The sequence below is a fragment of the Salmo salar genome, chromosome ssa22 (genome assembly GCF_905237065.1).
Source record: "Salmo salar chromosome ssa22, Ssal_v3.1, whole genome shotgun sequence".
In the NCBI taxonomy this organism is placed as follows: domain Eukaryota; kingdom Metazoa; phylum Chordata; class Actinopteri; order Salmoniformes; family Salmonidae; genus Salmo; species Salmo salar.
The window spans coordinates 26,885,960-26,951,521 of record NC_059463.1 but is presented as its reverse complement, the minus strand read 5'-3'; the positions used below and the strand labels follow the sequence as shown (position 1 = coordinate 26,951,521).

The 65,562-nt window shown below is 44.1% G+C and overlaps 1 protein-coding gene and 2 long non-coding RNA genes across 3 annotated transcripts; 1 reads left to right on the top strand and 2 right to left on the bottom strand.

The window, feature by feature from the left end:
• Positions 1–23,408: 23,408 nt before the first annotated feature.
• LOC106583115 (uncharacterized) lies at positions 23,409–33,532 on the bottom strand. Its single transcript, XR_001323440.2, has 3 exons — positions 33,198–33,532; positions 29,483–29,585; positions 23,409–23,586 (listed from the first exon to the last, which is right to left on the bottom strand). It is a non-coding gene; the product is annotated as an uncharacterized lncRNA (long non-coding RNA).
• LOC106583114 (kelch domain-containing protein 8A) lies at positions 32,604–53,136 on the top strand. The gene is made up of 9 exons (XM_045705695.1): positions 32,604–32,861; positions 43,955–44,376; positions 44,602–44,678; positions 44,731–44,792; positions 44,964–45,128; positions 45,235–45,453; positions 48,043–48,144; positions 51,202–51,350; positions 51,432–53,136. Exons 2-9 carry the CDS (start codon positions 44,212–44,214, stop codon positions 51,480–51,482), a joined length of 990 nt encoding a protein of 329 aa, XP_045561651.1. The 5' UTR covers positions 32,604–32,861; positions 43,955–44,211; the 3' UTR covers positions 51,483–53,136.
• Positions 36,008–37,536, bottom strand: LOC106583116 (uncharacterized). Its single transcript, XR_006761399.1, has 3 exons — positions 36,526–37,536; positions 36,330–36,395; positions 36,008–36,053 (listed from the first exon to the last, which is right to left on the bottom strand). It is a non-coding gene; the product is annotated as an uncharacterized lncRNA (long non-coding RNA).
• Positions 53,137–65,562: the final 12,426 nt, after the last annotated feature.

Below are 65,562 nucleotides of genomic sequence, written 5' to 3'. Positions count from 1 at the left end.
AGGAGAGAATGGCCAGTTCCTGTTGTGCACTGCATCACCCACCTTGCAGTCTGAGTGGAGGCAGTCAACATTTTGAAACTGTTGAACCATAAACATAATTGTTTAAAATCTAGACGTTTTTCGTCATTTTATGAGGCATGTCTTACCATGTTCCAACCATATGAATGTTAAGGGGATTATTTTATAAACACGTCCCCATATGTCATTGAAACTAGCATTTCCCTCATGTTTTCAACTTTCTTTCATTGTTCAGCAGCCAAAGACACAATCCTAGTCATATTAACTACCCATTCTTGTTATTGCGTCTTTAGAATTTCCCTCTTTCTAAATATCTGAAGGATATTTTAGTCTCTATCATATAAAACCGTTTCCCACTAATTGAATTTTGGAACATTCACCTTTATAGCCTACTGCCATGTGCACATTGCTGTGCTTATAATGTGAAGAAATAGCCTAATAGTTTATCAACATTTTAAGATAAACGTTCTGATCTGTTGCATAAGCCTCATTGGTTTTAAACTTTTTTTTTGTATGTACAGTGCTTGTATTGTTTTGGGTTTCTATCACACTGTCCCAGAGTATGTTTGGAATATTTATTTATTGCACAGAAGGACAAGCTGACCAATAGCATAGGTCAACTTCTGTACTACGAGGGATGGTAGATTGACATAGGCTAGTGCTTTTTCTGTTCATTACTCATCTCGTTAGCTGACAAAGTAAATGTGGACAGTTCTTCTAACATCTTCAATATGCACCTGGGAATTTGAACCTCGCCATTGCATCCCCAATCTGCCTTTTCTTCACTTGTAGCCTACTTTGGAGTTGCGGTGGTTGTGAGAAGGACCGGAACATGGAAATGGCATTGGCTAATAAGAATTAAGATATCTGAGCGAGCCATGTGTGAGGGGTGCATCGGAGCTGTGCTTCGGGGTACGGCGATTGGCAGCTGGGAGAAGGGAATTATAATTAGCCTACTATATTCAGCCCAAGGGCACAACGGGCACTGTCCACAAGGAATGGATTTTTTTAGGGGGCATTACGGCCACACAAGTGGGAATGGCCGTCGATGCCGCCAGGAAAATCGAGGCCTGGCGACTCCTATAAAAGTAGGAGCAAAGAAAAAAGGGAGAGGGCGGGAAAAGGAGTGCTGTCAGATTAGATTTGGGTCAGAAAGGAAGGGAAGAGCCAGTGGAGCAGAGGGTGTAACATATGGACGATATTCATCTCTTTTCCTTTCTCACTCTCTCTTTGTCTCACTATCGCTTTCTCTCCCTCTCTCCCTCCCCCCATCTCTCTCACTCTTGCTCTCTCTACTCAATACCTCACTATCTCACACCTGCAAGATAGGGAGAGGGAAGGGGAGAGGAAGATGAAAACATCCCCCTCTCCTCTCTTCCCTAATAAATACTAAAGTGATCTTTCTACTCTAATGCTCTAATTCGGCCATAAGAGATGGGAACTGATAGAGATTGATAGAGATGGATAGAGATATAGTGATGAAGAAAGGAGGGAGAGACAGGGAGTGAGGATTAAGATATAGAGAGGCAGAGAGGCAGGATTTGAGGTAGAAAGAAGAGCAGGAAAGGAAGAGAGAGAAAGTGAGGAGCTTTAGTGATTGAGAGACAGATAGGGTGATGGGAGATGAGATGGGATGAGTACAGTTAGAGAGATATTTCAAGAGCAGGAGAGAGAGAGAGCAATAGGTTAAGAGAGAGAGAGCGAGATGGTGTAATTGTGACGGTAATAGGGTTTGTCAGGAGCACCTGTCAGGGTCGAGCTGAAACCGCTCCGGAGCGAGGGAGGAGATGGAGGAGAGGAACGAAATAGGGGATTGGAGTCAGGATCTCTGAGGAGAGTCCTATATCCATGGCAGGATTACCTGATTGCCAATTTGTGTCTGTCTCCAGACATCACACACATAAAACACACTCGCATTCACTGCAGGGGAAGGATGGAGTTGATTGGACAGGCTCTTGGTGCCTAACGAGGTGTCTATGGTAATCACAGACCAGCTGCTTTGTGATTGGAGGAGAAGGCTGCAACAGCTTGTATTCACATAATTTCTAGATGAAAAGGGAGTGCTACACTGATTATCTTCTAAAACCCAGCTTAGAAAATCAAAGTGACCTTCATGGGAGAGATCTCAGATATTTCAGAGTACAGAGTATGTTGGCTTAGGCAGATTTCTGTTTTAAACATACAGGTGTTAGTTAACCTGAGAATGGTATTAAATGCCCACCCAGACGCCTGGGGCGAGGTAGAGAGAAGAGACAGTGAGAGGGAAGGGCTGGGTATGGATCCTCAGAGAGAGACTGGTCCTCGGATCAGAAAATATTGACAGGCTATAACCCAAGCACCCAGCTTTGTCTGACACTGTCTGACACCCATCATTAACACATGCACACGCACACCGCACACGCGCACACACACACACTGGATAGCAGGTTGTTTGTATGTGTAAAAAAGGAAGAGTTTGTGTGTGTGTCGTGGAGGGGTGTGTAGTGTGTATGTGTAGGGTAGTGGGCTGTATGCTTGGGATGCGGAGCACGTCAGAGGTCTGTGGAGGTTTCTTTGCAGAAAAGCCTCATTAAAGAGGCTCGTCTTAACACAGCTATCTACAGCCAGACCTGACCACACACAGAGAGAGAGAGAGAGAGAGAGAGAGAGAGAGAGAGAGAGGGAGAGAGAGTGGGAGATGCTGAGGGAGACACTGAGGAACACTTAAAGCACACACACAGACACACATATGAAATACGATATAAAGCATCTTTCTCAGGGTGCTGTGGTATCACACAACGTTTGAGTGTGAGTGAATGGGTTTGTTCTCATCAGGATTTTACCTATCTCTCCCTCCAGACTCTCTCATCTTCTGGTTTTCTCTGCTCTTGTCCTCTATGATCTTTCCTTTGTCCTTAAACTATATTCTCCTATTCATGTATATTTGATTGTGTCAACTCCGCAGAGATTGCCTATGGTGTATATGTGTGCCTTTTAAATCGGTGCTTATGAATAAATAATAGATTCCTATGCACTCTGATTATTAAAGAAGCCATATTGCCAGGAACCCATGATGAAATTATATTGTAATTCATGCTTCTCCGATGAATAAACAGATATTTTTCCTTCTTGCAATTTCTTTCCTGTTTCTGTTCCAGTCAATGAAATCTAAAGCTCTGTTGTTTTGCGCCGAGACTCCCTGAGTTTGCATTTGTATGGTTTTCACAACTGCTCTGAGATTCTTTTATAAAATTGTCCTGTTTCTAAATATACAGCCCTCCTTCTCCTCTATTCTAAAGCAGATGATTGCACTCACACTGCTTCACCAAGGCAAGAGTTCATTCAACAAGAACGAGGGAGAGAGGGAGAGGGAGAGGGATACAGAAAGAAAGAAAGAAAGAAAGAAAGAAAGAAAGAAAGAAAGAAAGAAAGAAAGAAAGAAAGAAAGAAAGAAAGAAAGAAAGAAAGAAAGAAAGAAAGAAAGAAAGAGAGCTTGAGGGTGGGAGAGGAAAGGAGAGGATATGTGAGGGATGGAAGTATGGAAATATGGAGAGATGAGGGAGGGACTGGAGACAGAAAGGGGAATGGAAGAGAGGCAGGTATAGAAAGAGAAGGAAACATGAGCAGAACAAATCAAGCGAACACAATCGAGAGCCCTTAGGCTAAAATATTCTCCATCCTATAAAACTAAATGCTAAGTTGCTGTTATTTGGTAAATTTCATAATTTGATGGATGCCTCAACACTTCACATTAAGACCTGTCACCTCTCTGTGACCCTGCGATAATCACATAAGCAGCATGGTGATGACACAGATAACGTACGCTGTACCCTGAACTTGCTTCACACCCTCGATTCACGCAAACGGCACAGACCTTGAAAAGTGATACATAATCAGTCACCCACACCCACGTCATTCTACCCTCATCCAGATATACAGTCCCTTCAGAAAGTATTCAGATCCCTTGACTTTTTTCACATTTTGTTATGTTACAGCCATATTCTAAAATGGATTAAATAAAACAATTTCCTCAGCAATCTACACACAATGACAAAGCAACAAAAAAAATCCACATTTACAATTAAAAAAAATAGAAATACCTTATTTACATAAGTATTCAGACCCTTTGCTATGAGACTCGAAACTGAGCTCAGGCGCTTCAACAAAGTACTGAGTAAAGGGTCTGAAAACGTATGTAAATGTGATATTTCCGTAAAAAAAAATATATAAATTTGCAAAAATGTAGAAATACCTGTTTTTCCTTTCATTATAGTGTATTGTGTGTAGATTGATGAGGGGGGGGGGAGACTGTGACCTAAAAAAAATTGGAAAATTCCTGCAGTCCAGATCATGTCCAATCAATTGAATTTACCACAGGTGGACTCCAATCAAGTTGTAGAAACATCTCAAGGATGATCAACAGAAACAGGATGCACCTGAATGGACATGATTTGGAAAGGCACACAACGGTCTGTATAAGATTCCACAGTCGACAGTGCATGTCAGACCAAAAACCAAGCCATGATGTCGAAGGAATTGTGCGTAGCGCTCCGAGACAGGATTGTGTCGAGGCACAGATCTGGGGAATGATACCAAAACATTTCTGCAGCATTGAAGGTCCCCAAGAACACAGTGGCCTCCATCATTCTTAAACGGAAGACTCTTCCTAGAGCTGGTCGCACGGCCAAACTGATCAATCAGGGGAAAAGGACCTTGGTCAGGGAGGTGACCAAGAACCCGATGGTCACTCTGACAGAGCTCTAGAGTGCCTCTGTGGAGATGGGAGAACCTTCCAGAAGGACAACCATCTATGCAGCACTCCACCAATCAGGCCTTTATGGTAGAGTGGCCAGGTGGAAGCCACTCCTCAGTAGAAGGCATATGACAGCCCGCTTGGAGTTTGCCAAAAGGCACTTAAAGACTCCCAGACCATGAGAAACAAGATTCTCTGGTCTGATGAAACCAAGATTGAACTATTTGGTCTGAATGCCAAGCATCACATCTGGAGGAAACATGGCACCATCCCTATGGTGAAGCTTGATGGTGGCATCATGCTGTGAGAAGATTTTTAGCGGCAGGGACTGGGAGACTAGTCAGGATCGAGGCAAAGATGAACGGAGCATAGTACAGAGAGATCCTTGAAGAAAACCTGCTCCAGAGCGCTCAGGACCTCAGACTAGAGCAATTGTTCACCTTTCAACAGTACAACGACCCTAAGCACACAGCCAAGACAATGCAGGAATAGCTTCGGGACAGGTCTCGGAATGTCCTTGAGTGGCCTAGTCAGAGCCCGGAAATTGAACCCGATCGAGCATCTCTGAAGAGACCTGAAAATAGCTGTGCAGCAACGCTCCCCATCCAATCTGACAGAGCTTGAGAGGATCTGCAGAGAAGAATGGGAGAAACTCCCCAAATACAGGTGTGCCAAGCTTCTACCGTCATACCCAAGAAGACTTGAGGCTGTAATCGCTGCCAAAGGTGCTTTAACAAAGTACTGAGTAAAGGGTCTGAATACTTCTGTAAATGTGATATTTCAGATTTGTTTTATATACAGTAAATTGCAAAAAAACTGTTTTTGCTTTGTCATTATTGTGTATTGTGTGTAGATTGGTGAGGGTAAAACAACTATTTAATACATTTTAGAATATTGCTGATACCTACCTTTTACATTTTTATCTTCCCCAATCTCTAATCAACATTTACACACATGCATACAAACAACACACACACACACAAAGTGATCAAACACACACACACGCACACACATACACACCCACACACTGGATCAAAGTGACTGGCTAATACCTGTCAAGACTTGAGTACCTGCCATAACTTTGTTCCACACACGTGCATGCACATACAGTACACACACACACACACACACACACACACACACACACACACACACACACACACACACACACACACACACACACACACACACACACACACACACACACACACACACACACACACACACACACACACACACACAGCAGAACCAGAATAGCGTAGGCGAGTCACACAGTGAGTTAATTGTGTTCTACCTGACAACCTCACACAGTGATTTAATTGTGTTCTACCTGACAACCTCACACAGTGAGTTAATTGTGTTCTACCTGACACCCTCACACAATGAGTTAATTGTGTTCTACCTAACAACCTCACACAGTGAGTTAATTGTGTTCTACCTGACACCCTCACACAATGAGTTAATTGTGTTCTACCTGACACCCTCACACAGTGAGTTAATTGTGTTCTACCTGACACCCTCACACAGTGAGTTAATTGTGTTCTACCTGACACCCTCACACAGTGAGTTAATTGTGTTCTACCTGACACCCTCACACAGTGAGTTAATTGTGTTCTACCTGACACCCTTACACAGTGAGTTAATTGTGTGGGCAGACTCTCTGCCCCGCTGTTGATCTCCTCTCAGTGCTACCACACACCATGCTGTATGAGCCTCTAATAATAACTAGAAGAGAAAGAACAAAACATCACGAAATCGTGTGTGTGTGTGTGCCGTGTGTGGGTTAATTCAGTGGAGTGACATGTTACAGCACAACAGAAGATACAGGCTGCTAAAAATAGATGTTATTAACAGATTGTAGAAACCCTCTGCACAATGACAATATGCAGGAAATATCCCAGGTAGACCCAATCTGGAACAAATAATCACTACTGCTATCTCTTCCCCAATTCAACTCATCTCTACATTGTTTAGTATATTGTAGTTTAATAAGAATTTATGGAGTGCTTAAATTGATCCTGTTAAACACTTGTAAAAGTGTTTAATGGAAATGTGTTTCTTACATTTCTTACAAACATACCCTCGTAAAACTGACCATCCTACCAATCCTCGACTTCGGCGATGTCATTTACAAAATAGCTTCCAATACCCTACTCAACAAGCTGGATGCAGTCTATCACAGTGCCATCCGTTTTGTCACCAAAGCCCTATATACTACCCACCACTGCGACCTGTACGCTCTCGTTGGCTGGCCTTCGCTTCATAATCGTCGCCAAACACATTGGCTCCAGGTCATCTACAAGACCCTGCTAGGTAAAGTCCCCCCTTATCTCCGCTCACAGGTCACCATAGCAGCACCCACCTGTAGCACGCGCTCCAGCAGGTATATCTCTCTGGTCACCCCTAAAGCCAACTCCTCCTTTGGTCGTCTCTCCTTCCAGTTCTCTGCTGCCAATGACTGGAACGAACTACAAAAATCTCTGAAACTGGAAACACTTATCTCCCTCACTAGCTTTAAGCACCAGCTGTCAGAGCAGCTCACAGATCACTGCACCTGTACATAGCCCATCTATAATTTAGCCCAAACTACTACCTCTTCCCCTACTGTATTTATTTATTTTATTTATTATGCTCCTTTGCACCATATTACATATTATTTATATTTTATCTCTGAACTTTCTTCAAACTACAAATCTACCATTCCAGTGTTTTTCTTGCTATACTTTATTTACTTTGCCACCATGGCATTTTTTAGCCTTTACCTCCCTTATCTCACATCATTTGCTCACATTGTATATAGTCTTATTTTTTTTTTTTTTTTTTTTTTTTCTACTGCATTCATTGATTGTATGTTGTTTTACTCCATGTGTAACTCTGTGTTTTTGTATGTTGTCGAACTGCTTTGCTTTATCTTGGCCAGGTCGCAATTGTAAATGAGAACTTGTTCTCAACTTGCCTACCTGGTTAAATAAAGGTGAAAAAACATATCCCAACCCCCTGAGACACCCGCAGGGAGTGGGGTCACGGCCAGGGTCACCATTGTCCAGCACCCCTGGAGCAATAGAGGATTAAGTGCCTTGCTTAAGGGCACAGCGACAGATTTTTTACCTTGTCGGCTCTGGGATTCAAATCAGCAACCTTCGGTTACTGGCACGATGCTCTAACCTCGAGGCTACCTGCCAACTGTTTTACACTGGTAACTCTGAACTGTGTGTGCGTCCTTTTAGATGAGAAACTCCTTTTGACGAGTTATCTGGAACTCATCAGAGGTGTGATGGGGAAGTTTTAAGATAAGGAACTTTTTTAAAAGCTCTTTGAGTTAGTTTTTCCCTCTCTTTCCTCTGTGTGTTGAGTTTCCTGCCAAGCTGCATTGAGACGGAGCCTTAGAAAGACAGAGCTCTTTAATGAGCGTATCGATCAGCTGTTCTCACACCCCTATTTCCAGAGAGAGAAAAGCTTTAGAAAGCTTTACACTCACAACGTGGGCTTTTTCCAAAGGACCACAGGGAACTCTGCTTTGTGCCTGTAAAATTCAATGTACCTTTTCACAGATGGGTAGAACTGCAGCAGGTGTTTAGTATATACACACAGAAACACATGCACACACACACACACACACACACACACACACACACACACACACACACACACACACACACACACACACACACACACACACACACACACACACACACACACACACACACAGACACACACACACACACACACACACACACACACACAGTACAAGTCAAAAGTTTGGACACACCTACTCATTCAAGGGTTTTTCTTTATTGACTATTTTTTACATTGTAGAATAATAGTGAAGACATCAAAACTATGAAATAACACACATGGAAACATGTATTAACCAAAAAAGTGTTAAACAAATCTAAATATATTTTTGATTTTAGATTCCTCAAAGTAGCCAACCTTTGCCTTGATGACAGCTTTGCACACTCTTGGCATTCTTTCAACCAGCTTCATGAGGCAGACACCTGGAATGCATTTTAATGAACAGGTTATACAGAAGATAGCCCTATTTGGTAAAAGACCAAGTCCATATTATGGCAAGAACAGCTCAAATAAGCAAAGAGAACATTAATTTAAGACATGAAGGTCAGTCATTCCTGAACATTTCAAGAGCTTTGGGAAAGTTTATTCAAGTGCAGCTGCAAAAACCATCAAGTGCTATGATGAAACTGACAGTACCCCATAATGTCAAAGTGTAATTATGTTTTTCTAAATTTTTACAAATGAATTTAAAATTAAAAGCTGAAATGTCTTGACTAAATAAGTATTCAACCCCTTTCTTATGGCAAGCCTAAATAAGTTCAGGAGTAAAATGTGCTTAAAAAGTCACATAATAAATTGGTATGGGTATGCTTGTAATCGTTACGGACTGGGGAGTTTTTCAGGAATAAAAGTACATGGAATGGAACTAAGCACAGGCAAAATCATAGAGGAAAACCTGGTTCAGTGTGCTTTCCAACAGTCACTGAGAGATTAATTCCCCTTTCAGCAGGATAATAACCTTAAACTCAAGGCCAAATCTTAACTGGAGTTGCTTACCAAGACAGTGATTGTTCCTTTTGACTTAAATCTACTTGAACATCTATGGCAAGACCTGAAAATGGTTGTCTAGCAGTGATCAACAACCAATTTGACAGATCTTGAAGAATTTTGAAAAGAATAATAGACAAATATTACACAATCCAGGTGTGGAAAGCTCTTAGAGACTTACCCAGAAAGACACACAGTTGTAAATGCTGCCAAAGGTGCTTCTACAAAGTATTAACTCAGCGGTGTGAATACTGATGTAAATTAGCTATTTCTGTATTTCATTTTCAATACATTTGTAAAACTTTAAAAAACATGTTTCACTTTGTCATGATAGGGGATTGTGTGTTGATGGGTGAGGGAAATAATCTATTTAATCCATTTTGAATTCAGGCTGCAACACAACAAAATGTGGAATAAGTCAAGGGGTAGGAATACTCTCTGAATGCACTGTATACACACAAAAGGAAAATGGAAATTGCTAGCACCATTGAATGTGTGTCTGTATATTTATACAGTATGTAATGTATATGTGTGTGTGCGTGTGTGTGCGAGCAGGCTCAGGGAGGTGTAACCCAGCCCTGTGTGAACCTCTGTGTTCTCTCTGACTGAGATAGGGCTCAGTCTCGCTCCAGTTCTCTCTCTCTGCATCGCATTACCTCTCCACCCCCACCCAGAAAACAGCACAGAGAGAGAGGGTGAGGGAGAAGGAGACAGAGGGAGGAAACAAAGAACAAACGAGAGGGCTGTTGAAAATGGGTTGGGCTGCAATGCCCTGTGTATAGGCTTACAGCATCTGATGTGAACACAGAAAGGGAAGAGGGAGACGGGAGAGAGAGAAGGATGAAGAGAGATGGGAGGGAGAGATTGATGAAGAGAGAGAGGAGGGAGAGAGAAGGATGAAGAGAGGAGGGAGAGAAGGATGAAGAGAGAGAGGAGGGAGAGAGAAAGATGAAGAGAGAGAGAGGAGGGAGATAAGGCTAGAGAGAGGGGAGGGAGAGAGACGAGAGGGGAAAGGGGGAGAGAAGAAGCAAGAGAGAGGGGATAAGAGAGGAGAGAGAGGGAGAGAGAAGAGAGAGTGGAGATAAACGGAGGAAGAGAGGAGAGTGTAAAAAGGAAAATGACAGAGAAAGATATGATAGATATATAAGAAAGCGAGAGAAAGGGAATCAATGTCCATGACTATGATTACTCCGTCAGGTTGTGTTAGTGAGAAAAGCTCTCCAGCGTCGCTCTGCATCTGTGTGTGTGTGTCACCCAGATGGTTCATTCCTGCAGATTTTTAATGAGGAAGAAATTGCCTCGCTCGTTGCCTGCGCCTCTGTAATTTCTGACGCGCTGAAAGAGAAAGAAAACACTTGTGTAGCAAGCAGAGTAATATTGCCTCTCTGGCGTGATGCGAATGTGAAATGTTTACTGTTTATTTCTAAATATAGACACTATGTTCCTGTAGGAATAGCCAAGTGATGATCATTGATTTGCATTGAATTTAGCAAACTCTATTTCTAATTTATAATGATGATTTACCTTATTGTTTTCTCTCCACTTTTACATCAGGATAGACGTAGACTACAAACAGACCAGAGAGGAATCGAGAGAGGGGACTTCTATAACTCTCTTCTATAACTCTCGAGTTTGAGCTGTCCTGATCAGGCTATTGATCTACTGCTGAGGGATATGCACACACACATCTCTCTGTATATTTGGCAGTCTGTCAAAGCTGAGATTGAGCTCTGATCTGAATCAGGGTCTGAATAGAGAAGAAGAATGAGAAAAAGCAGTGCTGCGGATAGCAAAGCCCAGATTGGTGAACGGGCCGCCATGACTCCATACCAGACCTGTTACTAATGGAGCAGTGACCTCTCCTGGTTGAGCTATGTACTGCAACTCTATCTGCTTACTGTGGAAACATAATTGTTTAATTTTTTCTTTCATTTAACCTTTATTTAACTAGGCAAGTCAGTTAAGAACAAATTGTTATTTACAATGACGGCCTACCAAAAGGCAAAAGGCCTCCTGCGGGGACGGGGAAGGGGATTAAAAATACAAAATACAATATAAATATAGGACAAAACATACATCACAAGAGAGACACCACAACACTACATAAAGAGAGATTTCATTCAATCAAAGTAAACATGGCTATCAAACAGACACAGGTGAAGTTGTATTGATGAAATATATAGCAAGACAATGCTGTACAGGTAGTCGGAAGTTTACATACACTTAGGTTGGAGTCATTAAAACTCGTTTTTCAACCACTCCACAAATTTCTTGTTAACAAACTATAGTTTTGGCAAGTCGGTTAGGACATCTACTTTGTGCATGACACAAGTCATTTTTCCAACAATTGTTTACAGATTATTTCACTTATAATTCACTGTATCACAATTCCAGTGGGTCAGAAGATTACATACACTAAGTTGACTGTGCCTTTAAACAGCTTGGAAAATTCCAGAAAATTATGTCATGGCTTTAGAAGATTCTGATAGGTTAATTGACATCATGGGAAGATCAAAAGAAATCAGCCAAGACCTCAGAAAAAAAATTGTAGAACTCCACAAGTCTGGTTCATCCTTGGGAGCAATTTCCAAACGCCTGAAGGTACCACTTTCATCTGTACAAACAATAGTATGCAAGTATAAACACCATGGCACCACGCAGCCATAACACCGCTCAGGAAGGAGACGCGTTCTGTCTCCTAGAGATGAACGTACTTTGGTGCGAAAAGTGCAAATCAATCCCAGAACAACAGCAAAGGACCTTGTGAAGATGCTGGAGGAAACAGGTACAAAAGTATCTATATCCACAGTAAAACGAGTCATATATCGACATAACCTGAAAGGCCGCTCAACAAGAAGCCACTGCTCCAAAACCGCCATAAAAAAGCCAGACTACGGTTTGCAAATACACATGGGGTAAAGATTGTACTTTTTGGAGAAATATCCTCTGGTCTGATGAAACAAAAATAGAACTGTTTGGCCATAATGACAATCATTATGTTTGGAGGAAAAAGGGGGATGCTTGCAAGCCTAAGAACACCGTCCCAACCATGCAGCATGGGTGTGGCAGCATCATGTTGTGGGGGTGCTTTGCTGCAGGAGGGACTGGTGCACTTCACAAAATAGATGACATCATGAGGAGGGAAAATTATGTGGATATATTGAAGCAACATCTCAAGACATCAGTCAGGAAGTTAAAGTTTGGTCGCAAATGGGTCTTCCAAATGGACAATGACCCCAAGCATACTTCCAAAGTTGTGGCAAAATGGCTTAAGGACAACAATGTCAAGGTATTGGAGTGGCCATCACAAAGCCCTGACCTCAACCCTTTAGAACATTTGTGGGCAGAACTGAAAAAGTGTGTGCGAACAAGGAGGCCTCAGTTACACCAGCTCTGTCAGGAGGAATGGGCCAAAATTCACCCAACTTATTGTGGGAAGCTTGTGGAAGACTACCCGAAACATTTGACCCAAGTTAAACAATTTAAAGGCAATGCTATCAAATACTAATTGAGTGTATGTAAACTTCTGACCCACTGTGAATGTGATGAAAGAAATAAAAGCTGAAATTAATCATTCTCTCTTCTATTATTCTGACATTTCACATTCGTAAACTAAATTGGTGATCCTAACTGACCTAAAACAGGGAAATTTGACTAGGATTAAATGTCAGGAATTGTGAAAAACTGAGTTTAAATGTATTTGGCAAAGGTGTATGTAAACTTCTGACTTCAACTGTATAGTGATAAGAATACTTGTCCACTGATTCTGTTTACCCGGGCTGTGAGTAACCAATCACTGTGCAGCTCTCAGATGTCTTTCTAGATGCAGCCTACTGAGCTGTGAGGCTCTTTGAGTGGCTCGTATCAAAGCCTCTCAGTTTCCCATCCCTACATAGTTTTACATGGCTATCTCTTTGCAAAGATCCATTCTCTCTCAAACTACTGGGGAATGACACCAGAGTGAATGGTGGATGTTTTATGGTTTTTCTATGCATCAACAGGACAGAACATCAGAGTCCGGTGTGTGTCTCTTTATTAACAACAGCTGGTGCGGAATCTGTAATATTAAGGAAGTTTCGAGGTTCTGCTCACCTGACTTAAAATAAATACCTCATGATAATTTGTAGACCATACTATTTACCAAGAGAGTTTTCATCAGTTTTTTTCATGGCTGTCTATTTACCACCACAAACTGATGCTGGCACTAAGACCGCACTTAACAAGCTGTATAGGGCCTTAAGCAAACAAGAAAATACTCATCCAGAGGCCGCGCTCCTAGTGGCTGGTTCTTTTAATGCAGGAAAGCTGAAATCGTTTTACCTCATTTCTACCCGCATGTCACCTGTGCTACTAGAACAGGGGTGTCAAACTCATTCCACGGACAGCCGAGTGTCTGCAGGTTTTTGATTTTTCCTTTCAATTAAGAACTAGACCAGGATTTCCCAAAATGGGGGCCCACCCTAGGTGCACATTTTGGTTTTTGCCCTTGCACTCAAAACTGATTTAAATAACCAAGTTTGGGAAACCCTGACCTAGACAACCAGTTGAGGGGTTCCTTACTAATTAGTGACCTAGATTCATCAATCAAGTACAAGGGTAGAGTGAAAACCTGCAGACACTCAGCCCTCCACAGAAAGAGGTGGAGACGTGAACTAGAGGATAACATTTCTAGATCACCTTTACTCCACATACAGAGATGCATTCAAAGCTCTCCCCTGCCCTCCATTTGGCAAATCAGACCATAACTCTATCCTCCTGATTCCTGCTTACGAGCTAAAATTTAAACAGGAAGTACCAGTGACGCGCTCAATACGGAAGGGGTCCGATGAAGTGGATGCTAAGCTGTTCCGATTCATCCAATGGCATTGAGGTGTTTGCCACATCAGTCAAGGGCTTCATTAATAAGTGTGTTGACATTGTCCCAACAGTGACCATACATACAGTGCCTTGCAAAGGTATTCACCCCCTAAGAGTTTTTCCTATTTTGTTGCATTACAACCTGTAATTTAAATTGATTGATATTTGGATTTCATGCAATGGACATACACAAAATAGTCCAAATTGGTGAAGTGAAATTTAAAAAAGTACTTGTTTAAAAAAATATATATATTTTACGGAAAACTGGTGCGTGCATATGTATTCACCCCCTTTGCTATGAAGCCCCTAAATAAGATCTGGTGCAACCAATTACCTTCAGAAGCCACATAATTTGTTAAATAAAGTCCACCTGTGTGCAGTCTAAGTGTCACATGATCTGTCACATGATCTCAGTATATATACAGTCGTGGCCAAATGTTTTGAGAATGACACAAATATTAATTTCCACAAAGTTTGCTGCTTCAGTGTCTTTAGATATTTTTGTCAGATGTTACTATGGAATACTGTATAATTACAAGCATTTCATAAGTGTCAAAGGCTTTTATTGACAATTACATGAAGTTGATGCAAAGAGTCAATATTTGCAGTGTTGACCCTTCTTTTTCCAAGACCTCTGCAATCCGCCCTGGCATGCTGTCAATTAACCTCTGGGCCATATCCTGACTGATGGCAGCCCATTCTTGCATAATCAATGCGTGGAGTTTGTCAGAATTTGTGGGTTTTTGTTTGTCCACCCGCCTCTTGAGGATTGACCACAAGTTCTCAATAGGATTAAGGTCTGGGGAGTTTCCTGGCCATGGACCCAAAATATCGATGTTTTGTTTCCTGAGCCACTTAGTTATCACTTTTTCCTTATAGAAAGGTCCTCCATCATGTTGGAAAAGGCCTTGTTCATCACCAAATTGCTCCTGGATGGTTGGGAGAAGTTGCTCTCGGAGGATGTGTTGGTACCATTCTTTATTCATGGCTGTGTTCTTAGGCAAAATTGTGAGTGAGCCCACTCCCTTGGCTGAGAAGCAACCCCACACATGAATGGTCTCAGGATGCTTTACTGTTGGCATGACACAGGACTGATGGTAGCGCTCAACTTGTCTTCTCCGGACAAGCTTTTTTCCGGATGCCCCAAACAATTGGAATGGGGATTCATCAGAGAAAATGACTTTACCCCAGTCCTCAGCAGTCCAATCCCTGTACCTTTTGCAGAATATCAGTCTGTCCCTGATGTTTTTCCTGGAGAGAAGTGGCTTCTTTACTGCCCTTCTTGACACCAGGCCATCCTCCAAAAGTCTTCGCCTCACTGTGCGTGCAGATGCACTCACACCTGCCTGCTGCCATTCTTGAGCAAGCTCTGTACTGGTGGTGCCCCGATCCCGCAGCTGAATCAACTTTAGGAGACGGTCCTGGCGCTTGCTGGACTTTCTTGGGCGCCCTGAAGCCTTCTTCACAACAATTGAACCGCTCTCCTTGAAGTTCTTGATGATCCGATAAATGATTGATTTAGGTGCAATCTTACTGGCAGCAATATCCTTGCCTGTGAAGCCCTTTTTGTGCAAAGCAATGATGACGGCATGTATTTCCTTGCAGGTAACCATGGTTGACAGAGGAAGAACAATGACTCGAAGCACCACCCTCCTTTTGAAGCTTCCAGTCTGTTATTTGAACTCAATCAGCATGACAGAGTGATCTCCAGCCTTGTCCTCATCAACACTCACATCTGTGTTAACAAGAGAATCACTGACATGATGTCAGCTGGTCCTTTTGTGGCAGGGCTGAAATGCAGTGGAAATGTTTTTGGGGGATTCGGTTAATTTGCATGGCAAAGAGGGATTTTGCAATTAATTGCAATTCATCTGATCACTCTTTATAACATTCTGGAGTATATGCAAATTGCCATCATACAAACTGAGGCAGCAGACTTTGTGAAAATTTATATTTTAATATTTATTGTTAATATTATTAACATTCTCAAAACTTTTGGCCACGACTGTACACCTGTTCTGAAAGGCCCCAGAGTCTGCAACACCACTGAGCAAGCGGCACCACCAAGCAAGCGGCATCATGAAGACCAAGGAGCTCTCCAAACAGGTCAGGGCCAAAGTTGTGGAGTACAGATCAGGGTTGGGTTCTAAAAAAATATCAGAAACTTTGAACATCCAACGGAGCACCATTAAATCCATTATTAAAAAATGGAAAGAATATGGCACCACAACAAACCTTCCAAGAGAGGGCCGCACACCAAACTCACGGACCAGGCAAGGAGGGCATTAATCAGAGAGGCAACAAAGAGACCAAATATAACCCTGAAGAAGCTGCAAAGCTCCACAGCAGAGATTGGGGTATCTGTCAACAGGACCACTTTAAGCCCTACACTCCACAGAGCTGGGCTTTATGGAAGAGTGTCCAGAAAAAAGCCATTGCTTAAAGAAAAAAATAAGCTAACATGTTTGGTGTTTGCCAAAAGGCATGTGGGAGACTCCCCAAACATATGGAAGAAGGTACTCTGGTCAGATGAGACTAAAATTGAGCTTTTTGGCCATCGAGGAAAATGCTATGCCTGGCACAAACCCAACACCTCTCATCACCCCGAGAACACCATCTCCACAGTGAAGCATGGTGGTGGCAGCATCATGCTGTGGGGATGTTTTTCATCAGCAGGGGCTGGGAAACTGATCCAAATTGAAGGAATGATGGATGTCGCTAAATACAGGGAAATTCTTGAGGGAAACCTGTTTCAGTCTCCCAGAGATTTGAGACTGGGACGGAGGTTCACCTTCCAGCAGGACAATGACCCTAAGTATACTGCTAAAGCAATACTCGAGTGGTTGAAGGGGAAACATTTAAATTTCTTGAAATGGCCTAATCAAAGCCCAGACCTCAATCCAATAGAGAATCCGTGGTATGACTTAAAAATTGCTGTACACTAGCGGAACCCATCCAACTTGAAGGAGCTGGTGCAGTTATGCCTTGAAGAATGGGCAAAACTCCCAGTGGCTAGATGTGCCAAACTTATAGAGACATACCCCAAGAGACTTGCAGCTGTAATTGCTGCAAAATGTGGCTTTTCAAAGTACTGACTTTGGAAGGGTGGGGGGGTGAATAGATATGCATGCTCAAGTTTTTTGCATCTTCAAAGTGGTAGGCATGTGGTGTAAATCAAATTATACAAACTCCCCAATTTTAATTCCAGGTTGTAAGGCAACAAAATAGGAAAAATGCCAAGGGGGGTGAATACTTTCGCAAGCCACTGTACACATCCCAACCAGCAGTTGTGTAAATTACTAGAATAAAAATACTTCAAAGTACTACTTAAGTCGTTTTTTGGGGTGTCTGTACTTTACTTTTTATTTTTTTGACAACTTTTACTTCACTAAAGAAAATAATGTATTTTTACTCCATACATTTTCCCTGACACCTAAAAGTACTCGTTACATTTTGAATGCTTAGCAGGACAGAAAAATTGTCAAAGTCACACACTTATCAAGAGAACACGTGGTCATCCCTACTGCCTCTGATCTGGCGGACTCACAAACACAAATGCATCATTTGTAAATGATGTCTGAGTGTTGGAGTGTGCCCCTGGCTATCTGTAGATTTGGTGCCATCTGCTTTGCGTAACATAAGGATTTTTTTATTATTTATACGTTTACATTTACTTTTGATACTTAAGTATATATGGATTACCAGGACATGTACTCAGAGCATGTGCTGACCAGCTAGCAAGTGTCTTCACTGACATTTTCAACCTCTCTCTGACCCAGTCTGTTACAAGCAAATCACCATAGTCTTTGTGCCTAAGAACGCCAAGGTAACCTGTCTAAATGACTACTGCCCCGTAGTACTCATATCTGTAGCCATGTAATGTTTTGAAAGGCTGGTCATGGCTCACATCATCACCATCATCCCAGAAACCCTGAACCCACTCATATTCGCATACCGCCCCAACAGATCCACAGATGACTCTTTTGCACTCCACACTGCCTTTTCCCACCTGGACAAAAGGAACACCTATGTGAGAATGCTGTTAGTTCACTACAGCTCAGCGATCAACATCATAGTGCCCTCCAAGCTTATCACTAAGCTAAGGACCCTGGGACTGAACACCTCCCTCTGCAACTAGATCCTGGACGTCCTGATGGGCCGCCTCCAGGTGGTGAGGGTTGGCTCTAACACATCCGCCACGCTGACCCTCAACACAGGGGCCCCTCAGGGGTGTGTGCTTAATCCCCTACTCCACTCCCTGTTCACGCACAACTGCGTGGTCGCGCACGACTCCAACACCATCATTAAAGTTTGCCGATGACATGACGGTGGTAGGCCTGATCACAGACGACGATGAGACAGCCTATAGGCAGGAGGTCAGAGACCTGGCAGTGTGGTGCCAGGACAACAAGCTCTCACTCAACATGGGCAAGACAAAGGAGCGTATCGTGGACTACAGGAAACAGAGTGCCTAGTACACCCCCATTCACATTGAAGGGGCTGTACATCACTAAGGAGGTATCATGGTCCAAACACACCAACATAGTCCTGAAGAGGGCACGACACCGCCTCATCCCCCTCAGGAGGCTGAAAAGATTTGGCATGGGCCCTCAGATCGTCAAAGACTTCTACAGCTGCACCATTGAGAGCATCTTAACTGGCTGCATCACCCCTCGGTACGGCAACTGCTTGGCATCCGACCGCACGGCGCTACAGAGGGTAGTGCGTATGGCCCAGTACATCACTAGGGCCAAACTCCCTGCCATCCAGGACCTCTATACTAGGCGGTGTCAGAGGAAGGCCCTAAAAATGGTCCAAAAAAAAGTCTGTGACCAAAAGGCTCCTGAACAGCTTCTACCCCCAACATAAGACTGCTGAACAGTTAATCAAATGGCTACCCAGACAATTTACATTGACATACTTAATTATTTGTTATCTTAATGGTTTTGCACTGACTCCCTTGTTCTGGCTCTATGCACACTCATAAGACTCTACCCACACATACTACACTGACACTCCAACACTCACACACACACACACACACACACACACACACACACACACACACACACACACACACACACACACACACACACACACACACACACACACACACACACACACACACACACACACACACACACACACACACACACACACACACTCACACACACACACACAAAACACACATGCATATTGATGCCACATTCACACACTCACACATAGACACACGTTCACACTTCACATACGCTGCTGCTACTCTGTTTATTATATATATTGATTGACTAGTCACTTTTACCCCTACCCACATGTATATTGAACAAAAATATTAATGCAACAATTTCTAAGATTTTACTCAGTTACAGTTCATATAAGGAAATAAATGCATTATCTATGGATTTCACATGACTGGGCAGGGGTGCAGCCATGGGTGGGCCTGGGAGGGCATAGGCCCACCCACTGGATGGCCAGGCCCAGCCAATCAGAATTCGTTTTTCCCCACAAAAGAGCTTTATTACTGACAGAAATACTCCTCAGTTTTCTCAGCTGTCCGGCTGGCTGGTCTCAGACGATCACGCAGTTGAAGAAGCCTGATGTGGAGGTCCTGGACTTGTGGTCTGCGGTTGTGAGGCCGGTTGGACGTACTGCCAAATTCTCTAAAACACTGTTGGAGGAAACTTATGGTAGAGAAATGAACATTCAGTTATCTGGCAACAGCTCCGGTGGACATTCCTGGAGTCAGCATGCTAATTGCACGCTCCCTCAAAACTTGAGACATCTGTGGCATTGTGTTGTGTGACAAACCTGCACATTTTAGAGAGGCCTTTAATTGTCCCCTCATGCTGTTTCATCAGCTTCTTGATATGCCACACCTGTCAGGTGTGTGAGAAATGCTTACTAAAAGGGATATAAACACATTTGTGCATAACATTTGAGATAAATAAGCTTTTTGTGCATATGGAACATTTCTGGGATCTTTTATTTCACCTCATGAAACATGGGACCAACACTGAACATGTTGGGTTTATATTTCTGTTCAGTATACATACTGTATTACCTGAATTACCTCAACTACCTCGTACCCCTGCACAAAGCCTCTTTGTTTTTGCTTGGTAGGCCTACACTGTGTTAAAACGCTCGGAATAATTCCCTTCTGTTATGTTACTGTTATATGTTCTGTTTCTCATTGGGAATGTTTGGTTTTTCCTTCTGGCTTTCATCCCTTTTCTGTGGAACACTATGTGTTCTCTATTCTTCAGCTCGCTGTTCTGTTTGTTCAGATAACGAGCGCAGCCACTCACATCCTCCCTACAGAGACACACTGAAGGATTTTATTCTGAGACTACTACGTGTGTCCCAGTTTTAGCAAAATGGCCTATTTGTGTACAGCAATCTCTCACTGCAACACCTCGCCCCGAGGCTTGGGTTATTTTAAACAGTGTGTGTGTAGGTCCCCCAGTGTATTATTATCAGTACACACGTGTGTGAGTGTGTGTGTGTGTGTGTGTGTGTGTGTGTGTTGCTTTGGGAGGCCAACTCTCGCTCCACTCATCTGTCAGCTCTGTGGGGTTGCTATGGGAACTATAGAAGGGCACGCAGAAGTAATGAGCATCCCATAATTGTTTAAGGTGACCTTGAAGATTCCATTAAGGTTGCATATATGTGTATGTGTACATGTGCGTGTATGTGCACGTGTGCTACGTATGTTTGTGCAGATGTGTGTATAAAGTTAATTTAATTCAGTTGAAGTAAATTAATACTTAGTGGATACCCTGTGAATAGTTTCATGATGCACCACAGCCCTAGTCTTTCCCCTACCTGTCACTTCTCCATTCTTTCTCTCCATCTCTCTCCTAGCTAGCTGTCTCCTGTCACCAGTCCAGGGAGCTTCCACCTGCCACTGTCTGTCTGCCATCATCATCTGAATGCCCTCTCCCCTGGGACTGAGAAACCGCTGCCTGTGGAGGACTGGAGTGGCAGCCAACAGATACAGGGTAGCATATAATCTCCCTCACACTCACCAGCTCTGTCATTGCCATAATGGACAGATTTTCATCATCACCATAACAACCAGTTGTGTAGTGTGTGGCATTCTAAACTGGGTGGTTCGAGCCCTGAATGCTGATTGGCTGAAAGCTGTGGTATATCAGACCGTATACCACGGGTATGACAAAACATTTGCTTTTAGTGTTCTAATTACGTTAATAACTAGTTTACTCCGCGTTGCGTCGTGCCTAAGAACAGCCCTTAGCTGTGGTATATTGGCCATATACTGTACCACACCACCTCACGCCGTATTGCTTAATTATAGTGTAGCATTATAGTGTGTAAGTGTATAAATGTAAAAAAGCTCTTGGCAAGTGGTCTAGACCTCAATTCCCTCTCAATGGTTAGTTACATTATCCTTGATTGCTGTTGGTGTACAAAACTCTTCATTATACTATTTCACCCATTCTGTAGAATATACTGAGCTGGGCTGCATAACTCTCCCTCTACAGTGTCTGCTCATTTTCATTCTGGCATTTTAAATCAAGGACTGTTTTAATACCTGTCTCACCAGGTGTGTGAACACATTAACTGATCAGTTAACACGTTCCAGGAAGAAATTAAAACCTGCAGGACTCTCCAGGACCATTATTGATTGCTCCGAGTTCTCCTCACCTTTCTCTCATTTGTCTGAATAATTGGCTCTGATCCACCATAGTAGTAGCTGTATCGGAATGTAAATTCATAACCTGCACATGGGAGAAACAACATGAAAAACTTTAAAGCAGAACAGAGTTTTCACTGCTACATTATAATTACAGTACCTTGACATTTATCTCCAATGTTCATTAGTGTAAGAATCACTGGCCGATGTATTCTATATTATTCATAACTCTAAAGCTTGTGTTGAAAAGGCTGGCACATGCTATCATTCCAGCCTTCCCCTTCAGGCTTTTGCTACTTATGTATGTCTTCATTTCTAGATATTTCCCCTGTGGCGGAGTAGCGGTATCTTAGACGGAGTCACTGTCCACTTTCACGTGGTGCTGAACTTCAGAATTCTGGTTCTGTCACTGTTCGCTTCAATGGTGCTGAATTTCTGCTCTGCTTCCTATTACAAATTACACCATCGAACCTTCAAGCCTTTCTTACCGACACCAATGGGGTAGAAAAACTCATAATTATCAGCTCCCATTCAGTCAGCCCATAATATCCACACTTCCTCATGACACATTAATATCTTATCGCCTGTTGAAACCTGGGATTCCTACTTTACTCGTAACATTACTGTCCTTTACTTTCATTGAAATATCCTCAAACTTTGTTGCGCTCCTCAGAATTAAAGGCCAAGCTATTCTTGTCTCTACCCCATTCATATCTCCATGAACCTAGGCCAAACAATTCTTCTCTCTACCCCCATTCATATCTCCATGAACCTTCAAAAGATTCCTTTGAAAAACAACTCCCACCCTTAAAGAACAAATTACCATACAAAAGCCTGGTACTACCCCAGACTTCACTACACTGCTTCTCATCACAAGCTTGGGATTGTCATCGATTGAAGCCAAGCCTTTCTGATTCCACTCTGTTCAGCTCGATGATCAAAGTGGATCAGGGCAGACAGTTAGTGAGAAGCCCCCAGATGTAGAGCCCTGCCTGGGGCACACTCGGTTCTGTGCATGGGTAATGTGTTCTCTGGTTCTCTACTCTACAGTGTGTGTGTGTGTGTGTGTGTGTGTGTGTGTGTGTGTGTGTGTGTGTGTGTGTGTGTGTGTGTGTGTGTGTGTGTGTGTGTGTGTGTGTGTGTGTGTGTGTGTGTGTGTGTGTGTGTGTGTGTGTGTGTGTGTGTGTGTGTGTGAAGAGCCTTCTATGCCATCAAAAGGAACATAAAATGATCAACCAATCAATCAAATGTATTTATAAAGCCTTTTTTACATCAGCAGATGTCACAAAGTTCTATACAGAAACCCAGCCTAAAACCCCAATCAGCAAGCAATGCAGATGTAGAAGCATGGTGGCTAGGAAAAACTCCCTAGAAAGGCAGGCATGTAGGAAGTAACCTAGAGGAACCAGACTCTGAGGGGTGGCCAGTCCTCTTCTGGCTGTGCCAGGTGGAGAATAGAAGACTACATGGCCATTAAGGCCAGATTTTTCTTCAAAATGTTCAAACGTTCATATATGACCATCGCAGTGGTTGTAGAGGGTGCAACAGGTCAGTAACTCAAGAGTAAATGTCAGTTTGCTTTTCATAGCCAAGCATTCAGAGGTCAACACAGCAGGTACGGTAGAGAGAGAGTCGAAAACAGGTCAGGGTTCCATAAGCGCAGGCAGAACAGATTAAACCGGAGCAGCAGGACAACCAGGTGGAATGGGGGCAGCCAGGAGTCATTAACCAGGTAGTCCTGAGGCATGATTCTTGGGCTCAGGTCCTCCGGGAGGGGAGGGAGAGAGGGAGAGAGAGAGAATTAGAGGGAGCATACTTAAATACATAACAGACAGACACTAGCCCCCCGGTACATAGACTATAGCAGCATAGATACTGGAGGCTGAGACAGGGGTGGGACAGGGGACACTGTGGCCCCGTAAGATAATACCACCGGACAGGGTCAACCAGGAAGGATATAACCTCACCCACTTTGCCAAAGCACAGCCCCCACACCACTAGTCTTCAGTAAAGACTTAAAAGTCGAGGCCTAGTCCACGTCTCTCACATGGATAGGCAGACCATTCCATAAAAATTTAGCTCTATAGGAGAAAGCCCTGCCTCCACCTGTTTGCTTAGAAATTCTAGGGACAATTAGGAGGCCTGCGTCTTGTGACCGTAGCGTACGTGTAGGTACGTACAGCAGGACCAAATCGGAGAGATAGGTAGGAGCAAGCCCATGTAATGCTTTGTAGGTTAGCAGTAAAACCATGAAATCAGCCCTAGCCTTAACAGGAAGCCAGTGTAGGGAGGCTAGCAATGGAGTAATGTGATAAACAAAAATTAGGTTCTAGTCAAATCTCTAGCAGCCGTGTTTAGCACTAACTGAAGTTTACTTTGTGCTTTATCTGGGTAGCCGGAGAGTAGAGCATTGCAGTAGTCTAGTCTAGAAATGACAAAAGCATGGATTAGCTTTTCTGCATCATTTTTGGACAAAAAGTTTCAGATTTTTGCAATGTTACGAAGATGGAAAAAAGCTGTCCTGGAAATGTTCTTGATATGTTCTTCAAAAGAGAGATCAGGGTCCACGAGATCAGTAATGCCGAGGTCCTTAACAGCTTTATTTGAGATGACTGTACAACCATCAAGATTAATTGTCAGATCCAACAGCAGATCTCTTTGTTTCTTGGGACCAAGACATAGCATCTCTGTTTTGTCTGAGTTTAAAAGTAAAACATTTGCAGCAATCCACTTCCTTATGTCGAAATGTACAGCTGTGTGTCATCCACATAGCAGTGAAAGTTGACATTGTGTTTTCGAATGACATCACCAAGAGGTAGAATATATAGTGAAAACATTAGTGGTCCTAAAACCGAACATTGAGGAACGCCGAAACTTACAATTGATTTGTCAGAGGACAAATCATCCACAGAGAAAAACTGATATCTTTCCGACAGATAAGATCTAAACCAGGCAAGAACTTGTCCGTGTAGACCAATTTGAGTTTTCTAATCTCTCCAAAAGAATGTGGTGGTCGATGGTGTCAAAAGCAGCACTCAGGTCTAGGAGCAGAAGGACAGATGCAGAGCCTTGGTCTGAAGCCATTAAAAGGTAATTTACCACTTTCACGAGTACAGTCTCAGCGCTATGATGGGGTCTAAAACCAGACTGAAGCATTTCGTATACATTATTTGTCTTCAGGAAGGCAGTGTTTTGCTGCGCAACATATTTTTCTAAACATTTTTAGATGAATGGGAGATTTGATATAGGCTGATAGTTTTTTACATTTTCCCGGTTAAGGTTTGGGTTTTTCAAGAGAGGCTTTATTACTGCCACTTTTAGTGAGTTTGGTACACATCCGGTGGGTAGGGAGCCATTTATTGTGTTCAACATAGGAGGGTCAAGCACAGGAAGTAGCTTTTTCAGTAGTTTAGTTGGAATAGGGTCCAGTATGCAGCTTGAGGGTTTAGAGGCCATTACTATTTTCATGAATATGTCAAGAGATACAGGATTAAAAAACTTGAGTGTCCTGGCAGTTCTGTGCAGACTCAGGACAACTGAGCTTTAGAGAGATACGCAGGTTCAAAGAGGAGTCCGTAATTTGCTTTCTAATGATCATGATCTTTTCATTGAAGAAGTTCATGAATTAATCACTGCTGAAGTGAAAGCCATCCTCTCTTGTTGAATGCTGCTTTTAAGTTAGCTTTGCAACAGTATCAAAAATAAATGTTGGATTGTTCTTATTATCCTGAATTAGGATCATTGAGCAGCAGTGAGGGCTCTTCGATATTGCACGGTGCTATCTTTCCAAGCTAGTCGTAAGACATCCAGTTTGGTGGAGCGCCATTTCCGTTCCAATTTTCTGGACGCTTCCTTCAGGGCTAGGGCATTTTCTGTATACCAGGGAGCAAATTTCTTGTGAAAAACATTTTTTGTTTTTAAGGGTGAGACTGCATCTAGGGTATTACGCAAGGTTAAATTTAGATTCTCAGTTAGGTGGTTAACCGGTTTTTGTACTCCGATGTCCTTGGGTATGTGGATGGAATCTGGAAGGGCATCTAGGAATCTTTGGGTTGTCTGAGAATTTATATCACGGCTTTTGATGATCCTTGGTTGGGGTCTGATCAGATTATTTGTTGTGATTGCAAACATAATAAGATGGTGGTCTGATAGTCCAGGATAATGAGGAAAAACATTTAGATCCACAATATTTATTCAATGGGACAAAACTAGATCCAGGGTATGACTGTGGCAATGAGTAGGTCTGGAGACATGGTGGACAAAACCCACTGAGTCAATGATGGCTCTGAAAGCCCTTTGGAGTGGGTATGTGGACTTTTCCATGTGAATACTAAAGTCACCAAAGATTAGAATATTATCTGCCATGACTACAAGGTCCAATAGGAATTCAGAGAACTCAGTGAGGAACGCTGTATATGACCCAGGAGACCTGTAAACAGTAGCTATAAAAAGTGATTGAGTAGGCTGCATAGATTTCATGACTAGATGTCCAAAAGATGAAAACGCAGTCTTTTTCTTTGTAAATTGAAATTTGTTAGCAACACCTCTGCCTTTGCGGGATGCACGGGGATATGGTCACTAGTGTAACCAGGAGGAGAGGCCTCAATTAACACAGCAAATTCATCAGGCTTGAGGCATGTTTCAGTCAGGCCAATCACATCAAGATTATGATCAGTGATTAGTTCATTGACTATGTGTCACATGGAATGACGCTGGAGAGACAAAGCAGGTACGGGGAGTAAAACATTTAATAAATAACAGATATGGACCGAGACAGGAACAGTGTCAGCAAACAGGTAACAAAAACAAAAGACAATTAATGCATCAGCAGGGAACTGACAAATATAGGGGAGGAAATAAACAGATGAGTGAGTGAGTCCAGGTGAGTCCAATATCTGTCACGTCCTGACCAATATAAGTTGTTATTTTCTATGGTAGAGTGGTCAGGGCGTGACAGGGGGTGTTTTTGTGTTTGTTCTATGTTTTCTATTTCTATGTTGTAGTTCTAGTTTGTCTATTTCTAGGTTGGGGTTTATTGGGTTGACCTTCAATTGGAGGCAGCTGGTCCTCATTGCCTCTGATTGGAGGTCATATTTAGTAGGGGTATTTCTGCATGTTGTTTGTGGGTTATTATTTCTTGAGTAGTATGTTGTCTCTCTGCGTCACGGTTTGTTGTTTTGTGTTTTCTAATAGTTAAGTGTATTGCATTAAGTTTCACGATTAATAAATATGTGGAACTACGAAAACGCTACATCTTCGTCCGCTCCTTCGAACAGCCGTAACAATATCTCTGATGCGTGTGACGAGGGAAGGCAGGTGTGAGTAATTGATGACAGAAGTGCATGACGCAGGGCAGCCCGGCACCCTCAAGTGCCAGGGGAGGGAAGAGCGGGAGCAGACGTGACAGTACCCCCCACTCTTGGGGCGCCACCTGCGTCCCACCTGGGCGAACCGGCCGAGACATGGGCGCTGGGCAAGCCGATTGGGGCATGGGAGCCCAACAAACCGTCAGGAGCGTGAGAGCCTGGCGAGCCGGCTGAGGCATGGGAGCCTAACATCCGGCTGAGGCAAGACGCTTGTCGATCCCACAGCAGAGAGGGAGCCCGCTGATCCGGTGGAGAGTGACATGGGATGGGAAGCCGCCGAGCCAACCGAGGCAAGGAAACCTCTCAAGCCAGCCAGGGCGTGGAAGCCCGACGGGCTGGCTTAGGCACCCCCCGGTTACATCGGCGGTGGAATCCACCCCGATGTCAGCAACAAAACAAAAAACAAACAAAAAACTCCTGGACCGGCTGGGTGAACAAGAACTGACAATCCAGCTGAGGCCCGACGTGGGTTGGGCGCCATCCGAGCCAACCGGGGCAAGCAGATGCACAGATGCACTCGAGCCAGCTAGGGCGTGGAAGCCCGACGAGGTGGCTAGGCACCCCTGGTTCCATCGGTGGCGACCCAGAGCCGATGCCACTATACCAACCGGAACGCCAGTTCTCCCTGATGCTTCCTGTGTTGGCTGATGCATTCTGTCACATGGAATGACGCTGGAGAGACGAAGCAGGTACGGGGAGTAAAACATTTAATATGGAACGGACATGGAACGAGACAGTAACAGTGTCAGCAAACAGGTAACACAGACAAAAAACAATTAATGCATCAGCAGGGAACAGAGCAGGGAACTGACAAATATAGGGGAGGAAATAAACAGATGAGTGAGTGAGTCCAGGTGAGTCCAATATCGTTGATGTGCGTGACGAGGGAAGGCAGGTGTGTGTAATTGATGACAGGAGTGCGTGATGCAAGGCAGCCTGGCGTTTGAGCGGGAGCAGACGTGACACTATGACTGCCTTGGAAGTAAGGGATGTAACAGTAAGTAGCCCTATTTTGAGATGTGAGATATCACAATCTATTTCAATAAAGACAGGAATGGAGGTCTTTATTCCAGTGAGATTGCTAAAGCGAACACCAGCATGTTTAGTTTTGCTCAACCTAGATCGTGGCACAGACACGGTCTCAATGGGGATAGCTGAGCTGACTACACTGACTGTGTAGTGGCAGACTCCACTACCAATTAGGATCTGGGTAAAAAATCTGGCTAAAAATATTTGAATCAGTTATAGAACCCATTGCCCTTTATGGTTGTGAGGTCTGGGGTCCGCTCACCATCCAAGAATTCACAAAATGGGACAAACACCATATTGAGACTCTGCATGCAGAATTCTGCAAAAATTTCCTCTGTGTACAACATAAAACCTGACCACTGTGACTGACCAAAAATTAAGGAAATCTCTGACTTTGTACAGACTCAGTGAGCGTAGCCTTGCTATTGAGAAAGGCCGCCGTAGGTAGACCTGGCTCTCAAGAAAAGACAGGCTATGTGCACACTGCCCACAAAATGAGGTGGAAACTGAGATGCACTTCCTAACCTCCTGACAAATCTATGACCATATTATAGACACATATTTCCATCAGATTACACAGACCCAAAACAATTTGAAAACAAATCCAATTTTGATAAACTCCCATATCTATTGGGTGAAATACTAGGGTGCAATCACAGCAGCAAGATTTGTGACCTGTTGCTACAAGAAAAGGCAACCAGTGAAGAACAAACACCATTGTAAATACAACCAGTATTTCGTTACAACACTGTATATAGACATATTATAAACTGGGTGGTTTGAGCCCTGAATGCTGATTGGCTGACAGACATGGTATATCAGACCGTATACCACAGGTACAACAAAACATTTATTTTAACTGCTCTAATTACATTGGTAACCAGTTTCTGATAGCAATAAGGCACCTCAGGGGTTTGTGGTATATGACCAATATACCACAGCTAAGGCCTGTATCCAGGCACTCTGCATTGCATCGTGCGGAAGAACAGCCCTTAGCCGTTGTATATTGGCCATATACCACACCTCCTCAGCCCTTATTGCTTAAATATGACATTTGAAATGTTTTTATTATTTCTTTACTGTTGTGAGTGTAATGTTTACTGTACATTTCTATATTGTTTATTTAACTTTTGTTTATTATCTATTTCACTTGCTTTGGCAATGTAAACATATGTTTCCCATGCCAATAAAGCCCCTTAAATTGAAAAATTGAGAGAGAAAGAGAGAAAGATGAGGCCGGAATGAAGATAGAGAGAAGAATAGTACCATTTGCCGGTTAGGTTCCATGTGGCCCTCCAGACAGCTGAGCAGACAGAATGAGTCCTCTGGTTTAACTGAGGATCTAGACACACTGTTCCATCATACAGAACTAGAGGAAGAGAAAGAGAGAGAGAGAGAGAGAGAGAGAGTTGTTGGTCCCACCATTTATTTATATAGAAATATATAGATATATATTTTTATTTTATATATGCATACTTTGACAATGTAAGTAATAATGAACTTGTCAATAAAGTCAATTGAATTGAAATTGAATTAAATTGAGAGTGAGACTCAGCATGTTGTAATTACTTGGTTCACTCCAGACCTGACTGCCCTTGACCAGCACAAAAACATCCTGTGGCGTACTGCATTAGCATCGAATAGCCCCCGCGATATGAAACTTTTTCAGGGAAGTTAGGAACCAATATACATAGGCAGTTAGGAAAGCAAAGGATAGCTTTTTCAAACAGAAAGTTGCATCCTGTAGCACAAACTCCAAAAAGTTCTGGGACACTGTAAAGTCCAAGAGGAATAAGAGCACCTCCTCCCAGCTGCCCAATGCAATGAGGCTAGGAAACACTGTCACCACCAAAAAATCAACAATAATTGAGAATTTCAAAAAACATTTCTCTACGGCTGGCCATGCTTTCCACCTGGCTACCCCTACCCCGATCAACAGCTCGGCACCCCCCACAGCAACTTGCCCAAGCCTCCCCAATTTCTCCATCACCCAAATCCAGATAGCTGGTGTTCTGAAAGAGCTGCAAAATCTGGACCCATACAAATCAGCTGGGCTAGACAATCTGGACCCTCTCCTTCTAAAATTATCCACCGCAATTGTTGCAACCCCTATTACTAGCCTGTTCAACCTCTCTTTCGTATCGTCTGATATCCCCAAAGATAGGAAAGCTGCCATGGTCATCCCCCTCTTCAAATCGGGAGACACTCTAGACCCAAACTGTTAGAGGCCTAAATCCATCCTGCCCTGCCTTTCCAAGGTTTTCGAAAGCCAAGTTAACAATCAGATCACCGACCATTTCGAATCCCACCGTATCTTCTCCACTATGCAATCTGGTTTCCGAGCTGGTCATGGGTGCACCTCAGCCACGCTCAAGGTCCTAAACGATATCATAACCGCCATCGAAAAAAGACAATACTGCGCAGCCGTATTCATCGACCTGGCCAAGGCTTTCGACTCTGTCAATCACTTCATTCTTATCGGCAGACTCAACTGCCTTGGTTTCTCAAATGACTGCCTCGCCTGGTTCACCAACTACTTCTCAGACAGAGTTCAGTGTGTCAAATCGGAGGGCCTGTTGTCCGGACCTCTGGCAGTCTCTATTGGGGTGCCACAGAGTTCAATTCTCGGGCCAACTCTTTTCTCTGTATACATCAATGATGTCGCTCTTGCTGCTGGTGATTCTCTGACCCACCTCTACGCAGACGACACCATTCTGTATACTTCCGGCCCTTCTTTGGACACTGTGTTAACAAACCTCCAGACGAGTTTCAATGCCATACAACTCTCCTTCCGTGGCCTCCAACTGCTCTTAAATGCAAGTAAAACTAAATGCATGCTCTTCAACCGATCGCTGCCCGCACCTGCCCGCCCGTCTAGCATCACTACTCTGGACGGTTCTGACTTAGAATATGTGGACAACTACAAATACCTAGGTGTCTGGTTAGACTGTAAACTCTCCTTCCAGACTCACATTAAGCATCTCCAAAATTAAATCTAGAATCAGCTTCCTATTTGGCAAAAAAGCATCCTTCATTCATGCTGCCAAACATACCCTTGTAAAACTGACTATCCTACCGATCCTTGACTTCGGCGATGTCATTTACAAAATAGCCTCCAACACTCTACTCAGCAAATTGGATGCAGCCTATCACAGTGCCATCCATTTCATCACCAAAGCCCCATATACTACCCACCACTGCGACCTGTATGCTCTCGTTGGCTGGCCCTCACTTCATATTCGTTGCCAAACCCACTGGCTCCACGTCATCTATAAGTCTTTGCTAGGTAAAGCCCCGCCTTATCTCAGCTCACTGGTCACCATAGCAGCACCCATCCGCAGCATGCGCTCCAGCAGGTATATTTCACTGGTCACCCCCAAAGCCAACTCCTCCTTTGGCCGCCTTTCCTTCCAGTTCTCTGCTACCAATGACTGGAACGAATTGCAAAAATCACTGAAGCTGGAGACTCATATCTCCCTCATTAACTTTAAGCATCAGCTGTCAGAGCAGCTTACAGATCATTGCACCTGTACATAGCCCATCTGTAAATAGACCACACAACTACCTCATTCCCATATTGTTATTATTATTTTTTGATCCTTTGCACCCCAGTATCTCTACTTGCACATTCATCTTCTGCACATCTATCACTCCAGTGTTTAATTGCTAAATTGTAATTATTTTGCCACTATGGCCTATTTATTGCCTTACCTCCCTAATCTTACTTCATTTGCACACACTGTATATAGCATTTTGTATTGTGTTATTGACTGTACATTTGTTTATTCCATGTGTAACTGTGTTGTATGTGTCGAACTGCTTTGCTTTATCTTGGCCAGGTCGCAGTTGTAAATGAGAACTTGTTCTCAACTGGCCTAACTGGTTAAATAAAAAATAAAAAATAAAATAATTTAAAAAATGAAGTATAGATGAACAAAAGTGAAGTTATGAGAAAAGCTTTGAGCTTCATGATGTAGGCTGCTGTGGTGTATGGTATTCCAGGCCATACAATGTGCCTACAGAGGACATTATGATAGATCTAAACGACTTAATTCAATGGCACTGATACACAGACATTGACAGAAAAAGTTGTGTTAAATGATAAACGCAAACAAAAGGAATATTAGATATAACATTTTATTGACATAATTCTGCAGAGCTATGTACTCACTATAACATTTCATGCAGTGATTTGGGTTGAGTCTACTGAAGGCAATAAATGTGAGTGATTTACTTTTTATGCAAAACTACTTAAAATTAAAATGCATAAATGTGTGTCAAAGTGCGATGTGGGTTATCGGTACAGCACAGTCTCTTTCCGATTTCCACAGTTAATGTATGAATGACAATTAGTAGGCTACGGTGAAGGCAGAAATGTATATTTCAGGTGTGACCCACACAATGACGATGGATGGAAGTGGCTGGGTTTGTTTAAAAATGTTTTTAAGTGTGCGGTACCACAAGAGACTGCCTGTTTCACAGCGAGGATAGAAGGGGGAGGGTGTGTCTATTAGGCTACTTGAGTGGCTTATTGCACTGAAACCTCTCTCCATCTCTCAGCCTGGCCAGGGGAAACGCCGACGGATAGAAGGCATGGGAGCACCTGGACCGCGTGAAGATCGTAATGTAACTGAGAAGGATTAATGTAAATATTGTCGTTTTTAATGTGACCGACAGATCGTTGTGTGCGCCGCGTCCGCTTTGGGATCAACTTCTCTGGGGAGTGTGGCTGCACCTCACGGTGTTATGAAAAATCAGTCGCCGGAAGCTCTGCAGCCTCTTATTGTATGTGGGGTCTTCCTATTCCTGATAATAGCCTTACTTCTACATACAAAACGTTGTTTCAGTACACCAGTAATTTATTTTTGGTTGGCTGTGTCATTCAGACGAAATGCGGCGTAAATAAAGCAACGTTGAATGGATATTGTAGGCTACAGAAACAACTAAGTTATTAGCATCCTTAACGTTGATTTTCACATACCTCAGTGTATATTGCGCTGACTGGATACATTGTCATTTGATTTGATCATACAAAGCCTCACATATTGATCTTGTTCATAAATCTTCTGTTTGAACTTATGCCGCGTTCAGATCATGTCGGAAACTCTGGACGTCCGAGTTAAAATGAACGTAAGTTATTTACGTAGAGCTTCCGATTGGTTGATTCTGGTTACTCCCAAGTGGGAAACTCGGGATCCGAGATCTTCTGCCTAGGTTATCAAGTCGGACATTTCCGTCTTTCCGACATGATATGCATGCGGCATCAACAGACACTTCCGCTTATGCTCAATTGCCCTGGGGATGAGATCAGTTTGAACTATGTGAGTATTGAAAGACTTTCAGGTCATCATGATGCACCTTAATACAAAACAGATAAAAGTGTGCAATACATTCCGTAGATTATAAGCCTATTATTCATGGTGGTACACCTATTATCTATTTTTATGTTCTAACTTGTTATTTTTACAAGTGGTAAGATGATGATGATGAGGATTGTGATGATGATGATGATGATGATGGTGTTGTTGTGGTGGTTGTTGTTGTTGGTCATGATGATGATGACTGTGCTTGTGGTAGTGATGAGGAGATTGATGCTGAAGATAATGAATAATGACTCATGCATTATTCTGTCTGAATTGTCATCTGTTTGTTATGCTGTCTGAATGTCTCACCCCCAGCCCAATCGCACGCTATACAGCTAGGAGCAAGGCTGAGAGATCTGGGACACTCTCTGAGCTGAATATAGACTGAAATCCCCTTTCCCTTTCCTGAAATCTCCTTTCCTCCTTCTCTCCTCTTCCTGTCCTCTCAGCGCTTATTGATTAATTTCAATCACAAACACCCTGTAGATCAGTGAGCTTGTGCATTGAGCTACTCTGTGGGATTTATTTTAGGCCAGCTCTGGCCTGTCAGTCTGCTACCTCTCACTGCTGGGGAGCCTTGGCAGTCCCCTACCCCCTCGCCCCTCTCCTGCTCCCTGCCTCCCTCTCTCCTACCTCTCCTGCACCCCCCATCTCACTGGCCCAGGCAGCACAGCAGAGAGTGACACAAGGGAGTCCAGTTCTGCTGACAGAGAAATTAAATAGGGAGACCTGGTCCTGTAGGCTCTCATTTCTTTCTCTTACACACACACACACACACACACACACACACACACACACACACACACACACACACACACACACACACACACACACACACTCACACTCACACTCACACTCACACTCACACACAGACACACACACACTAGTAATTAAGTATAAAACCCTAGGGATTGTGTCCCAGGCTCCCCAACCATCAATAACTCTACTTGTTCTTTATTGCTCTCTCAATAATCTCTCTCTTTCTCTACCTCAGCAAAACTCTCTCCTTTATCCCACTCCTCCTCAATACCCTCCTCATCTCTCTTTCCTTCTTTTTGCTCTCTCTGTCTGCACTCATGCCTTCTCCAGGCTGCCACGTTGGATAAAGTCATTCTAATGGGGCTCTTTCACAGCAGCCAGTGTACTGAGTGTCCGTGTGTCTCCAAGTGTGTATGCATGTTTGTTCCCAGGGGGTATTGTGCAATATGTCTCAATTGAGTATACCGTCCAATGGCTTACATAACAGAATGCCTAAAATATGTGTCCTCAGTTTTATGCCTTGATACCTCAATAAATAATGAAACATGTTCAATTTGGTTTAAATAATGCAAAAACAAAGTGTTGGAGAAGAAAGTAAAAGCACAATATGTAAAAAAGCTAACGTTTAAGTTCCTTCCTCAGAACATGAGAACATATGAGTCTTCAATATTCCCAGTTAAGAAGTTTTAGGTTGTAGTTATTATAGGAATTATAGAACTATTTCTCTCTATACCATTTGTATTTCATATACCTTTGACTATTGGATGTTCTTATAGGCACTATAGTATTGCCAGCCTAATCCCGGGAGTTGATAGGCTTGAAGTCATAAACAGCACTGTGCTTCAAGCATTGCTAAGAGCTGCTGGCAAACGCAGGAAAGTGCTGTTCGAATGAATGCTTATGAGCCTGATGCTGCCTACCGTCAGACTGCTTTATCAAATATCAAATCATAGACTTAATTATAATATAATAAACACACAGAAATACGTGCCTTAGGTCATTAATATGGTAAAATCCAGAAACTATCATTTCGAAAACAAAACGTTTATTCTTTCAGTGAAATATGGAACCGTTCCGTATTTTATTGAACGGGTGGCATCCCTAAGTCTAAATATTGCTTTTACATTGGACAACCTTCAATGTTATGTCATAATTTATTGAAAAATTCTGGAAAATGAATTATGGTCTTTGTTAGAAATAAATGGTCTTCACACAGTTCACAACGAGCCAAGCGGCCCAAACTGCTGCATATACCCTGACTCTGCTTGCACTGAACGCAAGAGAAGTGACACAATTTCCCTAGTTAATATTGCCTGCTAACATGAATTTCTTTTAACTAAATATACAGGTTTAAAAAAAAATATATTTGTGTATTGATTTTAAGAAAGGCATTGATGTTTATGGTTAGGTACATTGGTGCAACGATTGTTCTTTTTTCGAGAATGCGCTTTTGTTTACCATCACCCGTTTGGAGAGGTTGTAGTAGGCTGTGATTCCATGATAAATTAACAGGCACTGCATTGATTATATGCAACGCAGGACAAGCTAGTTAACATAGTAATATCATCAACCATGTGTAGTTAACTAGTGATTATGTTTAGATTGATTGTTTTTTTATAAGATAAGTTTAATGCTAGCTAGCAACTTACCTTGGCTCCTTGCAGCCACCAGGTTCTTTTGATGCTGCACTCGCGTAACAGGTGGTCAGCAGTCTCCTGCAATGTAATCGGCCATAAATCTGTTAATTGGCCGATAGGGAGACATTCTATCTAAGTTTTTGATGTTTTCATTTCTAACTGCCACACCGCCTTGTATCCGCTTGTGCTGCCTGTATGTACGCTGCTGGGTTACTATGGAAACCATTGGTCTGCTTTTACAGCAGCTGTTTACTCACATGCAGACAGCATACAAACACACACACACACACACAAGCGATGCCAGGAGGGTGAGACAGACATTAGCCTTTTAACAGAGCGAGATTAGATACTTACTTGGCCAACTATTCCTCCAGCTCTGCCAACAATCTACCACAACTCTCTTCTCCCTGGTCCTGTGTTCTGAAACCCATGTTCATTTATTTAGATAGAGCTATGTGGGGCTGCTAATTGCTGATAAGAAAGTAAGACGTATGAGAGAGAGAAAGAGCAGTAGCAGTGTAGCGGAGAGAGCTGACATTCAAGACATTACCTCAGCCTCCTCTCAGCGTTGCTATTGTGTATTAACCATCAGTATCGGTGTATCAGTCATCAGATATTGGTCATCGGGTCAAACCCCCTGAGAGAGAGAGAGGTTAGATTTAATGAGGGATGTGCCCACAACCTCACAATCAGCCTTGGTCCTTTAGTCCAGCACCACTAACGCGCCTGACTCAACTACTCAACTGCCGGGCCTTGACTATCTCTATTGCTGTGTGGTAGTATTGGGCTGTAACAAAAGCCTGCACACCCTGTAGATCTCCAGGACCAGGGTTGGTAATCGCTAAGCTCGGAGTAGAGCAGCTCCAAGAGATGCATTTGTCTGTTACAAATAGGAAGATGTAGCTGAGAGTCAACATCTGTCACTGTTAGTTAATGTGCTACTGTGTGTGATGATGTCGGTACATTCATACTGTACAACATGTTGTGAAGGAAAGGGAACTGCGTCCCATCAACAGCGGAGCCATTTAAAGTAAATCAAACATCATTGTTGTTGTTATTGTAATGTTCATAGACAACAACAACAGCGAGGCACAAGGCAGGCACCATTTATTTTGTCTGAAAGCAGGAGAGCATTGCTGATGCTAATGAATGCAATCAGAACAGAGTATGAAATCCTTCGAAACAACTTTTTTAATGATGAGAAGTGACGATGAGATTTTCTGTAGGGAGAATGTTCTTCTTGTTCTTGGTCTTCAAAGTGTAGTAAGCAGTAACGTTAGCCTTCAGGGTGGTATGACGCTGTGAGAGACTGCCTCCCTGAAATGTACTGTACTTAAGCTGTGTAAACAAAGAATAATAGCATGAGCAGTATACTGCAGTATAGCAAGCCCTCAAGCTAGTAAATCACTATGGTAAAACTGCTGTGAGGAGTAATGTATGAAAAGGTACTACATTACCAGTTTTAACAACGTAGGTTTGATTCTATCCTCCTCTGGTCTGTGTCTGGGAGTTGGTCTAATGGGGCCAGTACTGTTATTGAAATGTGTTAGGCATGAGTCATCCACCTTATTGTGAACAGTCTTGTATGAGTGGAATAAAGCTGTGTTGGACTGTATTTACACTGAATGACCAGCAGTTTTATAACGTTAGCAATGAGTGGCTCTCCTGGGTGTCAGTTTACTTAAGCCCACCCCAGCGTAAACACTGCTATTAGAGCAGGATTAAGACCTGCTACAAAAAACCCTGACTACTACACACACACACACACACACACACACACACACACACACACACACACACACACACACACACACACACACACACACACACCCCTTGCCCTGACTCCACTGCTCACACTTCAGTGGTTCTGAGGTGTGGGGAGTAAAGCACTATTTGAATACTGCAGGCTAATTAAATGTTAGTTGTTAAACAATCCCTTGCTTGGCAGTTTTCACCCGAGAGAGCGAGAGAGAGAGAGAGAGAGAGAGAGAGAGAGAGCAGATGGAGTGGGAGAGAGAGGAGAGACAATAGGGAGACCATTGGGAGTACGCCATCACCACGATCAAACCAAGCTCCTTGTATCTTAAACATGGACTAATAGCTTTGCTGAGGATTACATTGTAACTATATAGGCAGCCGACTCGTGCCTATATAGGGATCGAAGGAGACTAACTAACTAATTAAAAGTATGAAAAGAGACTCATGCTGATTGTGAATGACTTCCTTGGGTGCTGGTGGGACTACTGTTGATCTCAAGCTGTTCAAGCAGTTAATTTAAAAAAAGACGTGGCGAAGCAAATCGGTTACTGATTGCAATTAATATGCTCTGCAAGGCACGCCAGGAGAAAGCAATTCTGTCTCACTAACAAGACTCTGCCTGCCGGGTTCAGAGTGGAGAACAACACCACAGCTTTTATTTGCTGTTATGCTTTCCTTCTTTAATCCATTATTAAAACCAAACCAAGTAATATACTGGCTGGCTGGCCATCTGTACCCTGGCCTTGCAACTCCAAAACGTGTCACTGTTTCTATGGTAACCCACTCCTTGCTCTCAAAAGTTACACAGTGGAGAAATTTTTTTTTTCTTCTAAAAGAAGCGTCTATCTTTCTTTATTCTCTTTGTGCATGCATCCTTCCTTTTATTTGTCTGCAGAGAGAGAGAGAGAGAGAGAGAGAGAGAGAATGCATTACCAGGGTGGAGGAAATCTTCTAAGCGTTTATAGTTTTATTGGTTAGGTGTAGGTCAAGTCCCGTACACCGCTTTAACCTTATCATACCTCAAATGACCCATAAAGGGACCACTCTGAACATTTCTGTAGAAGAGTCCACCATGCAAGCTGGTCCTGGGGCTCTGTTCACAAACACAAACAGACCCCAAAGAGCCCCAGGAAAGCAACACAATTAGACCCAACCAAATCATGAGAAAACAAAAAGATAATTACTTGACAAATTGGAAAGAATTTACAAAAAAACATCGCAAACTAGAATGCTCTTGGCCCTAAACAGAGAGTACACAGTGGCAGAATACATTACCATTGTGACTGACCCAAAATTAAGGACATCTTTGACTATGTACAGACTCAGTGAGCATAGCCTTGCTATTGAGAATGGCCACCGAAGGCAGACCTGACTCTCAAGGGAAGACAGGCTATGTGCACACTGTCCACAAAATGAGGTTGAAACTGAGCTGCACTTCCTAACTTCAAACCCAATTTTAATAAACTCCCATATCTATTGGGTGAAATACCACAGTGTATAGGGAACGGGGATACCTAGTCAGTTGTACCACTGAATGCCTTCACCTGAAATGTGTCTTCTGCATTTAACCCAACACCTCTGAATCAGAGAGGTGCAGGGGAGTGCCTTAATCGACATCCACGTCTTCGGCACACGGGGAACAGGGGGTTAACTGCCTTGCTCAGGAGCTGAACAACATATTTTTGCCTTGTCTGCTCAGGGATTCGATCCAGTAACCTTTCGGTTAAAAGGCTACCTGCCACCCCTATACAACCTATATTTATTTATTTATTGAGTGAGTGAGTGAGTGAGTGAGTGAGTGAGTGAGTGAGTGAGTGAGTGAGTGAGTGAGTGAGTGAGTGAGTGAGTGAGTGAGTGAGTGAGTGAGTGAGTGAGTGAGTGAGTGAGTGAGTGAGTGAGTGAGTGAGTGAGAGAGAGAATCTGATGCTAGTTCTAGGTCCCAAAAAACAAATCTTCTGTTGGATCTGACAATTAATCTTGATGGTTGTACAGTCGTCTCAAATAAAACTGTGAAGGACCTCAGCAGTACTTTGGTCTGATCTCTCTTTTGACAAACATATCAAGAATATTTCAAGGACAGCGTTTTCCCATTTCCGTAACATTGCAGAAAAGCTAATCCATGCTTTTGTCACTTCTAGATTAGACTACTGCAATGCTCTACATTCTGACTACCCGGATAAAGCACTAAATAAACTTCAGTTAGTGCTAAACACGGCTGCTAGAATCTTGACTAGAACCAAAAAATGTGATCATATTTCTCCAGTGCTAGCTTCCTGTTAAGGCAAAGGCTGATTTCAAGGTTTTACTGCTAACCAACAAAGCATGACATGGTTTTGCTCCCACCTATCTCTCTCCGATTTGGTCCTGCTGTACATACCTCCCGACCCCTCCTGTCTCAGCCTCCAGTATCTATGCTGAAATAGTTTGTGTCGGGGGGCTAGGGTCAGTCTGTAATATCTGGTGTAATTCTCCTGTCTTATCTATGACCATGCCTCAGGACTACCTGGCCTGATGACTCCTTGCTGTCCCCAGTCTACCTGGTCGTGCTGCTCCTGCTGTTTCAACTGTTCTGCCTGCGGCTATGGAACCTTGACATGTTCACTGGACGTGCTACCTTGTCCCGGACCTGCTGTTTTAGACTCTGTCGCTCTACTGCACCTGCTGTCTCAAACTCTGAATGCTTGGCTATGAAAAGCCAACTGACATTTACTCCTGAGGTGCTGACCTGTTGCACCCTCTACAACCACTGTGATTATTATTATTTGACCCTGCTGATCATCTATGAACGTTTGAACATCTTGGCCATGTTCTGTTATAATCTCCAACTGGCACAGCCAGAAGAGGACTGGTCACCCCTCAGAGTCTGGTTCCTCTCTAGGTTTCTTCCTAGGTTCTGGTCTTTCTAGGAAGTTTTTCCTAGCCACCGTGCTTCTACATCTGCATTGCTTGCTGTTTGGGGTTTTAGGCTGGGTTTCTGTATAGCACTTTGTGACATCAGCTGATGTAAAAGGGGCTTTCTAAATACATTTCATTGATTGAGAGATTGACTAACTAAACTTCCATTGTTGAATGTGCCAAACTCACACTAGTTCCCTCGCAGGAAAAAAAATACATACTGAAATAAGCCAATTATATTTGAGTGATGTGGACCCAAGCACTTCGTCTACTAAAGGCTTTTTGTCAATGAAGCCTAATGATATCCATATTTTATGTTACCCACCTACACTCTCAGTGTGATGTGTGGGGGTGTTAATAGGTTGTCACTGCTCAGTAGAAATAGGTATTTTGTAAGTGATCCTGTCGCTACCAGGATTTTAGCTGTGGACTCTTACGTCATTTATATTTGACTTTGTAGTCATTTACTGAAGCAGATGCTCTTATTTAAGATACTCTTTGAAAAGCTAGGGTTTCAGATGTTTTCAGATGGGCAGGGACTCTGCTGTCCTAACTTTAGGTGTAGAAGGGCCAAGAGACCAGAGTTGGCAGAACGTGGTGCTAGAGTTGCAGTTGTCCAGATCGGAGATGTCATGTGACTGGATTAGGACCTGTGGCCCTTCCTCTGTGAGGTATGGTCATACCCTACGAATGTTGTAGAGCATGAACATGCAGGACCAAGTCACTGCTTTGATGTTTGCAGAGAACATGTTGTCCAGGGTCATGCCAAGGCTTTTTTAACTCTGGGAGGGGGACACCGTGGAGTTGTCAACCATGATGGAGAGGTCTTTGAGCAGGCAGGCCTTCCCCAGGAGGAAGAGCAGCTTCTTCTTGTCTGTTGAGCTTGAAGTGGTAGGCCGACATCCAAGCTGAGATATCTGCCAGGCACACAGAGATGCGTGTCGCCACCTGGGTGTCACAAGGGGGAAGGAGAAAAGTAGTTGAGGATCATCCGCATAGCAATGATAGGAGATATCATGTGAGAATATGACAGAGCTGAGTGTCTTACATTTACGTCATTTAGAAGACACTCTTATCCAGAACGACTTACAGTAGTGAATGCATACATTTCATACATATTTTGTATTAATTTTTTCTGTGCTGGCCCCCCGTGGGAATCGAACCCACAACCCTGGCGTTGCAAACACCATGCTCTACCAACTGAGCTACAGGGAAGGCTGGTCTTGGTGTATAGAGAGGAGGAGAGGGCCTAGAACCAAGCCCTGGGGGACACCAGTCATGAGAGTACATGGTGCAGATACAGATCCTCTCCACTACACCTAATAGGAGCGGCCTGCCAGGTAGAATGCAATCCAAGAGTGTGCAGAACCTGAGACACCCAGCCCTGAGAGGGTGGAGAGGAGGATCTGATGGTTCACAGTGTCGAAGGCAACGGACAGATTTAGGAGGATGAGAACAGAGGGGAGAGAGTCCGCTTTGGCAGTATGAAGAGCCTCCGTGACACAGAGAAGAGCAGTCTCGGTTGAGTGACCCATCTTGAAGCCTGACTGGTTAGGGTCAAGAACTTCGTTCTGAGAGCGATAGCGAGAGAGATGCTCAAAGACAGCATGCTCAAGTGTTTTGAAAAGAAAGAAGGAATACCGGTCTGTAGTTTGAGTCAGAGTGTTGGTTTCTTAAAAAGGGGAACGACTGCCAGTGGTCAAGGATAAGTTGATGAGGAAAGTGAGGAATGGGAGAAGGTCTCCAGGGAAGGGAAGAGGTCAAGTGGGCAGGTTCTCGGGTGGACGGACCTCACTAGTCGCAAGATTTCATCTGGAGAGAGAGGGGAGAAAGAGGTCAAGGCGCAGGGTAGTTCTGTGTGAAAGTGAACAGTGGATTCAATAGGCTGAGTGAATAAGGAGCAGATGTCGTTAAACTTCTTTTCAAAGAGGTTGACAAAGTTGTCCGCAGAGAGGGAGAAGGGAAAGGGAGGGGCTGAGGATTAAGGAGGGAGGAGAAGGTGGAAAAGAGTTTTCTCGGGTTAGAGACAGAAGGTTATAATTTAGAGTAATACAAAGTGCATACAGAGCAACAGAAGGTAGAGAGGTGGGAGTGGAAGGATGATAGGTCCTCTGGAAATGTAGTTTTCCTCCATTTTCGCTCAGCTGCCCGCAGCCCTGTTCTGTAAGCAGTGAGTCACTCAGCCAATGTTTCAGGAGGGGAGGGCCAAGCCGGGTAGGAGGAAAGGGGACAGTAAGCCGGGTAAGAGGAAAGGGGACAGTGCGAGTCATAGGATGCGGGAAGCGATGAGAGTAGGGTTGAAGAGGCAGAATCAGGAGAGAGGAGGGAGAAGGGTTTAGCAGAAGGGAGAGATGATAGGAGAAAAGAGGAGAAAGTAGTGGGGGAGAGAGAGAGTGAAGATTGCGACATGGTGCATGACCATCTGGGTAGGGGCTGAGTGACTAGGGTTGGAGGAAAGGGAGACAGAAAAGGAAAGTAGTGATCAGAGACGTGGAGGGGGTTGCAGTGAGATTAGTAGGCGAACAGCATCTTGTAAAGATGAGGTCAAGCATATTGCCAGCCTTGTAAGTGGGAGGGGACTGGCAAAGGGTGAGGTCAAAAGAGGCAAGAAGGGGAAACAGAGTTGGAAAGAAATTACTTGAAGGCAGATGTCAAGAGGTTGGTCTCCAAGGGACGAGTGACAGTGACAGCATGGAATTCAAATGAGGGTATGGTCAGGTGAGTGAGGGCGAAAATAAAAATCCCCACTTAGGAGAAACGAGTAGTTCCGTGCCACCGTTGTGACGACCAGATGATCTCGGACTATGAAAGAACACTGAGCTGATCCAACATGCGGCTGCTGCTGCTGTCACACTGTCTGTGTGGGTAGAAGAAATAGGTTACAGGCAAGAACTAGACACGGAGAGAGAGGAGGAAGAGGGAGGGGGATGTGGGGAAGGGAAGGCTGGTTGCCTGGTTACTGATGGATGTTTTCCTCTGCTTGTAAAGCCCAATTCATCCTGATTTTGTACACAGCTAAAGAGGGCCATGACACATACACATAAACATACACACACACACACACACACACACACACACACACACACACACACACACACACACACACACACACACACACACACACACACACACACAGCCAAAGGCCAGAACAGAACATCCAATCTATTCAATAGTAAATAGCTGTAGGTTGCTTTGATTAGAAGCATCTGCTAAATGACCATATTATTCTGAGTCAGTGGGAACTTAGACAAGTACTCTTCTATTGGATTATATTACATTGTCTTTCCTGTTCCATACTAATCATCCTTCCCTCCCATTTCCTCCAGGACCTAGTACGAGCCAGTGGTCAACTCCAGGGGAAGAGCCTCCGGTTGGGCTTTGCTGACCTTGCTCCATCCGCTATCTCTGGTCTTCCACCTAGTTCTCTGGATCTCCTGACAACACCACTCTCTCGACTCTTCCCGTTGACACGGCACTATACCCAGGGGTGCTAACCCTGTCCACCTCCATCTCTGGTTCCCTGGACCCACCTCTCTCTCACCTCTCCCCCAGCAACCCTTCCCGTCCCTGGGCCGAGATATAGATGTCTGTGCCCTCGGCCTTGGAGTTCCACTGGCAGAGCCTGGCTCGGCTGCCAAGCGGTCGTGTCTACCACTCCCTGGCGGAGGTGGGGGGGCAGATGTACATGCTGGGGGGCTGTGATGCTGCAGGGAGGCCCTCCCCAGCCCTGGAACTCTACTCTCCAGAGGTAGGTTGGAGCATACACACAAGCACGCACACACACACACACACACACACACACACACACACACACACACACACACACACACACACACACACACACACACACACACAAACACACAACCCACACACACACAAACAGACACAGGATTAAACACAGAACGCATCGGTTCAAACATTTACACAGGACTAATCAACCATGTAATTAATTACACTTTTTTGTTGTTTTCAGGGGGACCAATGGCTAAGCTTGCCCCCCATGCCCACCCCTCGGGCGGGTGCGGCCGTGGCGGTGCTGGGAAAGGTGGTGTGTGGGTGGGGGTGGCCGCGCCGTGTGAAAGGTGTGTGGAGGTGTAGTAAGGTGTGTAGGTGGGGGGGTGGCTGTCAGAGAAGATGAGGTGGGGGTGGCTGTCGCTGTGAAAGGTGTGTAGGTGGGAGGTGGCTGTCGCTGTGAAAGGTGTGTAGGTGGGGGGTGGCTGTCGCTGTGAAAGGTGTGTAGGTGGGGGGGTGACACAAGGACATATATACTTGCATTCTGTACATGGCCAGATCCATGTTAATGGATCAGTTTCTCTCTCTCACCCTTATCTGTAGATGGGCGTGCGTTGGCAGTGGGTGGAATGGGTTCAGACCTGCTCCCTCGTAGTATACTACAGCAGTATGACCTGAGGAAGAATGTGTGGGCACTACTGCCCCCTATGCCCACACCACGATATGATGCTACAGCACACCTACTGGGCAACAAGATCTACGTGGCAGGTAAGGAAAGGGTGTGCGTGTTTGGGTGTCTGTTCATGCTTGTGTGCGTGTTTGCCAGTTTGCCCGTGTAATGTGTATTCTAAGTGTGTGTGTGTGTTCTCTTTAGGTGGGCGTCAGTGTAAGCGCACGTTGAAGGTCTTTGAGGTATTTGATTCAGAGACACGCTCCTGGAGTACACTACCCAACATGCCGTGTAAACGTTCGTACGGTGGCGTGTTCTGGGACAGTTCGGGGAGGCTGTGTCTGCTGGGGGGGCTAAGGAAGGGAGGGGGCCACCAGAGCTCCAAGTTCACCAAGAATGTCAACATCTTTGATACTAACCAGGGTAAGAACCACAAAAAAAACACATACACAAAACACATACATATGCATTTAAGTGCACTGATTTCCTCTCCAGGTACACAATAAAGTTATATTTCTCTCCAAATAAAAGCTAGCTGCACATACACACACCTCATACTCCTGGAAAAACGACTTATCTTCCGTCTCACAGAAAATTTATATCAAATGGTCAAATTGAAAAGAGACCAGGAAGAGAAAAGTAAGAGCCATACCCAGGTAAAAAATCGATAAGTAATTTCAAACAATAGGCTGTTTTGTCACGCATTTGAATTTTTCTATTTTTACCAGTCGAAGCCAAATGAAAGAAGCAGTGGGAGTCTGAATACTAATCTAACACCACGGTGAGAATGTCTGTCTGGCCAGCTGGCAGGCTGGCTGGGTTTTACTCCAGAGATATCAGACAGGCATTTACTCTACCTTCTTCCCTACCTTCCTCCTCACACACACTCATCACTCACACACACACAGTAAACAATAAGGCCCATTCACTCCCCCTCCCAATCTAATCTAAGTGGAGATGAATTGGGAGATGAGCTACAGTGAGGAGGGAGGGAGGTGTTTAAATTACAGGATTCAGAAACAGATTGCGTTATTATCTGCCTTCCTCCACAGATGGTCATGCTGTCTGCAACTATCACACTGGGATATTATACTCTGTAGCTCACTCATTGTTAGATTTACCCAGAGCCATTTATTTAGATATCTGAATATATGGCTCTGGATTGACCTAGAATTTAATGTCTTGAGAGAATGTTTTGAGAATTTTGACAGAAAATGTGTGTGCAAAATAGCAGCAACAAGGCAGTCTTGTGGGAGAAAACAGCTTGTTAATGAGATGTCGAAGGAAAATGGCAAGAATCGTGCAAGCTAACAGGCATGCAAATAACGGCGCAGAATAGTGGTGTGCAGAACGGCATCTCAGAACGCACAACTCGCCAGTCCTTGTCACGGATGGGCTATTGCAGACCATACCAGGTTCCACTCCTATTGAGGAGTGGAAAAACATCGCCTGGTCCATTGAATCCCGGTTGCTGTTGTGTCATGCTGATGGCAGAGTCAGGATTTGTCGTAAACAGCAGGAGTCCATGGCCCCATCCTGCCTTGTGTCAACGGTACAGGCTGGTGGTGGTGGTGTAATGGTGTATGGGATGTTTTCCTGGCACACATTAAGTACCTTGATACCAATTGAGCAACGTTTTCTTGCCCCAAAGAATTCGGGCTGTTCTGGAGGCAAAGGGGGGTGCGACCCGATACTAGATGGGTGTACCTAATAATAAACTGGCCACTGAGTGTAGATTACATTGATAAAAGTAGAATATTAAAAGGACTCCAATATACAAAGACAGACATTGACATAACTCATAACAATGTAGAGCACCGAATTTTCTAGTATCCAGAACTGTGTTCTCCATGTCTGTTTGACTGTAGCTCATCATGATCTGTTCAAAGGAAAACCACTGACTACCAAAGCTTCTACAAAACTGTAGAAAATACATCACACCAATGCACACTCTCTGTATACAAGATACACTCACACACAGCCCAGAACATACATTAACTACACAACTGCAATATCTCCAGTCCCTTCTAGTTCAACTATCTGTAGTAGAGCAACTAAACTCTCTGAACCTTTCTTCCCGCTAGTGTGTTAGTGTGTGCCCCTCCCTCTGAATCTGAAGGAAAAAGGGAACTTAGTGCTGAATATGATATGTTTAAAAAAGTTATTTGGAGGAAGCCCCTGAGAGTGCCAGCCAGCCAATACTTCAACAACAAAGGCCCTGGCAGTGAGTCGCAGAGCAGTGTGCCCGTCGCCAGCTGTGCTCTGCCTTATTCCCTTTCAAGCTCAAATATGGGCTGGATTGGCAACAGTTCATTAACAAAGTGCTTTTATCTGCTCTGGTTATGTTTTCGTCTCTATGTCTCTCTGTCTCCCTCTCTCTCTCCCTCTGTATTTCTCTTCCTCTCTCTCTGTGGAGCTGATTGTGAAGTCAGAGACACTAAACTCACGCAGGCTTGGGTTTCTTACAGACAACATAAAAGCTTTAAAAGAGTCTTTGAAAAACAAAAAATCTCCCTAGATGCTGTTTCTCTGAAATAGTTTCACTGTCTTTAGCAGCACAAATGTTTGCCTAAGTAGAAGTGTAAATAATATGCCAATTTACTGTAATAGTCATCCCCTGCCAACATATAACTTGTTTTTCTCCTTTGAAGCAAGTGAAGTGTTCAGATTGGATGGTTTTACAGGAAATGTACCATATTTTCTTATTTCCAATATCTGGGGCCATGACCTGGTAGCTTGATGTGTATGTGTGTGGACATTTGTATTCAAGGTGCGCACAGTATTTCTTATTGAGTTGTGGTGCCACCAGCATTCAGGCACACACCAAATTGTAACTGCAGAATTCAAAAATAAATGGAGAAAAAAAAAGTGTCACCTTGCTGGAGTTTTATGCAGTGGTCAAAGTTGATTGTACGCACACTTCCCTGCCTCCCCCACCCTTATTAAAATGAGGTTTATACTTGCACACACACACACACACTCTAACATCATCCTCTCCTGTCTACCCTCCAGGGTTGTGGTTGAAGTCAGAGGACACGGTGGCCATGAAGACTAAGAGGGCTGACTTTGCCTCATCTTTCCTCAGGGGCAGGATGGTCGTAGCAGGAGGACTCGGTGAGGGAGTGTAAATGGGAGTGTGAATAGGCTCATATATGTGTGTTTTTGGTCATGACAATGTGTGATGACCATATAGTGCATTCAGAGAGTATTCAGACCCCTTGACTTTTTCCACATTTTGTTACGCTAAAGCCTTATTGTAAAATGAATGAAATAAAACAATTCAAATCCTCATCAATCTACACACAATACCCCATGATAACAAAGTCAAACAGGTTTTTAGAAACTTTTTCTATTTTATAAAAACGAAATAACAGAAATACCTTATTTACATAAGTATTCAAACCCTTTGCTATGAGACTCGAAAATTAGGTGCATCCTGTTTCTATTGATCATCCTTGAGTTGTTTCTACAACTTGATTGGAGTCCACCTGTGGTAAATTGATTGGACATGATTTGGAAAGGCACACACCGGTCTACATAAAGTCCCACAGTTGACAGTGCATGTCAGAGCAAAAACCAAGCCATGAGGTCGAAGGAATTGTCCATAGAGCTCCGAGACAGGATTGTGTCGAGGCACAGATCTGGGGAAGGGTACCAAAAAAGGTCAGGGAGGTGAGCAAGAACCTGATGGTCACTCTGACAGAGCTCCAGAGTTCCTCTGTGGAGATGGGAGAACCTTCCAGAAGGACAACCATCTCTGCAGCACTCCACCAATCAGGCCTTTATGGTAGAGTGGCCAGACGGAAGCCACTCCTCAGTAAAAGAGACATGACAGCCCGCTTGACAGGACTCTCAGAACATGAGAAACAAGATTATCTGGTCTGATGAAACCAAGATTGAACTCTTTGGTCTGAATGCCAAACGTCACGCCTGGAGGAAACCTGACACCATCTCCACGGTGAAGCATTGTGGTGGCAGCATCGTGCTGTGGGGATGTTTTTCAGCGACAGGGACTGGGAGACTAGTCAGGACCGAGGGAAAGATGAACGGAGCAAAGTACAGAGAGATCCTTGATGAAAACCTGCTCCAGAGCGCTCAGGACCTCAGACTGGGGCGAAGGTTCACTTTCCAACTGGACAACGACCCTGAGCACACATCCAAGACAACGCAGGAGTGGCTTTGGGACAAGTCGCTGAATGTCCTTGAGTGGCCAAGCTAGAGCCAGGACTTGAACCCGATCAAACATCTCTGGAGAGACTTGAAAATACCTTTGCAGCGACGCTCCCCATCCAACCTGACAGAGCTTGAGAGGATCTGCAGAGAAGAATGGGAGAAACTCCCCAAATACAGTTGTGCCAAGCTTGTAGAGTCATACCCAAGAAGACTCTAGGCCGTAATCGCTGCCAAAGGTGCTTCAACAAAGTACTGAATAAAGGGTCTGAATACTTACAGTACCAATTCAAAAGTTTGGACACACCGACTTATTCAGGGGTTTTTATTTATTTTTACTATTTTCTACATTGTAGAATAATAGTGAAGACATCAAAGCTATGAAATAACACCTGTAATCATGTAGTAACCAAAAAAGTGTTAAACAAAGATTACTCAAAGTAGCCACCCTCTGCCTTGATGACAGCTTTGCACACTCTTGGCATTCTCTCAACCAGCTTCATGAGGAATGCTTTTCCAACAGTCTTGAAGGAGTTCCCACATATGCTGAGCACTTGTTGGCTATTTTTCCTTCACTCTGCGGTCAACTCATCCCAAACCATCTCAATTGGGTTGAAGTCGGGTGATTGTGGAGGCCAGGTCATATGATGCAGCACTCCATCACTCTCCTTCTTGGTCAAATAGCCCTTACACAGCCTGGAGGTGTGTTTAGGGTCATTGTCGTGTTGAACAAATGATAGTCCCACTAAGCGCAAACCAGATGGAATGGCGTATCGCAGCAGAATGCTGTGGTAGCTTTGCTGGTTAAGTTTGCCTTGAATTCTAAATAAATCACTGACGGTGTCACCAGCAAAGCACCCCCACAGCATCACACCTCCTCCTCAATGCTTCACGGTGGGAACCACACATGCGGAGATCATCCGTTCACCAACTCTGCGTCTCACAAAGACACGGCGGTTGGAACCAAAAATCTCCAATTTGGACTCATCAGACCAAAGGACGGATTTCTACCGGTCTAATGTCCATTGCTCGTATTTCTTGGCAGAAGCAAGTCTCTTCTTATTATTGGTGTCCTTTAGTAGTGGTTACTTTGCAGCAATTAGACCATGAAGGCCTGATTCACACGGTCTCCTCTGAAAAGTTGCTGTTGAGATTTGTTACTTGAACTTGGTGAAGTATTTATTTGGGCTGCAGTTTGAGGTGCAGTTAAATCTAACAAACGTATCCTCTGCAGCAGAGGTAACTCTGGGTCTTCCTTTCCTGTGGCGGTCCTCATGAGAGCCAGTTTCATCATAACGCTTGATGGTTTTTGTGACTGCACTTGAAGAAACTTTCAAAGTTCTTGAAATTTTCCAAATTGACTGACCTTCATGTCTTAAAGTAATGATGGACTGTCGTTTCTCTTTGCTTATTTGCGCTGTTATTGTCATAAATGGACTTGGTCTTTTACCAAATATCTTCTGTATACCACCCCTACCTTGTCACAACACAACTGATTGGCTCAAATGCATTAAGGAAAGAAATTCCACAAATTAACTTTTAACAAGGTACACCTGTTAATTGAATTGCATTCCAGGTGACTACCTCATGAAGATGGTTGAGAGAATGCCAAGAGTGTGCAAAGCTGTCATCAAGGCAAAGGGTGGCTACTTTGAAGAAACTCAAATATAAAGTATATTTTGATTTGTTTAACACTTTTTTGGTTACTACATGATTCCATATGTGTTATTTCATAGTTTTGATGTCTTCACTATTATTCTACAATGTAGAAAATAGTCAAAAAAAGGTAATACATTTGCAAACATTTCTAAAAACCTTTTTTTTGCTTTGTCATTATGGGGTATTTTGTGTAGATTGGAGAAAAAAACTATTTAATCCATTTTAGAATTAGGCTGTAATGTAGCAAATGTGGGAAATGTCAAGGGGTCTGAATAATGTACTTTCGAATGCACTGTATATTGACTGTATGAACACCGTGTGATGACCGTGCATGGTCCCCAGGTCACCAGCCTTCAGTTCTGGACACGGTGGAAGCCTTCCACCCTCAGAAGAGGAAGTGGGAGAGACTGGCTCCCATGGCAATGGCGCGATGCTCTGCCTCGTCCATCGTCATCAGGGACCGCTTGCTGGTGGTGGGAGGAGTCAACCAGGTGCTAGAATATTGCTGTGCATGTTGTCACACACACACACACTCGTCATTTACTATCTGTCTCTGTCTAACTGTCTTTAAGGTCCCTAGTTCAGCCCATGAGATCCTGTATGTGAAAGAGGAGTGTCTGTAGGCTAGAGGACACGACCCTTACAGGATGATTGACAGCAGGATGACGACAAGAAGATTCTGAATTCTAGAACATTCTATTCAAGATCAGTGGTTCCAGTGCTTTCATAATGGCTGCTGGTCTGGGACAAGTGCAATATGTTTCCTAAGATCTACAGAGGAATAGAAAGGATGGGGAAATAATGCCACAAACACAGAACAGTGCCCTCTGCTGGGTTGTCTATACACACTCAACTCCAACACACAGTGAGAGAACTTATATCACACAGGCTACACACACAGAGAATAGATCCCAATTATCACCATACTGACTCACATCGTACAAAATATTCTACACCAGGGATGGCCAACTTTGATGGTCGTGGGGCCCACTAAAAATCTGAACTCATCATGAGGGGCCGTAGTTACTCGCGGGTCTGCGTACCCACATGTGCACAACCACATTTCGAAATTGCGCCTTGTGTATTCTAAAAAAAGGCCGCCAGTTGCACATCCCTGTTCTACACACACGAGGAGCTGGCTTTCTCTGTGAATAAGTTATTCAGAAGAGTTTCAGTAATGAAAAGATTCCTCTTCACTGTGTGTGATCTCCCTATAGAGATTCTCAAGCTAGTCAATATTTTTTTACTTTTGCATCTATTGTTGTAGACTTACTGCTTGCCTTGCCTTAAAAGTTTTTTTAACTGGACATATAGATGTGATCTTAACAGGGAGTAAAGACTAAAGCAAGGTAATACATTTTGTATTGTTACTTAGATAAATGCTGTATATTTGTTGTGTATGAAATGTGTGCAGTTTGTCAACAGTTTGATATTCGTTACTGTAGATGCAAGTGACATGTTAGTGTACACCCATCTCTAACACCTAAATTAGTCAACTCCTGACATACAGTACAGTACAGTATGCAGTGGCTTGGACTAGCATGAAGACATGCACTTAACTGGAGTGTGCATATAGCATGCATGCAGACATAGCATGCAGATATCTGGAGCAAGTCAAAAATAATGTATATGAATTAACTGCACTGTACTGAAACAGAGTGTTCACTCATCAGGAGTTGACTATACCCACTGATGGAGGCTGCTGAGGGGAGGACTGGAATGGCTGGAATGGACTGAATGTATTGGTATCAAACACAACCATGATACCATTCCATTTACTCCATTCCAGCCATTATTATGAGCCATCCTCCCCTCAGCAGCCTCCACTGATACCCACATATTTGAATGGGTTGCCTATGGATTGCTATGGCAATAGGAATTATATAGGTGTGATATCATACTTTTATATATTTGTCAATGAGAAGATTAATCATGTAATGTCTGGTTTAGAGTATATATCAAATGGTGTATGTTCTTTAATCCTATTTAAGATCTGTTGGGGAGACTGCTCTTTTTAACATCCCCATTTAAAAAAAAAAAAGTTATACCCATGATACCTGCAATACTGGTTTTCGGTTCATCTGTTTTGGTTTGTTATTAGTGCACTGTGTATTGACAATTGATTAATGTGAAAATGTATTAATGAATAGCTTCATTCTCAGGATGTTATTAAAAAGCACAAATTACTGGATGAATACTTCTACAGTAAGTGTGGGTTCAATGGGGTATTCTTCTAACTTGATTAGAAAATAAAACAAAAGAAGCTTAACAAAATAATTCCATGGAGTGCATCCAGTTCCTTCCTGTATGTAGTATTCTTCTATATCATTCTTGTTTAATTCTTAATCTGTACTGTTAGATTTCAGTGCAGCCTTTTATATTATTGACCATAACCTGTTGTTAAGGAAACGTTTCATCCTCTGCCATATCAAGGATTCAGAGCTACAGTGAATTCAGAAAGTATTCAGACACCTTGAATTTTTCCACATTTCGTTACATTACAGTCTTATTCTAAAATGGATTAAATTGTTTTTTTGGCGATCATCAACCTACACACAATACCTCATAATGACAAAGCAAAAACAGGGTTTTAGAAATGTTTGCAAATGTATTAAACATATATAAACAGAAATACCTTATTTACATAAGTATTCAGACCCTTTGCTATGAGACTCAAAATTGAGTTCAGGTGCATCCTGTTTCCATTGATCATCCTTGAGATGTTTCTACAACTTGATTGGAGTCCACCTGTGGTAAATTCAGTTGATTGGATATGATTTGGAAAGACACACCTGTTTATATAAGGTCTACAGTTGACAGTGCATGTCAGAGCAAAAACCAAGCCATGAGGTTGAAGGAATTGTCCGTAGAGCTCCGTGACAGGACTGTGTCGAGGCACAGATCTGGGAGAGGGTACCAAAAAATATCTGCAGCATTTTTTGGTACCCTCAGCAAAGGGTGGCTACTTTGAAGAATCTCAAATATAAAATATATTCCTTATGAAGCTGGTTGAGAGAATGCCAAGAGTGTGCAAAGCTGTCATCAAGGCTGAGGGTGGCTACTTTGAAGAATCTTTGTTTAACACTTTTTGGTTACTTCATGATTCCATATGTGTTATTTCATAGTGTTAATGTCTTCACTATTATCCTCAATGTAGAAAATAGTAAAAATATAGAAAAAACCTTGAATGAGTAGGTGTTCTAAAACTTTTGACCGGTAGTGTATGATGATATTTCAACCATATTATCAGGTTTGAAGGTAAGACCCAGGTGCAGACAGTGTCGAAGTAAACAGGAGACAAAGGGCTGTGAGACATGGGTTTAACTCTGGACACATGAAAGGTAGGATGTATATGAAGGGTCCGGGGCAACAGAAGACGAACAGCAGAGGGGATAATGATTTTGGAGATGGGAAACAGGCCAATAAACCGAGGGTATAGTTTGTGGGATTCCACCCGGAGGGGCAGATCCCCGGGTGGACAGCCATACCTTCTGCCCAAGATGATACCGGAGAGCCGGGGTCCGGTGGCGATCCGTTTGTCGTTGATACCTGGAGGTGGTTTTGAGGAGGGCTGACCAGACTCTCCTCCAGGTACGACAATAGGGGCAGACAAACATCTGGCTAGGTATTCCGACCTCTTCTTCCTGCTCAGGAAAGAACGGGGGCTGATACCCCAGGGAACACTCAAACGGAGATAGGCCCGTGGCAGAGCAGGGAAGGGTGTTGCGGGCGTATTCGTCCCACATCAGCTGCTGGCTCCAGGTGGTGGGGTTGGCGGAGACCAGGCAGCGCACAGTAGTCTCTAGATCCTGGTTGGCTCGCTCTGACTGGCCATTGGACTGGGGGTGGAACCCGGAGGACAGGCTGGCCGACGACCCAATGAGGGTGTAGAATGCCTTCCAGAACCGGGACGGGAACTGAGGGCCCCGGTCAAAGACCATGTCGGTTGGTAGTCCATGGATCCGAAAGACGTGCTGCACCATGAGCTGGGCCATCTCTTTGGCAGAGGGTAGTTTGGGGAGAGGAATCAAGTGGGCGGCTTTGGAAAACCGATCCACCACCGTCAAGATGGCGGTGTTGCCATCAGATGGGGGAAGCCCCGTGACAAAGTCCAGGGAGATGTGAGACAAGGGACGGTGAGGGACAGGCAGAGGCAGGAGGAAACGAGCCGGAGCTTGTCGAGGAATCTTGTTTTGTGCCCATCTGCCTTGCCTGGAGTTGAGGCGTTTGGCGGTGCAGAGATACTCTCAGTTTTTGTGGTCGGTCCATACAATGAACGAATGTTCTGCCCCTTCCAGCCAGTGCCTCCATTCCTCCAACACCATCTTCACTGCGAGAAGGTCACGATTCCCCACATCGTAGTTTTTCTCTGTGGCGTTGAGGCGGTGAGAGAAGAAGGCGCAGGGAAGTAGCTTCAGGTCCAGGGCAGAATGTTGGGACAGGACCACCCCCACTCCTACATCAGAAGCATCGTTCTCCATCACGAACTGACAGGAAGGGTCAGGATGAACCAAGATGGGAGCAGTGGTGATGCGGTGTTTGAGGTCCCGGAACACCCGGTCAGCAGCAGGGGACCACGTGAACGGAACCTTGGGAGAGGTGAGTGCTGACAGGGGGTAAGCCAGGGGGCTGTAACCCCGGGTAAAGCAGCGATAAAAGTTGGTGAACCCCAGGAAATGTTGCAGCTGCACCATGGACGTAGGCTGGGGCCAATCCACCACCACTCTCACCTTCCTAGGATCCATCTGGACACTCCCAGCGGAGATGATGTACCCCACAAAGGGGATGGTGGAGCAATAGAACTCGCACTTCTCTGCCTTAATAAACAGCTGATTCTCCAGGAATCATTGAAGAAACTGACGGACGTGGAGCACATGTTCTTGGGGGGAGCAGGTGAAGATGATGATGTCATCAATGTAAATGAAGACAAACCATTTCAACATGTCGCGGAGAACATCATTTACCAGTGCTGGAACACAGCAGGGGTGTTGGTGAGGCCAAATGGCATGACCAAATACTCGTAGTGGCCGCTGGCTGTGTTGAAGGCGGTCTTCCACTCATCCCCCTCCTGTATCCGCACCAGGTGGTAGGAGTTCAGTAGATCCAGCTTGGAAAACACAGTGGCCCCCTGGAGCGTCTTGAAGGCCGAGGAGATGAGTGGTACGGGTAGCGGTTCTTCACCGTTATGTCATTGAGTCCCCGGTAGTCGATGCACAGGCACAGGGTCTTGTCCTTCTTCTCCACAAAGAAGAACCCTGCGCCGGCGGGAGAGGATGAAGGACGGATAAATCCTGCAGCTAGGGAGTCCCCAATTTAGGTCTCCATAGCCTTGGTCTCCGGTCCCAACAGTGAGTACAGTCGTCCCCGGGGCGGAGTGGTGCTAGGGAGAAGGACAATCCCGCAGTCATGTGGACGATGTGGTGGAAGCGAAGTTGCCCGGGTCTTGTTGAACACCTCCCGAAGGTCCTGGTACTCTGCGGGAATGGCGGAGAGGTCCCGGGCACCTTCCGAGCCCCCAGGAAGATGTCCCAGGGCAGGTTGTGCTGACTTCAGACAATGGGCGTGGCAGAACGGACTCCAGCCTATGATGGCACCAGTAGACCAGTTGATGAGGGGATTGTGTCGCTGCAGCCAGGAAAATCCCAAAACCACGGAAATCTGAGGAGACATTGAAATTGAATAGTCTTGCTGTGATTCCCTGACACCCATAGTAGGTTGATGGGAGTGGTATTATGAATGACCCGGCCTATAGAGCGCCCGTCCAGCACTCTAACATCCATGGGAATGGAGAGGGGCTGAGTGGGGATGTTCAGCTCGGAAGCCAGGGTAGCGTCCAAAAAGCTCTCATTGGCCCCAGAGTCAATGAGGACTTGGAGAGATTTAGAATGGTTTCCCCACAGCAGAATGGCATGAAAAGGGGTGTGAGCAAGGGAAACAGAAAGGTTCTCCATATGGCCCACCAGAATACTCACTCCTACCAGTGAGCTTGGTCTTTTTAAAGGACAAGAGGACACAAAATGACCAAGAGTCCCGCAATACAGACAACTCTTCGTGTTGATCCTGAATTGCCATTCCGCTGGCGACAGCCCAGCTCTGCCTAGTTGCATAGGATTGGAAAGCAGTAACTCAGCCGTCTTCGGCGACTTTCAGGGGAGGTCGGGAAGCCTCGGGTTCTCTCGGCAACGGGACCGTCGGGGACTTCCGGGATGACTCGGAGGTAAGGTGGAATCCATGAATGTGCGAGCGAAATCGAATTTCCTCTCTCTCCGTTGTTCCCGTAATCGCCCATCGATTCGGATGGTCAAAGCGATGAGGGAAATGAGATCCGTAGGTAACTCCCGAGCAGCAAGCTCGTCTTGACCTCCTCCGAGACGTCGTGCAGGAACATATCGAACAGCGCTTCCTGTTTCCAAGCACTCTCCACTGCCAACATGCGGAAATCCACCGCATAGTCTGCCACACTGTGGGAGTCCTGCCGAAGCTGGATTAGCTACCAGCAGCTTCTCTCCCAGAGAGCGGGGCATCAAAAACCTTCACCTCTCCCACAAACCCCTCCAGGCTAATATGGCCGGCTGTTGTTCCCATACAGCAGTAGCCCAGGTGAGGGTCCTCCCAGACATCAGCGTGATGAGGTAGGCTATCTTGGAGCGATCCAAGGGGAAGGAGGAGGGCTGAAGCTCGAAGATGAGGGCACACTGAGCTAGAAAAGCCCGACTGGTGCTCAGCTCACCATTGAAGCTTTCCGGGGGAGGTCAGCGTGGCTCCCAAGAAGGTGGAGTGCCCGATGAGACAGCGATGCTAACAACTAAATTACTGAGGGGCTGTGGGGTTACCACCATGGTAGGCTGCCTCCCAGACAAGCTGCGGAATTGCTCCATCAAACTGTCCAACAGCCGGGCATGGCGTTCAGCCAACATTTGGACCCCCGCCATAAGGCCACAAAGCAATTCCTCATGCCTACCAATGGTGGCTCCTTGGGAGGAGATGGCATTGCGTAGCTGGCTCGGGTCTGCTGGGTGAGTCATGGCCAGTTCATACTATCAGGTTTGAAGGTAAGACCCAGGTACAGACAGTGTCGAAGTTTATTAAATCGAACGCTGGCAGGCAAAGGTACAGGACGGCAGGCAGGGTCACGGCAGGCAAAGGTCGGTAATCCAGAGTAGGGGGGCAAAGGTACAGGACGGCAGGCAGGCTCAGGGTCAGGGCAGGCAAAGGTCGGTAATCCAAAGTAGGGGGCCAAAGGTACAGGACGGCAGGCAGGCTCAGGGTCAGGGCAGGCAAAGGTCGGTAATCCAAAGTAGGGGGGCAAAGGTACAAGACGGCAGGCAGGCTCAGGGTCAGGGCAGGCAAAGGTCGGTAATCCAGAGTAGGGGGGCAAAGGTACAGGACGGCAGGCAGGCTCAGGGTCAAGGCAGGCAGAAAGTTCAAAAAACTGTAAAACTAGAAAACCAGGAACTAAAGACAAGACAGGAGCAGGGGGGAAACCGCTGGTAGGTTTGATGGTTTGACAAAACGAACTCGCAACAGACAAACAGAGAACACAGGTATAAATACTTTGAGGATAATGGAGAAGATGGGCGACACCTCTAGGTGGGTGGAGACAATCACAAAGACAGATCAGGTTGTGACACATATACTGTGTCAGCAACCACAGCTATTGAAGTACCTGAAACCCTTAACAAGGAGTTGCAGTCAGTTGTGGAATGGACATGGTAATAAACTGGTCCTAAACATCTCTAAAACTAAGAACATTGTATTTTTGGACAAATAATTTTCTAAGCACCAGACCTCAGCTGAACCTGGTAATGAATGGTGTGGCTGTTGAACAAGTTGAGGAGACTAAATTACTTGATGTTACCTTAGATTGTGAACTGTCATGGTCAAAACATATAGATTCAATGGTTGTAAAGATGGGGGAGGTCTGTCTATAATAAAGATAAGTTCTGCTTATCTGCTTGGCACAACACTCCACAAATCAAGTCCTGCAGGCTCTAGTTTTATCTTATATTGATTATTGTCCAGGCATGTGGTCAAGTGCTGCTAAGAAAGACCTAGTTAAACTACAGTTGGCCCAGAACAGAGCAGCACGTCTTACACGTCATTGTAATAGTGTAACAGATGTATATCATACTCTCCTTGCGTTGTGTTTTCTCCTAATAAATCACATCAGCCAGTGGTCCCAGTTGAGCATCAAGTATTTCTGTTGTTAAATGGGAAACAGCACGTTAGTTGTGCAGGGCTTAACGATATTGATGGCTGTCGATGGCAAAATCCCTTGCATCACATTTTCATACTAGGAAGACCTGACGTTCGCGATCTCCCCCTATCTGCAAGCGGGGTCAATCACAACACACCTTATTGTCATCAGAGTTGAACCAACCAATAAGAATGCTTGAACATTAAATACACATTTCTTTAGAGGCAAGTGGAAACATAACCAACCCTATTACATTCTCCCCTGCTGAATTACACTTGCATACAATAAAGAAACAAAATGAGGTATGCAATACCTTGCAATATATATGTCACCAAATATTCCAGTGCAAAGACTATTCTCTAAAGAGAATTAGGGGAATTCAAAGACCCCGTAGGAAAACATGCCTGTTACATGTTCAGTACACTCAGTGACAATAAGAACCTCAGACAGAAAAACCTTGGCCTAATTGACCTCTGACCCATGACCTCCACGGGGGCTCTTGAACGTAAAAAATATTTAAAAAATAAATAAATAAATAAATGGGCTACAGACTTGGATTCTAATCCTACACCCACACAGGTATTCTAATGAATTCTGTATGAAAAACCCTCTGTCTGCATAGTCTCTATGAGTCTCACTGGGCATTTCCTAACCCGACCAGCCCCTGACCTGACAGGCCTAACAGAGTTATTACGTTTAACCTGTTCACCTACAACCACCACTAGTGGGTCACTGTCCACAGTCGGTGGATAGTCAAGGTCAAGGGTTCTGTGACTGTTGCTGGAGCTTGGACAAGACCCTGCTAGGTAAAATCCCGCCTTATCTCTGCTCGCTGGTCACCATAGCTGCACCCACCCATAGCACGCGTTCCAGCAGGTATATCTTACTTGTCACCCCCAAAGCCAATTCCTCCTTTGGCCGCCTCTCCTTCCAGTTCTCTGCTGCCAATGACTGGAACGAACTACAAAAAATCTCTGAAACTGGAAACACTTATCTCCCTCATTAGCTTTAAGCACCAGCTGTCAGAGCAGCTCACAGATCACTGCACCTGTATATAGCCCATCTATAATTTAGCCAAAACAACTACCTCTTCCCCTATTGTATTTATTTATTTATTTTGCTCCTTTGCACCCCAGTATTTCTACTTCGCACACTCATCTACTGTCAAATCTACCATTCCAGTGTTTTAATTGCTATATTGTATTTACTTCATGGCCTATTTATTGCCTTTACCTCCCTTATCTCACCTCATTTGTTCACATTGTATATAGACTTATTTTTCTACTGTATTTTTTGTTTTACTCCATGTGTAACTCTGTGTTGTTATATGTGTCGAACTGCTTTGCTTTATCTTGGCCAGGTCGCAGTTGTAAATGAGAACTTGTTCTCAACTTGCCTACCTGGTTAAATAAAGGTGAAATAAAAATAAATAAATAAAAGTAATCAGAGGGCTATTATAAATACTATGCATGCCAGTCTCTCTTGACTAAGAGTTAATGAGCAACTGACTGCATCACTTCTTTTTATAAGAAACATTAATGTGTTGAAAATTCCAAATTGTTTGCATAGTCAACTTACGCACAGCTCTGACACACTTACCCAACCAGACATGCCACCAGGGGTCTTTTCACAGTCCCCAAATTCAGAAAAAATTCAAGGAAGCGTACAGTATTGCATGGAACTCCCATCTCGTATTGCTCAAGTGAACAGCAAACCTGGTTTAAAAAAACAGATAAAAGCAACACCTCACAGCTATTTTTATTTGACCTTTATTTAACTAGGCAAGTCAGTTAAGAACAAATTCTTATTTACAATGACGGCCTAGGAACAGTGGGTTAACTGCCTTGTTCAGGGGCAGAATGACAGATTTTGACCTTGGCAGCTCGGGGATTCAATCCACCAACCGAACGTCTCATTCCAAAATCATTGGCATTAATATTGACTGGCCTGCACAGGGCTCTGTCAATATTAATGCCAATGATTTTGGAATGAGACGTTCGACGAGCAGGTGTCTACATTGGTCATGTAGTGTACCAAATACCCAAATTATTTTCAGCCTCTACTGGGCATACAGTTGGTGTTGAAAATTGCCTTGTAATCTCACTCTTCACCACTAGATGACAATTAAACACAACACATAAGCTATAAACTGAGGAAGATGATTTTTCTCTAGGACAGAATTGACCCAAACATACTGAACAGGCTGGCTGACTCTTTATGGTGTACTTATCTTTTTGTTCAACAGTCTTTTTTCACAGTATAGCCGTAGGTCAAAGCCACACAAAAGCTATGCAAACACACGCTCAGTTCTGAACCTTCCCCCTCAAAGTCAATGATACAGTGGATTTATACATGGATACACACTGTGCTCTGAAACACTTGTCTTTAAATGATACTCCTTCCTCAATAAGGTGAGAGAAATAGGCAACGTTGGCGCCAAGTGGAGTTGTAGAATGTATCGTGAACAGCTGAAGTAAACATGGCCTCATGTTATAAGCATCAATTACATTAACATTCTTCCAAATAGTATTCTTTCTGTTCATCTACCACGGAGGAGATTTGTTGTGAATGGAAACGTTGGTTCTATTAATTCTAATGCTGTAACCAAGACATCCTGTGCATGATGACTTCCGTTGTCCATTTTGGGTCTATATTTGCACCATGACCCCTCTTTGCCCTGCACACAGGCTGAGCTGCCAGACACATACACACACCACAAACACCCTATATGAATCACCACTGTCAAATGGGTTAATTGCATTCCGAGGGGAGAGGTTGGCTGTTCTCTGTGGCAAGTGTATTCTCCCCTCTGCTTTTCCCACATTATTAACTCAGTTAGGTCTGTCTCTATGGCCTTGCCCTGCAGAGAGAGAGGGAGAGAGAGAGAGAGAGAGAGAGAGAGAGAGAGAGAGAGAGAGAGAGAGAGAGAGAGAGAGAGAGAGAGAGAGAGAGAGAGAGAGAGAGCTTATTATGATGGACAGAAATCCACTTTCAGCTCAGATTAGTGGCATGTTTAACTCTTTATTATTGACTGCTTCCAACAGGCCATGATGTGGGTAAGATCCATATCTGCTGTATCCATTCAAATGATCACAGTTAGATTCAGTCATCCCTAATAGGACTAGTGTCGCATCGAGGGGTGATACCAACTGTCGAAAGATAAGGTAGCTACTGAGGATAAAAGAATGGAAGGAAGGATTGCTTTATCCTCAACTCGTCTGTATCAGAATGTGATTAGTTGAGAGTGTGTGACCCAGACAGGAAGTGGTTCCCTGTCTGTAAGAGGTAACAGTGTGGTCGGAACATCACAGCTGTCCAGCCATGAGGGTTTCACTCTAACATTACTATCAATGGTGCCCATCCCAGATCCTCACCTACATAAGATAATTACTTTGTTTTACCAGTTTGTTGTTTTTCATATTGTATCAACCTTAACCCAATACCTAGCAACCTTGTCAAGAGGAGGTTCGGACCTCTTGGAATAATGGTTAAGGTGTTGGCTTGATAGTTGCTGGACCTGTGTTTGAGTCCCAATTGGGGCTACCCCCTGCATTTGCCACATTGGTGTCAGAAGTGGGATGGCACTTGTTAGGCCATCGGAGAGGCATGTACACGTAAGGGACTTGGTATAGAGAAGTGTGGGGACACGCTCTCCCAAAGAAAGGGGGTAATGTAGTGACCTTAACCAAACAACTAGTGACCTTTTCAAGTGGTCCTGACCTCTTGGCATAGCGGTTAAGGTTGTTGACTTGACAGTCGTTGGACCCGGAGTCCTGATTGCTTATAGCCAGAGAACTCCTGATATCTGTTGTGATCTAGTACTGTCTTTTTTCTAGCTATGACCATCTACTTTAAGTGCTGCCTGTCTTCCCAGTGGCCTACTTGGTGTGTAAATTGCTGACTGCTCATAATTTGCATATAGTTGTTGACACATCAACCAGGCTCAAGGGGCAGGGCAATTTGTGACTTGTTTTGGTAATCAGTGGCTGTGTTGGAGGGGGAGTGGCTTCACTTCTCCTAGGAAATCAGCAATTAATACAGGGAGGCGTGCTCTCCACCTCTGCTTGGCAATAAGCAATTAGTGTTAGTACTTTAGTCTCCCTTGGATTCGCAGCGGTAGCTGTAAGCGGCTGCAATGTCAGTTTTGTGGTTAAACTAAGACTGTTCTTTGGAGTTGTTTGAGGAAGGCTCCACACCACTCTCTCACTTGAGTATCTTACCAAGTTATTTTCAGATCAAATTTTTGCTCTTTTTGTAGCTTTGGCAACTGTTTTCTAAAACTGTTCGCACCTATCCCTGTAGTCTTTACAGAGCCTCCCCACCCCTTGGCTGCAACCCTTCTAATTTAGTGTACCCTGCGCGCACAACCCATGTGGAATTCCATGTCTCTGGCAGCATTTGGAACTGCTGACCTGCGGTCAAGAACGCCGACTTCATCTCAGCTTGTGCTGCCCTTCAGTACTATGACTTTTTGGCCCTGACAGAGACATGGATCACCCCAGAGAACACTGCTGCTCTTTCTTCATCTAACAATGTTCTCTCATAGTCTGAGAGCACCTGGTTGTTGTGGTGGTGGCACAGGTCTACTCATTTCTCCTAAGTGGAGATTCTCCCTCTCCCTATTCCATCTCCTCACTTGAATTCCATGCTGTCACTCAAGCTTAACATTATTGTCATCTATCACCAACCCAGGTGATAGATGGAGAGTTCCTCAATGAGCTTGACACCTTGATAAGCTAATTTTCTGACAATGGCTCACCGCTCTTCATACTTGGCAACTTCAACCTCCCGATGTCTGCCTTTCCCAATCCCCTCCAAATCACACAAGGCAGACAATACGATTGACCTAATCTTTACTAAAGGCTCCTCCCTGACTAATCTCACTGCAACCCCACCCCCACAGGTCACTACTTTGTTTCCTTTTCTGTCTCCCTTTCCCCCAACCCTAACCACTCAGCCCCTACCCAGATGGTTGTGCCATGCAATCTTCGCTTTCTCTCTCACTACTCTCTCCTCTTCTCTCCCTTCTGCTAAATCCTTCTCCCTCTTCGACCCTACTCTCCTCCCTTTCCGCATCCTATGACTCGCACTGGACCCTTTCCTCCCGGCCAGCTCGGCCCTCCCCTCCTGCTCTGTGGCTTAGTGACTCAATGCGAGCTTACAGAACAGGGCTGCGGGCAACTGAGCGAGAATGGAGGAAAACTATTGGAGGACTGATCATCCTTTCACTCTGTCCTCTCTACTTTCTCTTCCTCTGTATCTGTTGATAAAGCCACTTTCTACCACTCTAAATTTCAAGCATCTGCCTCTAAACCTGGGACTCTTTTCCACCTTCTCCTCCCTCCTTAATCCTCCCCCTTCCTCTCTTCAGACAACTGTCAACCACTGAAAAGAAGGTTGAAGACATCTACTACTCATTCACTCAGTCTAGAGTCCACTGGTCTCACTCACACAACTACCCTACGCCTTGACCTCTTTCTCCCCTCTCTCTCTAGATGAAATCCTGTAACTAGTGAGGTCTGGCTGCCTGACAACCTGCCCATTCAACCCCATCCCCTCCTCCCTTCTACAGACCATCTCTGGAGACCCTCTCCCATTCCTCACTTACATCATCAACTCATCCCTGACCACTGGCTGTGTCCCCTCTGACTTCAAAATTGCACGAGTCGCTCCCCTCAAGAAACCAACACTCAACTCATCTGAAGTCAAGAACTATAGACTTGTATCCCTTTCTTTTCTTTCCAAAACACTTGAGTGTGCTGTCTGTAGTCAACTTTCTCGTTATCTCTCTCAATGTTCTTCTTGACCCTAACCAGTTAGGCTTTAATACTGATCACTCAACTGAGACTGCTCTTCTGTGTCATGAAGGCTCTCCGCCCTGCCTAACCTTGCTCGCTCTTGCTCAGATCTTTCAATTTAAGGTGCTTAATTTGCATGGGAAACATGTTTACATTGCCAAAGCAGGTGACATGGATGAAGTCAACAGTTCCAAAATAACGTGTCCAATGTCATGTTTGTATAGTGTTGTAATGATATGCAAATAGTTAAATTACAAAAGGGAAACCAAATATGGGTTGTATTTACAATGGTGTTCTTCACTGCGCCCAATAGATATGGGAGTTTATCAAAATTTGATTAGTTTCTTTTTTAAATTCTTTGTCTGTGTAATCTGAGGGAAATGTGTCTCTGTGGTCATACATTTGGCAGCTCAGTTTCCATCTCATTTTGTGGGAAGTGTGCACATAGCAGACCTAGCTCTCAAGAGAAGACAGGCTTTCTGCGGCCTTTCTCAATAGCAAGACTATGCTGAATCTGTACATAGTCAAAGCTTTCCTTAATTTTGGGTCATTTACAGTGGTAAGGTATTCTGCCTCTGTGTACTCTCTGTTTATGGCCAAAGAGCATTATAGTTGGCTCTGTTTTTCGTAAATTCTTTCCATAGTGTCAAGTAATTATATTTTTGTATTCTCATGATTTGGTTGGGTCTAATTGTGTTGCTGTCCTGG

Coding starts and splice junctions, on each gene's coding strand:
- LOC106583114 (XM_045705695.1), top strand. CDS start 44,212: ATGTCTGTGCCCTCGGCCTTGGAGTTCCACTGGCAGAGCCTGGCTCGG. Junction 44,793..44,963: donor GGTGGCTGTCGCTGTGAAAG/GTGTGTAGGTGG, acceptor CCTTATCTGTAG/ATGGGCGTGCGTTGGCAGTG. Junction 45,454..48,042: donor CATCTTTGATACTAACCAGG/GTAAGAACCACA, acceptor TCTACCCTCCAG/GGTTGTGGTTGAAGTCAGAG.